General features: G+C 44.2%; 1 protein-coding gene and 1 long non-coding RNA gene across 5 annotated transcripts; both read left to right on the top strand.

Moving 5' to 3' along the window:
- Positions 1 to 18,221: 18,221 nt before the first annotated feature.
- On the top strand, positions 18,222 to 34,619 carry LOC129384805 (uncharacterized). Of its 3 annotated transcripts, XR_011894662.1 has the most exons (6): positions 18,222 to 18,721; positions 18,828 to 18,982; positions 25,939 to 26,061; positions 26,143 to 26,235; positions 32,030 to 32,322; positions 33,850 to 34,619. XR_011894662.1 is itself a non-coding variant. In XM_055070390.2 (4 exons), exons 1-4 carry the CDS (start codon positions 18,928 to 18,930, stop codon positions 33,894 to 33,896), a joined length of 318 nt encoding a protein of 105 aa, XP_054926365.1. In that variant the 5' UTR covers positions 18,222 to 18,927; the 3' UTR covers positions 33,897 to 34,619. The 3 variants fall into 3 exon arrangements, 1 of the variants encoding a protein (XP_054926365.1); XR_011894661.1 differs by having other exon boundaries at positions 18,222 to 18,982; XM_055070390.2 differs by lacking the exon at positions 32,030 to 32,322 and having other exon boundaries at positions 18,222 to 18,982.
- A 1,164-nt stretch (positions 34,620 to 35,783) lies between these two features.
- LOC129385109 (uncharacterized) lies at positions 35,784 to 56,575 on the top strand. 2 transcript variants are annotated; one of them, XR_008612667.2, is made up of 6 exons: positions 35,784 to 37,264; positions 40,608 to 40,851; positions 41,516 to 42,054; positions 42,651 to 42,883; positions 44,137 to 44,206; positions 49,777 to 56,575. It is a non-coding gene; the product is annotated as an uncharacterized lncRNA (long non-coding RNA). The 2 variants fall into 2 exon arrangements; XR_011894816.1 differs by lacking the exon at positions 42,651 to 42,883.
- Positions 56,576 to 72,089: the final 15,514 nt, after the last annotated feature.

Here is a 72,089-nt window from a genome sequence, read left to right as displayed (position 1 = left end):
GACTGAGGAAACAGTCAAAAACGCTGTTTCAAACAGAGAAGGCCTAGTTCAATGCCCTTTTTATCCAGCTCTTCAGTTAATAAGGAACAAAAGAAGGAAGGTTCAATGTTACTCATCAAAGGAGACCTTTGAATTAGAGGGCTCTGAATCAATAAACTTGCCTTTAGGCGCAGGAACAGCACTTGTCTCATAGCTTGCATGTGTATTGTGTTCTTGTACTTATTCAGGACGTTTCCGATTTTCAGACGTGCAGAGTGGGAAGGGAACATTGGCTCTCTCAGGATGTGCCGTATAGATTTTGTTTTCTTATTTTTCTTCTCCCGTGATGCACTAGACCAGATTTATTTCAATCCCTGCGCCCCTTCTGATATTCCAGGCAAAGAAGTTTGAAACGACTCACTGAGCTTAGATGCTTGGCGCATCAAGCCTTCCGCTCGACTATGTGGAAGCGCAATATTCACAGAAAATGGTCGGCTGGTATTTCCTACGGTAGAGCACTTATGAGGCAACTAGTTTTCTTTGTTAACAGTACCTTAAAATACTTGTGGAAAGCAGTATGTTTGAGGGGTAAAACTTGAAAAACAACTTCCCTAAATTTGTTAATGGGAGTGCATAACAAGTAAAGAAACAAAACCATCCCTCAGATTTTTAAAAGAGTCGGGTTCCACATTACCGGTGTGCAATGAAATGGTCTGTTGCAGGCTGCCAATTGCATGACCATTTGAGCATTTACACTTGCATAGGACGCGTTGGTCAGTTTAATATTTGTTCGCATATTGGCTTCAAGTGAAATACTACAGGCACGAGTAAAGATAACGCGCAGCTGCGCTAACTTTCTGTAAAAGGAGCTGAAAATTTACTATGAAAGGTCTTCACAGAATCAGGTGACTATCTTTTCCCTGGCTTTCTTTATTACAGAGGTTCATTACAGGGGCTAGTCTAATATTATCGAGATTGTTCTACCAACGACGAACAGTACAAACGAGTTAATGATTCCTAAATACGGTCTCTAATACTTAAGGCACACTGTCTCGTCTAGGTGACAATGAAAGGCTTGCCTTGGTTCACTATAAGAAAAGTATTTAATAGATAGGTAGAAATAACAAATGTAAATTTTGAAGCTTTTAAGAGGCTATTTTCTTCTTAAATGCATGATCCTCATCGAGTATAGACAAACTTTATGTCTGCAAACAAGAAACACATGACGTCACTACTGCGCAGTAGCATGGGAAGAATGAAAGTGAATCACTTTGTACGATTTCTCGTCAAGCCTCTAACATTTGTTGCTGCAGTGACCTGCTGCTTAGTGTGTTTTCCTGTATGGTGATAAAAATGTCCGGACCAATACAATCAAACCTGTCTGCCCACACACACAAAAAAGGTCATCCATCTTATGGTAGACTACACGAGGAAGCCTGTGTGACGTAATGACCTGGAGCAGTTCCACAAACTTTTGAATATGCAAGGGTAGTAATGTGCCGCGCGGTCACGTATCCGCCTACTCTTGTACGCTGCTGTTCCTATTATTTGCAGCGTTATATCATGCTTGTTTTGATGAAACAGTTTACCTGCTAAGCGGTAGGGTTAATTAGGCGGTATAGTTTCAGGCCGCACCCACACTGAACGAGAAGGCCAAGACTCTTCGCGCATGCGCTGACCCTGTCTTTTGTTGCTGAAGTCGTCCCTAAATCTCGTCGTGTCGTCCGAGAATAACTCTCTAGCCTAAAAATGGTCTGTTGCATTTTGTTTTCCCGTTACCCCAAGTTTAAACAAGCGCTTTTTGGGTTACTCGCGAAGTCGGAGAAAAAGCTATAGCCCTTCATCAGACTGACTCTGTTCAATAAAGGCCTGCAATAGCGTTCAATATTTAAAAAAATTACTCCGTCATGAAATATTTCATCAAAAAATGCATAAGAACGTCATGCGTTCGCCCCCCAACTCTACAATATGCAAAAGAAAAATTCTTATCTTGAAGATCTACAATGTTTATTGCCACAATTTAGATAACAGATCGCACTTTTCGTGTGCACGCTACTTTATTCGCCAGACTAAACGTTACAATTTCTGTTGAACGTAAAGCATACCAGACCAAATTTTTCTTTGGTGCATTATCTCAAAAATGCGATAACCAGTATATCGGAAGTATACTAAAACATTTGTAAACAACCAAACAGGCCTCACTTGTCTCTACAAGCAACATATCCTTTCATTGGGCCATCAAGAAGGCACAGGCTTTGGCGATTGCAATATTGGGAATTTGCTGTTGCTTTTCTCATGCACACAACGTTGTGACAGCTACGCAATGAGCTCACATTGGTCGTGTAAATACGTGCGCTCAAACACATGCAATCGCTGCCCGTCGTCAACTTCAGCCGGTATATAGTACGCCCCAATATTCTCTATTTCAAGAAACAAGGTCTGTTGGTAGTATAATTTGCTAGTTACTAAAGGCTGCGCTAAGGGCTCCAGCATACATGTATTTCGACTTTCTCTTGATGTTGAGTGCCTGCTGAAGAACTCTCTTAGCTATCACCACTCAATGGATCGGCATACATGCTTTATGATTATAATTCGTGGGCTCTTTTAAATTTAACTGCACACCAAGACACGCCTGAAACCTGGTTAGAACCGCGGGATGGAGTACTAGGAGGAAAACGTGAAATGCTTAGCATCTGCTGTATTAGTAATAATTGTTTTTGATTTACCGGCTTATTCGCATACCTCTGGCAATGTTCGCAACAAAGATACCACTAACTTGACTATAACAATGAAGCACCGAGTGAATGAAGTTACAATATCATGTAAACAGATTGTTATTAATATATTTTTATGGCTGTTTTTGTGGTACACAAGAATGAAAAAAAAAGAAGAAAGAATGACCAGACCAGCAACTGCCAACAGAAGCAGCACAAGGAGCACCATGGAGTCTAAAAGTGCGATGAAAATTGCAGCAAGGACAAAAAAAAGAAGGAAGTCGCCGAGAGTCGCACTGATTGAAAAGTGGAAAATAAATATTTCACCAAAAGTGTCCAACCACTCAGTACACAAGTAGCATTTTCTTTAGCATTATTCGAACGGCCACGAAGACCAAAAAAAAAAAAAAAAATAAGCGCTGCACACGCGGTGCCTAATGCCTAGTGTGTAGGGCATCAACCTCATGATCATTTGGAAACGCAAACGACGGCTATGTTTGGTGCTTTGAATTCTCCCGCCAAATGCACATGATATGTACGCCTGGTTGCAGGTTTTTGAAATGTACGTAGAGCTCGGAGAGTTTCTTCACCGAAGTGTGCCTCCGTCGCGATCTTTTCTCAGACGCAATGTTTCGTTTCGAATAAATTGCAGTGAGAGATCAAACCCGCGCTTCACTGGGCTACCGAGGTCGTTTTTCTGGCATGGAGAAATCGAAAACGCTGGGGCGCTCTTAACAGGGGAAGTGGCGCCATCTTCCAGTTTTTCTGCATACCTCAGCAGCGCATTTGAATTGTAGCCTCTTTCTGATGGAGTGGATGCTGCCGCTTGCAGAGAAAATGATGTGGATCATGTTAAATGTCACGTTAACATTGGCAATGTCAACGCTGGATTAGTATTTTAACCGCAATCTCATCACATAGCGGGAACAGGGCTTATATTGCGAGTGTTGCAGAACTGCGCGATTAATAGCAACAAGTAGGAGCAAACACAGATGAGATGTCTAATATTTGCATTTTCATGTCATCTGGGCCTTTACACTATTTCGAACGAATCCGAGATTTCTTGTCCCGAGATCTCACACAAAGTATGGCCGGTTTATAAGGAATTACTGTATACCAAGAATTTCGAGCTCGCTGTCTGATTCTCTTGTGTTCAGAGCTTGTGAAACCTAATTACCTTAGTGAAAACTTTTATGAAGTGCCCATACACTATGTATATTGCACATTTTGTGTAAAGGATTATTATTATTATTATTATTATTATTATTGCGCCATCAGATAGAGCTTACGGCGGTTCCTGGGCAGGTAAATAATTGACTGACTGACTGACTGACTGACTGACTGACTGACTGACTGACTGACTGACTGACTGATTGATTGATTGATTGATTGATTGATTGATCGCAAACCAAGCGTGCTAGCCTCCCTCCTCCCCCCCCCCCCCAAAAAAGAATGGAAACACAGAACACGCACCCATAATTTGATTTAGGTGTGCAAGCTTTCTTCCTTAACTTCCGCCCTTCGCGGGCTAAGAAAATAAAAACGTCAAATCCGGAGATGACTAGTAAATTGAAAATTTAATGGTACCGATAAGTCCGGGTCGGTAAGAATTCTACATTTGAGGAAACAAAAATAAGATAATTTTCGATCACTTCACGTGGGAAAGCTCCCACAATTGAACGTACTTTTCATAGCAGCGCAAATGCACACGGACAATAGGAAGATACACGACAAGACGGGCGCTTTTCGCGTTTCTTCATTTTGTCCGTGTACCTTTGAACTGTTACCAAAAGTACGATGAATACTAACCAACTCGACCACTTGGCTATATCGTGCTTCTACCACATTTCGCTGGGCAATCCAATTTAGGTGAAAGATTAACGATAGCAGCTTTCAGGACACCCTGTATTCATCACATCAATCCGTCGCATTTATGTATGAGCAGGTCCATTCAGCTAATTTCGCGCGTCGTGAAGGGGTCTCTCACACGTTCCTACAAAAATGTGACAAAAGCATCAGCACCAGAACGATCACCGCTCATCCAGAGGCATGTGTGGCCAGTTTGTTACACGTCCGGGCGTGCTACAGTGAATGAGTGCATGCGCTCATTACAACACGCATGTCAATGGAGAAAGCTTGGCTGGTCGCGGGCTCAAACAGATTTTAGTAAAGGCGCATGTCGGCAATAGTTTGAATAATCAGGCCAGTTTCGCGGCTTCTATAATGGATGACGTCAGCTTGTTTTATTTTACACTCTCAAACTGTCGTAGCGTCTCTTGACCAGCAACCGTTACCCCATACTATTGACGCTATATCACCAAAACTGGTGAAGTTGGTGTGGTGCCATATTGAAAAAAATCAGTGCGAAAAAGACGTAGACCAGCAAAGATGCGACAAAAACGATGGCTATCGCCCGTGTTTGTCGCTATCTTTCCAACAGTGACGCTATCTTTGTAATATTGACGCTATCTCTGCAAAAACGCGTACGTAAGCTAATATCGTATTTTGCCTCGTTGCAATATTCCGCTTTCCTCCTCAGAATAAACTGCTAGCGCTAGAACAGTTTGGGCGAAAATTACAACTGCAAAGGCAGCCGCTCCAACGGGGAAGAATCGCATGAAGTATAAGATGGCAATGCAGATTGTATATTGGCATGCAAATTCGGCGTGTGAGCCTACCTAATTGCCTAGACATTGATGTCTAGGCAATAGTATGTATCAGTTGCTAATATATTATAGAGATTGATAAAATAAGCGTGAAATCCGGACAACCCCAACACCTTATGCTGACGTAGATCAGCTAATAAGACCTGGAATAGAAACCGAGACGTGCAGTTGTGAAACCTGCACTAGCGCGTCTCTTGTATTTTGGGATTTACATGAAAAGCACCGCGATAGATCATACACTACATTCTATATTTGCCTGCATGTGATGTGAATGAAACAGCTGCGTGCGGGCACTGACACATCGTTCGCGCAATCATTATGGATTGCATTTAGGCGCTACAGTAGTGATGGCAATGAGTATATAAAGGCACACGGGCATATAAAACCACATGCGCCAATAAAGGCTACGCAATACTCCAACACGACGGCATCTGCGATTTTTTTGTCCTTGACCCAGAAAAGTAACTGCGACATTAAAATCGACTCACTGCACACTAAAGGGAAAATCTCGGCGCTTTTGAGCAATTCAGAAAGCGTCACGAGTCAGTCACCACCTTTGCAACTATCAAACGGTGATATCACTCTTTTTGTCATCTTTTGGGGGCTTCGGAGAGATCTATTGCCTTGTGCGTCTTTCTATCTGACAGGATGCGCACTGGCGCAAAAGCTGCAAGAATGTGGCAATAATTTCCAAAATAAATATTATATTATCGTAGAGTTTACAAGTGTTTGTGCCAGCTATTTCTATGAATAACATTCATTATTAATCACGCACTCTTCACTCTGTCATTCTTCATCCCTGCGCGTATCACTGTCGTCCTCTTACCTTACCGGGTGGGGGGGGGGGGGGGGGGGGGGGCAAAGAGCCAGTGTAACCCAAAGGCTCGAAGGGGCATTGTTTATTCGATTGACAAATGCATGCTTCTGTTGATTACACAACCGTATATAACAATATTTAGGGCAACCGAACAAACATTCAACGAGGCAAGAGCCTCGAAGAATAGAAGACCATTTTTATTCGCTCCTCGCAGTTTTCTCACTGCAAATCCCCTCAATCCTTAGATCTCGCTTCTAGGAATGATTGCACTGGACCACGAGATCTCCCGGTAACAAGAAGCAGGGCGTCTACAAACAACAAGAGGAGACGAAACTTGTTACTAAGATCGCAAGCTTACGTGACTTGAATAGATACGATCACCAATACTGCTGTCGCAGTACCGAAGCTCAAACACATCGCCATCCAGGCAAACAGCACCATCATGTTCCACCGGAACAGCCCGATTGGGTGTAGGTTAATTTTTTTATTTTTTCATTCAGTCATTCGACTGAAGGCACGTTTGGAAGAAATTCGTGTGCAGCATGAGCCTTTCTCGATGTCTACTAGCTAGCTTGAACATTAAACATTCAAGAAGAACGCTTTTGATGCCCTTCGTAAAGCGGGGGAAAGAAGCACTAATGCTATTGTATGAGCCCATAAGGCTCTATGAAAGCCATATAACTATCATTTTGGTGGGCGTCCTTGAAGTGACACAGTGATCACTCCTGGTATGTCTAGCCCAAGTATGTTTTAGTCTAGCACGCCAAGCGGTGAAGCCTACCGTTATATTGTGATGCGGGCACATGTTCTTGGGCACAGCGATTTCAAAGCACTGAACAACGATAAAAATTGATGCCGTGCTAGTGAACTCAATATTATACTTATGAATGTGACTTAAACAACAAGAAAAATGTAATGTTTCGCAAAACCACATGTTTGCTGTTAAAGAATGTGAAATTATGTAAATAATAATTACCAGCTCAGCAAAATACGAAATTACCTCACAAGGAGTTACAACGCATATCCGCATGAGTAAGATAACCTGAGCTATAAATTTAAATTTAGCAGAGTTTGGAAGCGTAGCTGGGTTGACAAGCAGCAAGTTCGGACGCTGCCAGGTTGGTCACTGTCGTCATGCAGCCCTGCCAAACAGACAGACAATCATGAACTAAATACATTTATTATCACTATCGGAATCGTTTGACGACAAAAAAATGACCACAGTCACGACTTGCAGGCCGACAAGATCCACTTAGATTCACTTACCGCCCTCTTGACGTTGATATCGCATGCGCTGCCGTACGTCTCACATCCCGTTCACGAATACCATTCTTTCTTTTGTGCCTCTGCAGTGAGAACACGTCGCCGTATCGTATACCCCCATGCACCGGAATTATCAGCAGTTCTGATGCATTGGCGCTGTTTCGTAATAAAGGAGATATCTAAGTAAATAAAATTTCTAAATCCTGTGTAACCTTGATGTGTACTTTACTCAATAAATTGGCCCTAATTTTAGAGTAGAAATTGTGGCCTAATTAGGGCTTATATATTTCATCGGCTTCTTCTCACTGTGTATTCATTGTTTTCTGCGAATAATCGATATATCGCTGACCTAGCCATGCCCGTCATGCAGTAAAAGAAAAAAAAATACTTTTTTATTTGAAAAATGTTCTCCACAGCACTCTACTACTGGGGATTTACCTCTCAACATCTACAAGAGATTACCAATTCTGCAATACACCTAACACACTTTACCACATGGTCTAGGAATGCAAAAAGAACCCACGGACAATGCCAATTCAAGCACCAACAGAAGACCAGTGTGAGGCCCAGGTGACAAATCCAATACATGAGCGGCTATCTTGAATAGGGAAGCCGCCTGCCTTCGGGCGTAAACAGCTTGGTCTCCGAAATAAAGTTTATTCACTCACTTTGAAACACGCTCAGAGGAGCTTCTAACGGATCATCAACGAGTATCATAACTATAGAAGAATAGAAATCCAAAGTCAAGATGGGGGCGGACATATGAACACAAACTGTGAGACTAAAGTTGTCTAAACAGGAATAAAGTATCGCAAACAGGTTAGCCAGCCTGCTTGGTGCACTGTACTCCTGTTTGGACAACCTGTATAGCGCCATATAAATGTAGAAATATTCTCTTCGCAGTATAAGGCATTTTAGGATGGGGAATACGGATAGTGGAGCAACTATGTCAAATGCAGTGGTATTTTCGTGGTGTACGGTGCCTCTAGAATTGTTGAATGATACGCCACCATGCACGTGAGCATCTTTAAACAGCTACTACATGGCATATTTTCCTGCCTCCTTTTTTTCGCACGGCTCGCAACTTTAGTGGGAAATTACCGTGGAGGAGAGAAAAACGAGCCATCTTCTCTACGCAATCGATGAAACTTGGTGGATCGTTCCTTGTGGAGGTGAAGACACGACAATTGTGTGTCTGCTTCATGGCCGGGCAAGACCACCTTTGAACGCACACGCGTAATTTGTACAAATAAATATGAAACGGCCCGCCTCATTTCAGAGGCCTACATAATCACTTAATATGGTGACAGTCCCGTAAGCCATGCGTCATTCACACTATGCAAAATAAAAAAAAAATTCCTTAGAAGCATCCAACCGTCAAGAATATCGCACTATCTTGTTTTACCGCTCGTCTGTCTTGTTTTGCTTTTAATTGAGTAAATGTATGGTTCGTGAGTGTATACGCATGAGTGAGTTTTTCTCTTCATATGGCTGTTATGGCTGTTGAAAGCGATAAACTTTTAGTCGTGAGTCTGCGCTCGTATTTCGCCTCCCTTCGTTGTTCGAGTTTGTAGTGCGCGCTTTAAGCAATAATGCGAAATCAACTATTCGCGCAGATATTGCGCTGGAAAGCACGCCCCTCATAAAAGCGAATCTCAGTTTAGAGAGCTCGAAGCATACCCTTCTTTTGGCAAAACGGATTTACCATATATATTAGCGTAGCGTTATAGTCCCCGCACTGGCTGCTGGGGTCCCGATGTGCGTTATTGTTATGTTGGATATCGGGTACGGCACAACAGGGGCACATAATAGGGCACACGTAAGAAATGGCTTCAGTATTAGTGGAGAACCTACTCAGTTTATAAGTTCACGTACGTCTTTGTATTTATATACCTCTAATTGTAGTTCAGAAGTACAACATAGCAATCCACTTGAAGTGAACTCTTATCGTACCCCACAACCGCTACCATTGAAGTAACTGTGGCTTTGCTTAAAATTCATCTCTAGAAGATCTCCAGTATTTTATTGACGTTTGTAAGTCTCTTTCCATGCTTGAATTGTTTTTTTTTTTGCATCGTCTGTGTACCGTATACTGTTGAATCATCGAATAATTATATTAATTGATTTCGGAATTTTTTTTTGATAACACAACTGTTACACTTGGCGAGTTTTCATGCATTGACAGTTGCATTTTCCTACAGTTTTGTAAAGAACATAACCAAACATAGCTCCTTGCTTGCATTGGGTTTACAGTGTCTTTGATGCGACTTTAGAAGCGATAGAGTGACAGATATGCACGAACTATAAACATACTTCGCTTGACTAAACCATGACGAACGATATAACTGCACGTCTAGAAAACGATGGCCATGGCGAAACTGCTTCTACGCCACCTTCTCTGCTTTTCTGGGCCACTCCTGAACGGTTCACATTAAAATGAAATGAAGGAACAAGAAGGCAAGGGATAGCGAAAACCGCAAAACGACAAACATTGCTTTAAATGACGCCTCAGGCCGAGACGCAAGAAAGTCAAGGCGCAAGCTAGCAGCCTGGGATAAACACGCCCTCGGAAGAGTGCCGTGCGGCCCCACAATTTATCACCAAGGCAAGAGGAAGCGTCCAGACTGCGATTTATGTCCTTTTTTTATTTTTTTTCTGGGTTTGTTCATGCTTATGGTTCCTTCCCCCATTGCCTTCCCTCCTTTATCGTCTGCACTCCAAAATCCCATTTGCATTCGCTCGTTTTTGAGTCGGCCCTGAAAAAAGAACATTTGCTGTTTCCAGTAAGATTTTCATTTTCTATCGCTCTTGAAAATTGTGGCGTCCTCCAGCATATTTCTGTCGTTTGCCCGCGCCCCTTCTCTTCACTCGTACTCTTACTGCTTCGTGAGCTCCAAGAGTTCTCGAGAAGAGCCTATCGAGTGAAAAAGACCTAATGTTCTTTGTGAGCTGTCCAACCTGTCGTCACGGATGACTAAATTAAATTAATACATTACTTTAGTTATCACACTAAATTAATCATTAAATTACTGTCTCGCGCTGCGGCTGCAGAATCGAAAAGACCACGAGTTCTTCTCTCGCTATCAGTGCAACAGTACGCAAAAAATATGAGGGCACACAGAAAGGGAGCTGAATGCGAAGAACGACTTGACATCGGAAGTGAGCTGACAAGTTTGAATGGCATGTGAGAACAGTAACGATTCCGCCAACAGTAACGATTTGTGCCGTGCCTTCTAGGTTTTTACATCCTAGAATGCTCTTTCTTTCGCTTGTACTTGAGTTCTTGTCTTGCACTTGTCTACAGTTCTTTTTATGTCACGTGCAGAGTCGTTCTTCCACTCCATTCATCCCAGATCACACCCTCTTGACGATTCCTACGCTTCCATAACTTTGTCGCAGCGCATTAGACCATCTCAAACAAATGTCTCCGAGGACAAGACACTGATACGAGAGAACAAAAAGGAAAGGCAGGCAGATCAATCAGGTTGCACCTGGTTACCCTACATTGACGGAACGGGAAGCGGGTTGAAAACAAAACGGAAAGGAGAGGAGAAAGAGATAACTGAAGATAATAAAAAGATTCGTGCTCAATGACTCAAAAGTCGCGGGGGCCCTGCGGCACTTTTTGAATACGACCGGGCTTTGCGACTGTCTTTTAAAACGCGATAAGCGCTTAGTGCGTGCACATCCATTGTTAAATAATTGCTCATTAAGACTGCAGCACAGATGCGCTGAGCAAGGATAGTGAGCCATGGGAGCTGATTGCGTGGGTTAGCGAAAGTAATATGTAACAAAATTTAAATGTAGCATATGACATATGACATGTGTACCAGTGTGATTCCCCCTTCAATAATATACGACAGTCATAGAAAGAAAACGAAACGCCTAATATCGGTGATGGTGGAATAATGAAATAAACCTTTAGTTGTCGCAAGAATACGAAGTGAAGAGAGCGTAAACTTTATCTTCAAATCAATGAGATTCGAGCTCGGCGTTTTTTAGTGGGTCCGGGCCCCCGCCGCGGACGCGGTTCCGAGTTCTTCTCTCGAAGCGGCTTCCTCGGCTCGCTGGACGGCCCAGAGTTGTGTTGTCAGGTTCGAGCTGAGGAGTGCGGTCTTCCAGCGCGAGCGGAGGCTGGCGGTGGAAGAGACGGAGGGGTCGGCACTGCCCTACTTGTTTGTTAAGTCCTGACACTTCCACAACATGTGATTAAGTGTGGCAACCTCGCCACACGATGTGCATCTGTTTGTACTGTACATGTCTGGATACATGGCGTGCATGAGTCTGGGGTTTCTGTAAGGAACCGCTTGTAATTGTCTGGAGTGTACTGCTTACGTCCTGTCGAACCTAGCGTGAGGGAATGGGTATACGCGTCTTTGTAACTGGTAGTGCGTCGTGATGTCGTAGAACCTCGCCATACGATCCTTCCACGCCCAGGCGTTTGCCGAACCCCACGGGGGCTCTTCCTCCGATGATGCTCGGTGAGTGAGGCCTCGAGCAACGCGGTGAGCCGCTTCGTTGGGGGTGCTCAATCCAGTGTGTGCCGGGATGCATAGCAAATGCCTTCGGTTATCGAAGTCGGCCTCTCCTTGGTGCATGGGATGTCTCAGGAGTATGTGATAGGCCTCTTGCGAGATGCGCCCGTTTGCAAAATTGCGAATTGCCGTTTGCGAATCGCAGATCGCGTATGTCGCTTTGGTTTGTGTGAGGGCCAGTGCTATGGCCGCTTCCTCTGCCGCTTCGGCATGTGCCGTGTTCTCGGTGACGCTCGTGAGGTGGTTGCCTCGGTGGCTAGTAACTGCCGCCATGAAACTCTTCCTGTCTTGAACAAACGAAAATTTTACTGGTATTTCTTTTTTCTCCCTACATCGTTGATCATGCTTCACAGAAGTTCCTTTTTTGTTACGATAGAGGCGTAAAGAGAGGAGGATAAATACATGCCTCGCGGAAAACGCAGAACTGCTCTCGTTCATTTACAAAATTTGCTATATTTTGTTGCAAATAAGAGGGATAGGTTCTTATGTATTTGCATTCGATAGTATTTGCACTCAAGCAAAATTATTCAAATATCATGCATCCTAGCGCATATTTTTCATTTGTGCTGTGCGAAGCGTAAACTGCGCTGGCGCAATAGTTGCGAGTTGTGTTGTAAGTGAGCTGAAATGACGTCCAACGCTGCAATCTGTTATTCGAACAGATATATTTCCATTACTTATAGATTACGCACTGAGCCTAATTGTTAGTTCGGTATGGCTAGGCATACTCCCTATGCTTTCAAAGAAGTGAATTTGTCAAAAATAAATTTTCTGCTGTTTACAAAAGGCAGCTATCTCTGTTGTCTTAACATTCGCCAATGCTTTGTTACTTTTTAAATTGATGCGATGAGATGAAATTTCAATCGCAAAGAAAAAGTACCGCATTGGACGAAATTTATTTCCTTCACTTAAGAAAACGAAGGTGAAATAACAAAAAAGTTTAACGACCGTCGAAGAGTTGGGGTCGTAGAGATTGTGCTTTCTTTTAAAACGATATTACAGACGCATGCGCGGTGAGATGACGCGAAAATTGTGTAAGAAGGTTTTTATAAAAACGACCGATAGATCGTCGCAAAACGGCTGTTATCGCTCTATACGCTCCAGTGAAAATGAGGAGGCCTGCATTTGTTTGACGTACTTGCATAGCTACACAGGTTGTTAGGCGCGTACGAGCTCGCGGTCTCCATTCAAGAAAGAGGCACAGCCGTTCTCTCGCGTATCTTCTGCACGCTTAGTTTGTGTTCCGGAAGGCGCAAGATGTGTGTTGGCTGGAACCTTTGTGTTCTTCAATTGAGCGGAATATCACTGGTTGTTAGAGCTACAAACAAACGAGTTGATAGTGGAGTGCTAAAAAGATTCCTCTGCTAAAATCTTACACTTGCGTCGTTTTTACGAACAAATTCATGGAAGTGTTTTTCCACGTTTCAATGCACCGAATTTCACGTAACTATGCCGCTTTGCCTACAGTGACTTGATTGTTTAGTTCTGTGCGCAAACCGCCTTTCCTCTTGATTACACCACACTGAGCATACGTGCACGCTTCACCATCAGTCAACCCACTCACGTGATCAGTTTTCGATCCCACAGCAGCACGTAAGCTTAAAGATAGTTACACGTACTGGCATATTATAAATGACAGAAAGAGCCATAAAAGAGTGCTGCACGTCTTCATTTTGTTCCAACAAAACACCACGTAATGGGTATACATCTGTTTGCCGCTCGCCTCTTATTGCTTCTCTTGTGGCCGGAGCAATATGCCGGAAGTACAAAGTTCACTGGGATATACTTAAAAGTTAGCGCCTCTTCTTGTAAAGCACAGTGTGTCTTGCTGAAGAACAGCCTGCGTTTCATTAGCCATTTTTGTTATTACTGCAAAAATAGAACTAGAAAAACGCGCGAAATAATTGCTTCGGCGCAATAAAATCAGCCATTTGGGTATTGAGTAGCCCACGACGCGGTTTGCTAGAAAGTGCGTTTATATGCTGTGACGCCTGTGACGTACGAAATGGCTCCTGTGAGTTCAACCTTGTCCTCTACTCTGGCATCTAGTAATGTCGTCTACCTCAGTAGGCTCAAGGCCTACTACACTGCTTCCGGGTCCGGCCTTTAGTCGCTCGGGGATGGCGCTTTTGCCGCCGGGGGTAGCACTACGGAACAGTATTTGCGATGACGAAAAGGGAGCAGTGCGAAGACGACGGCGACGATTACAGGCTAGCGCGGGCTGTTGCCTCTTAGCCAAGTGCGACGTATTTCCTTGTAAATATACTTGCATATAGCTTTTCGTCTGCGTCTTCCAAAACAGCAATGTATTTATGCTTTTAACATTATCCTGTAATCCCCATCTTACTTGAGTGTCTAATCGACATATGAATGCTGGAACGTGAAAATCAGGCTCTTAACGAAGGGGAGCTTTCAATGGCATGCCATCGGATCATCATGGCGACGTGTTAGTTTCACGTTTACTGAACAAGTGTGTCCTATTATGCCTGTCAGTTGCGCACGATATGGGGCCATTTGTTGAATTTGAAGGCGCCCTTAATTCAGCTGACTGTATAGATTTTTCGCCTTCAACGTTTCCCTTTAACTCTCTAAGATATCCACTTTTCAGCACCAACTAGCCATTTATACATTGCTCTGAAATATTATTTATAGAGGGGGCTTCAAGACATGTTATTTCTACCTTATACGCTTAGTAAGCGCTTTCTTTACGACGTAATAGAAGCATGCATTCAAGTAATTTTGCTGGTCATCGAAGAGAGGAGCCTATTTTGTACGCGAAGAATATTTGTCGAGGCTAGGCTGTTTTATCATGCCACCTGTCTGACCGTTTTCGCCCAGCAGCTAAATTAATCAAACGCCCGAAGCACCGGTGAAACAGTCTGCAGTCACTTATCGCTTGCAACATGCCTTCTCGGCTTCCCAAGAGCGTGCCGAGGTTTTTTCCGAAGTCGCGATTGTTGTTGACGTTGGGGATACACCTTAAGTGTCTAACAATCCAAGTGACGATTAGCGCTAAACGCCTTAGACGGATGCAAACGTGGGGAATGCGGGAGATGGAATATACTCTGGAATAGGTGGAATATATACTGTGGCGAGGAAAGCATACGTCGCCTCGAAGAAGACAAGTCCACTTGTTGAAACGTTGGCTCCTGCTTTCACCTTGTTCTCGTTTTGCTCATCGTCTTAGACACGTGCAAGTAACGTCAGAGCTATCTATGAAACAACGGCTAGCTCCCTCCTGCTTCAGTGCGCTTTGGAAACAGCGTGGAGCCTCGACGAGGCTCTACCGAAACTACGCGGCACTGTGTGCCTTTATTTTTCTTGATAAACCCCTCGGAAAGAACATTCAGATTCCCTACAACGGTCACCGGCGGACAGGGGCGCCAGCAGCCAAGTTCCAAAAAAATGTGGGGGTGTGCTCGTAACAGCTGTCGCTGTAAATGCCAGAAGAACCCAAAACTACAGCGCCACCTAAAATTTGGGGAACTGCCACAGGTTAGTTAAATACACGATTTTTTTTAATCGTTCAGTGAAATGGTAACCTTGCTAACTTACGCATTTACATTCCATTTCCCTTACATAATATCCACTACATTCCAAAAAATTCAATATCTCAGTGCCTCTCAAGACGCTGTCTCCAGTGCGCCACCGATAATCAGAGCTACTTATACTCAAGGCAAAGATCCGGGGAAGACCACCAGCCTACGTCGCTCCAGATCCCAACGTCAGACTCAATGGAATCGATATTCATCAAGTTGGCTTCCTCCGCGTCCTTGGCCTCACAATACAAAAAGGCGGTTCTGGCGCAGCTACACTTCTGAAGCTTCAGAAGACCCTAAAACAAGTAACACATTTCATTCGGCGCCTAACCACCCAAATAAGAGGAGATAAAGAGCAAGAAACCGTCCAATTAATCCAAGCACTGCTTATAAGCCGGATCACATATGGCACCTCGTATCTACACCTCAAGAAAGCTGAAATTGAAAAAGTCAACATCATCACCAGAAAAGCAAACAAGAGCGCACTAGGACTTCCCAGTACGACCTCAACCACGACGCTCCTCAAACTTGGCCTCCATAACACCTGGGAAGAAATGAGTGAATTGCACAGAGCCCGCCAGCTGGAATGCCTCAAGCTGACTGAAACAGGCAGAGCAGTACTTCGCAAATTCGCATACAGCGAAAACTTCATAGCAGACTCCGACGCGAAAGCCCGATTGCCGCCATTTCTTCGTGACTGTATCTCAGTCGCTCCAATACCTCGCAACATGCATGCAACATGCCACAAAGACAGAAGACAAGCAAGAGTAAGAGCGCTCAGCAAGAAATACTCAAAGAACACCAACACGAGATATACTGATGCGGCAAAATACCCAGGTAGAAGAGCATACGCAGTTACCGTGACCAACAACCAAGGGAATGAGCTGGTTGCTGCCACCATACCGGCCAGAAATCTATAGAAACGGCGGAGGAAGTGGCCTTCGTCATCGGCATCGCCACATGCAAAGACACAGCAATCATCTTGAGCGACTCGCAACCGGCACGTATACCCGATAGAAACCTATGAAAAGGCCGGATTTCTGCCGCAGCAGTGAAGGTTTTAAAAGAAATAACAAGACGCCAAGAACTGCCCGAAACCTACGTCGCATGGATTCCAGGCCACGAACACCTCGCAGGAAGCGAAGCAGCACGTGATGCCGCTCGAAAGCATACCAGCCGGGATTTCCTGCAGCACGGTCTCCGAAAAGCGACGAGGGTGGAGGACATTGCCATCAACTACGCCGTAATATTGCAACATTACCGACTGGAGGGGGAGGAAAGAGAGAAGTAGAAGGCAGGGAGGTTAACCAGAATAACGTCCGGTTGGCTACCCTACACCGGGGGAATGGGAAAGGGGAAAACAAAGATCACAGGGAGAGAGAGGAGGGAAGAGAAGAAGGAAATTGCGGCGAGTTCGCTGACGCATGTGGTTTTACAGAAATTGCATTAATAGTCACAGATGGTCGCACAAACCCGTCGTCCTTAAGAAACACAAAAGCGCCTTCACCGCTTTATGGGCCGACGGGCTGGAAAGAAGAAAACATCCTCTACGACATCCAAAATTAAGCAAAGAAGAAGCCACCATCCTCCGCAGACTACAAACGAATACGTATGTCCATGGAATAGCACCAATCAGAATTTGATTTCCTACGTTTACGTATACGATAAGTTGGCAGATGTCAGTAATGTATTCTCTGCGCCTGCGCGATTATGTGGCCTAGGTATTTATATGCATCGACGACGAAAGGAAAAAACAAGTTGTTAGTCAGCGCCAGTGTGTGTCGTGTCTTTCTTTTTGTGGCTCGTCTTAGATGTTTGCGCTGTTACGTTTAGTTCAGAAGTATCATGCACAGGATGCACCCCACTAAATTCTCATACCTATGCCGATATTGTGATGTACCAGACACCCTCCAACACATGGTGTTGGTGAGCCCACACGGCGAGAAAAACAGTCAGGATGATGCCTCAGAACTGCTACAAGTGATCGAAGAAACGTGGGAGGCAATGTTAAAGGCACAGAGACTGGAAGATCAGCAAAGTCTGGTGGACCGGGTCCGGTCTGCGGCATTAGCCAACCACTTTCTGGACTAAGAGAGCCGCCCACCTAGGTTAAAGAAAGAACACTTTCTCGCTGTTTCTCACAATAAACGTTCATTCTTCGTCCTCGATTTCCAACGACTTCTCCTTGCAATGCTGATAAGTACAATGTGGTTCTATTCTCAACATCAGATGCACAGCCACATGCGGTGTAGTTGCCTGCCAAATGGGAGTAATGAGATCCGGTAAATGACGACATTCTTGTAGAGATAACCAGATCATGCGTATGTACTCGAGAATAATCTAACATTATTCCATCACCTTACAGATAAACATATACAAAATGCGAGGACCACGCTGTATCTACACTTGTTCAAACTACAAAGAAATATCCCAACTAGTGCTATTCTACAGTACACTGTACCCGCCGTGGTTGCTCAGTGGCTATGGTGTTGGGCTGCTGAGCACGAGGTCGCGGGATCGAATCCCGGCCACGGCGGCCGCATTTCGACGGGCGCGAAATGCGAAAACACCCGTGTACTTAGATTTAGGTGCACGTTAAAGAACCACAGGTGGTCGAAATTTTCGGAGTCATCCACTACGGCGTGCCTCATAATCAGAAAGTGGTTTTGGCACGTAAAATCCCATAATCTAATCTAACAGTACACTGTGTTGTCGCCGTTACGCTCTTTCAACGGAGAAGCTAACCTGTAGGTTGTGTGCGTAGCAGAAACGAGACAACCGCAAAGCAAAAAGCCATAGTACAGATGGGAGCAAGTAATCAAGCGCTGTGTCCTTCGTAACATACAGGAACAGGCTCACTTTTGTTTATGTCGCTAATTTTTTGTTCCCCAGAGGTCGCCTTGCGGGGGCGCAGCGAAAAAGCGCCCGCTCTCCCGATACTTGGCTGCGCGCGGCATCGATCCCCGTCAGAGCAGCGAGGGCCGCCCGTCGAGAGACTCGCCACACAGCCGAGAGAATTCGCACGCTTTCACGACGGCAGCTTACAGTAGCGCGAGCATCGCACTTTGACAGTCTTTCTAGCTACGTTGCAGCTTCTTTACACACATCGGTTGCCGGCTGCCCAACGTTATCGTCTCCTCTTTTTTTTTTTTTTTTATGATTGTGCATTGCGTCGCGTGTGCCGAATCCGTCTTCGTGGTCACGCAGGGTGAGTCAATTTTTTTTTTTACCCTTCCATCCTGAAGCAGGATTCCGGTCTTTGGGATTCCGGTCTACGTACTTGTCCAAAGCCAGCTTTTCGTGCCCGTTTACAGGGCTGTTACACGATGACACGGGCAAACACAAGCTCCGGTGCCGGGACGGACTGGACCCAGTGGAGAACGCTAAGCTCCTGTGCGGTTCTCCTTTGGATGTATGCAGTGGTACTGTCGGATACAGCAGCGGCCGGTCAACAAGGAACAGCCGTACAGTGGGTAATCAGTGAAGATGAGCCGTTCCCTGCTTTCTTTTTGGTCGCTTATCGCTATGTGTTCTCGCATTCTCTTTGATATATAATATACATGTACGATTAACTTTAATATTCTTGATAGTTGTGTTTTGTCATTGCTGCCGAACTACGCAGTAAACAGGCAAAAAAACAAAACAAAACAAGTAGACCGTATGGAAATGTTCGCTGTTAAGAGAAACGGACGTTATTGCACCGTATGAGTAAGAAAGTTGATTACTTCCGTCAGAGGGTATAACGAAAGTCGTAAATTCAGTGTTTGAAGAAAAGAATGCATCACCAGCAACAAGTTCCCTTGTCTTGCTGTCTTAATTCTCTCATTTCCTAAAGATGACAGAGGAACACCAGGACAGAAGAGATGGAGAAATATTTGCCTTTATGTTTAAAGCATACGAACTAAGTCTACAAGTAACAGTTAATATGCAAATGTTGTATAAAGTTATTGCCGTGTTTTTATTCTAACATGATAAAAACATAGTATTGAAGGTTTCAAAATGCAAGACAAAGGATAAACACGCGAATAAGCCTCTGATACTTACTAGTTTTCTGGAAATCTAGAATAATGTTAAGCATCGTTTATAGCTGGCACAATTCATATCCAAAACGCTGTTAGATTGAGATAATCTTGTGAAAGACAACAATAAAAACATTTCTGTTTTTTAACAAGAGGAATATATAGTTTGAAACAATTCTCGTGGGTGGATTTCCAAAGTGGGTTGCTGTTCGTGTTTTCCCTATGTTTTTATTTTACCGATACTTTATTATTTTTGATATAGCATTATACCAACTATAACACAACGCCACAGCCAGAGGGTGCTTACCTGAAATGTGTTCGGAAATCTTTTTTTGCTGCTCCGTATTAATGGATCGCCGAGGAAGTTTATGCGCTTATTTTTCACATGCGCATTAAACATCTGGACATCCTCAAAACGCAAATGTTATGGCAAAATGCTAGCTTTAGGTAGCAAAAATTACCAATTGTTTTCAGAGGAGCATAAAATAGGCTGGCAGTATAATGTACTCGGCCAACATTTTTAGCGTGTGTTGCACTATTTAGCGCAAATTCAATAAATATCCAATTTATGTCTACTGGAAATAAATGTTTTGTAATATATCGATCGTGTAAAAAATAAAGGTACTCTTTATTTATTCTTTTTCATTGGGTATCGCGCTTGCCTATAGACCTTTACGTCAGCATAGCGGTACTTGTGGTAAGAAGTATTCGCTATTCCCTTGTGCCTTTGAAACTGTCTCTAAGAAACCTCTCCTTTTCACTTTATCATTAATCAAACATTGCTTGGCATATATATGCAAGTTTGGCGTTTTACCTTTTGTTATGTTGCTGATAGTATCGTTGTGGGGAAATAACTGAACTCACGGAATAAAGGTTGCATACGCTGCGGTGCAAATATTTAAAGAAATAATCAAAATACAGACGATTCCGCGCGATGCTTGGAATCAGCGGCAATCGAAGCTTTCATAAAACATGTGAGCGAACTACAATACAAAGCACACATGATATGCGCCAATTTGTGATCAAGTATGCGCAATAAACACTTCCTATTCCTGCCCCATTCCACAAATTTTGTGTCATTTTCCGTTGTGGGAACGCGCATCTGACAGTTCATAATCTATACCTCCTTTTGCAATCTATAACTCGTTCTCGTAGCCACAATCGCCCCACTACACCGTTCTTATACTTTCGCAATGCCCTCCTCCGCTTTTCTCTTCGGGCCTCTTCGTTCTCGTCGCTTTTTTCATCCTTCGCTGTGCTCGTTCGCTTGGTTACGCCGACACTCGCCGCAGGAACGGGCGCCTAAGAGCTGCGCACTAAGATGATTGACCTTTCCTTTCGGAAACACCAAACGCGCTATCAGCTTTTCACAGAGCCCGGCTAGCGTACTGTAAAAAAATTAAATTATGGGATTTTACGTGCCAAAACCACTTTTTGATTATGACGCACGCCGCAGTGGAGGACTCCGGAAATTTCGACCACCTGAGATTCTTTAGCATGCACCTAAATCTAAGTACACGGGCGTTTACGCATTTCGCCCCCATCGAAATGCGACCGCCGTGGCCGGGATTTAATCTCGCGACCTCGTGCTCAGCAGCCCAACACCATAGCCACTGAGTAACCACGGCGGGTGGCTAGCGTACTGTATCTTCTTTCGCAGCACCAAAAAATCATCACCAGTAAGACAAGAAAAGAAAAGAAAAAAACTGGAAAAAAAAGAAAAAAAAGCGGCGGGGGTTCTTTCTACACCGACGGCTGCTGCCTATGGCGTGGCCGCGCGGGCCTATCTAGAAAGGGATTGGCGACGGAGCCAGAGTTCTGAGAGCATCGAGTGCGCTGAGTTTTCGCCGCATAGTTCGCGATGAAGCAAGAGATTGCAGGAAAGTCAATTCGCTCACTGTTGCTGCCACGCTTCCTCAGTCCAGCTTTTTGACAGCGCGTTTCCATGGTGATTGAGTGAGATGGGTTCATGTTTGCTTGTGCGCGCGTGGCACCATGCTTGCTAATTTAGCTAATTGCTTACATGTTTATACAGCTGATAAAACTGCAACCCTTACTTCGTATAGTTGTCTATTAATTTGCTACCGCAATTGATGCTTCGCTTTCGGGCGAAATTGCAATATTTTTCTATCTTAAGAACGCTCATAAAGTTATAGGATGTTCAAAAAGTTGCTGCAACGAAAAAATATTGATGTTTTGACCAGCTGATGTCCGGAACTTACGTCTCTGATAATATTTAATGTCAAACCCTTTCAACATCATCCTTTTTTAGATGGAGCTTTTTGCTCCAGTAGAACATTTTGTCCATACAGAAACTCAAGCTTGTTGCTCCACAATGGGGAACGAAAGATGGGGTCGTATTTTTTTATTCCGTTGTACCATATCGCCCCCCCCCCCCCTCCCCTTTGTCCCTATATAAATTATGTAGGAACAAACAGGATATATAGGATCTTTCAATAGGAAGGAGCACCCCCCTGAGTACGAATTTCTCGTATGGCAGAAGTGACCTCACATGACCTCTGGGCGTTGGCAGCTTCAGGCTTGGTCCCTCTCTTTTTCTGGCTTTCCTTGAGGCAGTGATTGACAGCGGATATCTCACTTGCATATTGGATCACCCGCAGTGAATGATTGATGAGGCGAGTATACGAGGCTCCATGCGCGAGGCTCTCTAACATCGGGTGCGTTGGAAAATGAAGGCACCCATCGAGGAGCCAGCCCTCTCGGCTGGCATGAGCGAGGGCATGCTTGCCCTCGCTTTCACAATAGGTCATGTGACCTCCAACACACGGCGCACGGGGGCCCAGCGGTCGGGCTGCAGGCCGCGCGCCAGCATTGCGCCTCGCACTAGGAACAGCGCGGCGTAGCCGACATCGGTGGAAAAAACCCGTCTTAAGTGTCCGTGTAATTGCAATAACAATAAAACCGATGCGACACACGGCGAAAGTCCTTGCGCCAGAGGCTCTTCCAAATGAAGTACGCTTTCACCTTCAAGTTCTCACATTAAATTTTATTTTGACTGACTATACGGAAAAACGCTATCTGTACTACTTCGGTCCCCTGCGACTAGTGGCGCCAACTATTCCACTTGCACAGTTTTAGAGGCTGACTACCAATTCCGAACTCGCGTTTCTTCTTCAGTCTCTAGAACATTACCTTATAGTCTTTTGCATAATGAGGCAAAAGATTAAGGTAATGCGGGGAATTGCATACTGACAGCCTAACTGTTATTCCGTCTCCACCACTAGTGCATTCAAGCCTCTTTAATCAATGTAAGCAACATACGCCATCTTGGTAGATAACTCTAACATATTTATTTAGGAATAAATATAAAGAAACAATCGTGAATTTCTCAGCCTTGCAGTGGGCAAACAAACGAAACAAACTGCTTGAAAAGTACCTATAGTTCTGAAAAAAGGCGTGCCCCAGCCCCTGTTATGCCCCCAGGATATACGTGAAGGCATGCGATATCACTTCAGAAGTAGTTTCGAGTCTTACTGTTTTCCCACTAGGGCTTGACAATTGCACAGAAAAGTCCGTATATAGAGGGTGCCACGGATTACACTGGTCCCAAGTGACAAGAAACCGTACGTGGCGCTAAGTTGACGTGTGAAAGGCGAAGTACGAAGACACTGCGGGCGCCTTGCAGGATTCCTCGAAAGCTACTACTTGACTTTAGAAGCAGCGAAGTTTTTAGAAACATATATGACTCTGTTTCATCTCAGTGACCAGTATTCTTGTTTTCATTTGCTTTGTGCTTTTTTTACCTCTTGCGTGAAATCACATGAGCCTCCAAGTAATGAATCATCATCTTCGCCTAAATTATGATTTAGATAAGTTTTGTTCCTTTAAAACTCTGTCTAAAGAAAGAGGGTTTATCAAGTTCGAGATGGTTTTGAAGAAACATATATATATATATATATATATATATATATATATATATATATATATATATATATATATATATATATAGTTCGATGTCGGAAGGAACTGCTTCTTTTTTTTTTTTTTTCATTCCTGGCAATAGCTTTGACGTACACCAGCGACGGCGGCGGCTGTTGGAATCATCCCATACACCTAACAGTGTAAAAGAAATTTCCACATTCCACGCGGGATCCGTGCTTATGACTTTTCTCATTTGCAAGCTTCGTTTACTCCTTATACTTGCTCACGGAAGTTATAGTTATTTAAATACAACTACGCCTTCTTTGGTGGGCGTATATGAGTGATTACATATGTGCAGAGAGAGCTAGAGAGAGAAAGAGAAAGAGAGAGAAACGAAAGGGAGATACGACCACCTTGAAAATTTCGTTGAAGTGGAGCAAACAGAGAAACCGGATAGGCAGCTCGACGTACTTGAGGAGAGCCAATCAAACGCACCACCTTGCACAAGCACCTCTGTGTGCTCCTATTGAAGCCATTGGATTGTTATGCGCGACAGTGAAAAAGTAAATTTCTTTCTACTTGCATGAGAATTTCACATCTGACTCTGGTAGCACATGTATTCCCTACATTTCAGGTAACTCAGACTGCTTCAATGACAAGTAAAATGGTAGTTTAGGCGCAGTTAGCCTTCGTGCTATTGTATGTAGTCGGGAAAGCGCGAAGGAGTCGGAATAACACTCTTCCGGGCATTTTTCTTGAGCTTAAGATTAGCACTTTTGGGGCTAAACGTTTATTCGATATGTTCTGATAGAAGCGGAGTTACCTTAAAATTGTGTAGAAATGTGTGTTGTGGATAGTATGCATGAGAAGGGAAGCCAATTTGAGAAGTATTTGCGTTTTAAGTGACCTATGCAATGTGTGCAGATATTGCGCATTACAAAGGGAGTATGGCTGCATGGGTCGGTAATACAAGTATAAGAACAGTCGACATAAACACAATTAATGTAGTGTACAGCGAGCTGGCATTTGTTCAGTGATTCGGTGTGGTTTTATATGTACACGGAAGAGTTTCAATCGGGCTCACAACGTATACTGCATGTTTCACTATTTCACTACATCCATAAGCAAGCTGAGATCTTTGTAGTAGGCGCATTCAGCAGCCGGTTCTTCGCGGCTGCCATATCAACGCTCTTAAAGTGATAATAACAATGGCGGAGCTGCCTCTACAATCAATTTAGACTATCATCTATAGCAAAAAAGAATACACACCGAATTTCCCAGACGAATGATCAACTTCACTTTTTTCGGAGATACTAGACGCATTTCCGTCCATTAGGAATGGTCATTATTGCGAGCATATTGCGTGAGGAAACACTAACGACCATGCGCCGTATACAAGATCGATTGGTTTACGAGATACCTCGTTCAGGGTGGGCTGATTGGCTATACCAGCGGCTGTGATGCCAGAAATACCACACCTCCCACCACCGTAATTTTAAATTCGCAGTATTATTATGTGCATAAAGAGGCATTGTTTGGGGCGTTCTGGCCTCGCATAGGAACGTCATCTCCAAACGTAGTCAATTGACAATAACGCGAAAGAGATAAAGCAGTTGTGGGTATTTTACGTACATCTGTTGCTCAACTTCTTTAGGTGATGAAATAGCTACTGCGGTCACACAATGTCTTTTGTTTCTTTAAAGTTAAAATGTTTCTTGGCAATTTGGGCTCCTTTCTTGCATATATGTGATTCAATGTCGTTCAATGTGATTTAGTAATTTCTATCACAAGGGGAACACCACATACGCACAACGGATAGACAGATAATTCACTGTGGTAGACGTCACCTTCACCTGGGCAATTCGTTTTATGCCACTAACCCAGACGCTGCACTGATGGTCACCCGTGTCAGACCACGCCTTTCAATCTTTCTTATGTGAGATAATTATATGTGAGAAAATCAGCAAGCCGGACTTACTTAACAAAAATAAACATCTGTTGAACTTCAACAAGTTCTGTTGAAATTATTTTAGCATTATTTGAGTAATATGGAGAATTTGGCCCATAAAGATTACTAGTCTCGGTTTACCTAGTCGATACACTACGGTTTAAAGTACACCGTTATACTACTTTTATGTCGCACTCGCTAGAAAGATCGTTATGTGGTCTATCAGTACAGCTCACTAATAAGTATATATGGAGTGCATGCAAGATATAGAGAACCTAGGCAACTCCCATCAGCGTAATTAGCTTGATCACCTTGTGTAAGTGTAGCTAGACTTATTATGGCCGAGTACCACCACTTTGCTAGCTATGTGAGTATTTTGCAATCAGGTCACCGCGCATTATAAGAAGACTAAAACCTCTACAACGATCAAAGGCGCCAGATCAACTATTCGAAAGATTACCCGTTTCCATGAAAGCGTTCACTTCCTCCTCTATTTTCTATATCTCAAGTCATTCTCTAATTGAGCAATTAAAACTGTGACACAGCCTCTAGATCTAACATTCCTGGTTCACGCAGGAATCCCCCTGGAGGTAGCCATCCAGCCACCACGTAACTCTCTGTCAGCAGGCCAGTTGTTGCATCTGGTGTGCTCATCGAGTGGCTCACGTCCCCTCGCTCTGGTCAGCTGGTGGAACGGAGGTGAGCAGCTGCTCTCAACCCAAGAGAACACGAGAAAACACGAAGGAACCAGCTCCAGCGTGCTTCTTTTTACACCGTAAGGGGCCGACAACGGAGCTGTGCTCTCTTACCGGGCCGAGAACAAGTTCATTCCCGGAAGCACCATCATACATGGAGTGAAGCTAGATATATTCTGTGAGTAACACTGTTCAACCAGCAAGTTTCTTCATAGGGCATTCTTCCGCTCCTGCGCGGCACTCACATTCTTGCTTTGCACATTCTATAACCCTTCCAATTAGTGTATCACGCTTCCCTTTTTCTGGCTTTATACGTCCCCGCTGACTGTGATGTTGTTCAACGTAGCTTTTAAATCTCGCCTCTCCCCTTCAGTATCCCCACAGTTCCTTCACCTAGGCTCTGACACTTTCTTTGACTTCCTGCTCTGACGTCGGCATTACTGGAAACGCAAAAATTTGTCCCCCGCTAAGCACAAAATGCTTAAAGAACTCGCGGAAGAAAATGATATTGTAATAAAAGCAGGTGACCAAAGCGGCAGTATCGTAACCAAGCCTTAGACAAGTGCAAGAATGAGCCCTCCAAACAACTGAGCAACCATACCCATTACAGAAAACTCGACTCTAATCCAACTTCAGACTACAGCAATACTGTGCAAAGCGCAATAGCGGAGCTCCTGTCCAGGGAACTAATCACGCATTCTCAATATCGCTTCATGATGCCCAAGAAAATAGAAGCAGGCCGCTTCTATCTTCTTCCTAAAATACATAAGGTTCCCGTAGAAGAAATATTTAGCGCAGAAATCTCAGGTTGGCCTATAGTGTCTAATAACAACACACCTACCGAGTCCCTAACTAAATTCTTAAATTACCACCTGTCGAACATCCCCACCGCCCTCCCTTCTTTTATACAAGACATGCCGCACTTCCTTCGAATTCTCGACGGCCAAATCCTATACGACCGCGCTATTCTAGTCACTTTAGGTGTTTCTGCCCTTTACACTAACATACCCATGAGTCCAAGAATTGAAGCCATATGGAAATCCCTCACTGTCTATCCCCAATCGTACGCTCCTGAATTTTACCTGTCGCGGCTTACGTTAGTTTTCGCGCTCAACTATTTCGAATTCGATTCTATTCATTACCTGCAAACTTTCGGCACTACAGCATGGGACACCATTAGCTCCCACGTATGCGAACATTTTCATGGGACAACCCGAAGCAGACCCGTTGGAATCCTACCCTTTCAAACCCCACACCTATCTTCGTTACATAGACGACATATTTATAATATCGGAACACGGCACAAGCGCGTTAAGCAACTTAATTAGCCATTTTAATAGCTTTCACCTGAATATTAAGTTTACTGCTCACTACTATCCTAGTCAAATCAACTTCCTCCACACGGCGGTCTACATAGAAAACAGAAAACTGAGAACGACACCTTACGGGAAACCTATGGATCGCCAGCAATATTTAGACTACAACAGTCATCACCCGTGACACTGCTAATAAGTTTTGTTGGTCAAGCCAAACGAATAAGAAGAATCTGCATCGAAGACAACGATTATATCCACCAGCTAAATTACCTTAAAACAACGCTAGCAGAAAGGAACTATCCACAAGTTGCTCTCTACATTGTTTATAATGTCGTGTCAAATTGGAGAGACAGTCGCAATTAGCTAAGAAACAGCGTACACCAGAATCTAACAGATCGCCAGCCTATATAACAAAATATTCTAATGCACACCCAAATATAAACACCATCCTGCAAAAATACCACCCAATCTTATCACGTAACGAGAAAAGCGTTCGTTGGTGTACCAAGGGTTACCTATCGCCGCAACAGAAAATTTAAAGAGATGTTAGTGCACGAAAAAGTTAGCCAGCATCATTCCTCCGTAATAAAATCATGTTGTCGCCCCGGGTGTAAAACGTGCAGGTACTTTCAAAGTGACATTAACATTAAAAGCACCGCAAATAGTCACACACACGAAGTCAAAACACATTAACTTTAATTGTACCAGTTGGATGTGATTTATATGCTTGAATGTTCTTTCTGTAAGAAACAATACATAGGTGAAACGGGTTTATCAATGAAAGTCAGATTAAACGGACATCGCGAGGACACAGCTAAAAAGATTCCCAAAGCCGTCACCGAGAATTTCGACCAACCAGGTCATAACTTTGATGAACTTAAGCTCTATACCTTACAGTGAAATTTTCGTTCTGAAAGAGAAAGAAAATACAGACAATAATACCTTATCCATAAGTTCAAGACATTGCAACCAATAGGCATACACGTTTCAAGGGGAGCTTTAAAATCTTTTCGCTATGCTGAATTTCAAGCTATAGGCAACAACACTTAGTTTGGTTGCTTAGTGGTTTGTTTTTGTTTTTTCCTGTCCTTTCTTCTTTTATTTCTTTTATTTATATATTTATTCTATTGTAGTAATATTTATTTTAGTTTATTTTTTTCATGTGCATCATTTTATGCCGCTTTGTTTTATTATCTTTCAGAGACATGATAGCCCACGACCACCAGCAAAGCATGTAATAGAGGGGCGCACATGGTCGTTGACACGCCGGCTGACACGCGGACGTGTCACTGGCCTTGTGCACAGCACTCCTTTATTCTCCTTTCTACACCCTCGCGGCTAATACACCTTCGGTCGTTGCCGCACTCGCCCGCCTTACCCCTCTCCCTTTTAGGAGAACCCTATATATATATGCTGTGCCGAGGAAAGCATATGTCCGCTTGTTGAAACGTTGGCTCCCGCTGTTACCTTGTTCTTAGTTTGCTCATGTATCTTTGCCTCTTTCTGTGTCCACGTAACATCAACGTGTTTCATATATATAAATAACCTTTCTTTATTTGTTCCTTCGCGCCATCTGCGCACATCGGTACGTATTGCTTGATACTCACGCATTCGCATTGTTTACATCCCGCTGATGCCTCAAACAAGAACCAGTTCAGGAGGTGCCTCAGGAGGTGCCTTCCACACCACTCAGGAGGTGCCTTCCACATGCCAGAGGTGCTCAGTAGTTTAACGTAATACAATGTGACGAAGAGGTTACATACTGATACAATAATAAATATACACTCGCCAGGATAGGGAAGCACAATAAACAAAACAACTGACGTTGATGTTAAGAGGCCCCCAAGGGCCATTTGTTCCATACAACACCGAAGATGCAGAATCCTTGTTTCTATACATGAAAGATGGCTCATTGACAGTGGGTAGGCATCTGGGAGCTTGACCGTATAGACGTGGGACAATCTGCCAGATACCTCCCCACACTCATTGTGCCACCTTTATGCTATATAAGCAGAGACGGAGCACATTCGTTGTTATCTTGAGCAAGGGGCTCGCAGATGCCTTGGAACGTCAACATTTGCTGTTTTCCTTATTTTTTCGTATTTTGGAGAGTGTTTCCACTTGCATCAGTACGCCACAAGTGCATGCATGATTGTGCAGAGCTGCTCATTCTTACACAATACAGAACCTCAGAACCTATCGGCAGAGGAGGGCCACAATCAGGATGTCCTGAGCGACTCATTCAGCCATGCGCCTTGCCATCCATTAGGGTCGTGGGAAGCACGTCATTTTGAGTGATCTTGTCACTGTACATGTAATAGGGGATTCTCACTGTATCGTGCGACTACACGGCTCTTGATAAATAATCGTCCGTTCAATCACCTTCGCGTAGAGATGCAGAAAAAGCCTGATAACGACAATGTCTCTCGGAAATTACCGCGGAATGCCATAACAGTGCAGTGACCCCTTCGCTTGCTTTCTAGACTTAGTACAGTCGCACTTTCTCTTGTGCGTAGTGTGACACACGTGCATGCGATTTCTTCGCTTCCTTCATCCTGCAACTTCCAACCGGAACTACCTCTGGTTAACCTCCCTGCCTTTCTCTGCATTATTTTCTCTCTTCTCTCTTAGCTCATTTTCTTGCAGGCGCAAAGCTACATTTACAGCGTGGCCTGCAAACCTGTGTCTATTGACATTCAATGCACTTATAACATTGAGGTGTTTGAGTTTTCGTTTGATATGTATTTTTCATATAAAATCAATGCAAGAATCATGTTAATTATGGAATGTAAAAGTGATCTTGCTCATTGCAGGTTCATGTGTGCGTTAAACATTCTACAGAACAAAGGTACTCGAAACGCGCGCTTCGAGGTCATAGTTTTCGTTGAATGAGTCGCATTACACTGGAAGGAAATTGATTACTCCGACTGCTGCGTGCCTTTCTGCGAGACATGCCGTTCATCAACGTCCGGCGACACACGCTTGCTAACAATGTATGAGATGCTCCCCCAAAAAATGCGCCTTTTCAGAAAGTCCAGGGCACTCATAGTGGTAGCACGTCGAGTATCCGGGATGAAAGCACGCTGGCTATGCTGTCGCCTGCTGCCACCATGTATTTGCATAGATGTGATGAACGAAAGTAACGTAAGACGTTTTCGTACTGTTTAAGGTAAGGAAATTGTGCTCCGCAAGCTTCCATATTTTTTCTCATATGTACAAGTATTCGTTCATCACCCTTCAAAGCTCAAAAAGTGATATAAGTCAGGCCTCTTTTGACGTTGTTCGTTAATGGGGGCAGCACCGCCAAGGGCTGCAGAGATACGAGGATGTGTGCTTTTTCTCTTATAAGCATGAAAGGATGTTGCGCTTACCTCAGTTGCTTTCTTGCTCAAATTTTGGCGAAGGATCGAATTTTATATCCCGGATCATTTGATGTACCACTTGGCGTTCTTACTTGCCTAGTTTGTCAAGAGAGAACTGCGAATTCATCTACCTCTGCACTTCTCAGATGCACCCCAAGCAATTATTAGAAGCAAATTTCGAAGGCAATTTTCTGCCGTACTGCAGACAGCGGAAGCAATATTCGCGCACGTTTCGGACATTACTTATTGCGCGGAGTAGATTATGAGATTATGATAAAGCGGATCGCACAGGATCTCAGGTCTTGCCCATGCGTTGGAGCTGCCAGTGCGTTCTGGGGGGTGTTCTCATACAAGATCATCTGTTCGCAATTCTCACTTTTCACAACCATACATAATGCAGGCTTCACCGCATTACGCAGCGATCACGTGGTCAAGCTAGTACCAACGCGTATACGCTCGTGGCCGCGACGTCTCCTTTGTTAAACTTGTGGCACATTGGCCTGTCGCCTTTCTGCTTGTGCCCCATGTTTAGGACAGCGAAATCATCGTGAAATGTTTGCTGAAGGTTCTGCTGTGTGCACACTAGAAGCTCGCAATCGAATACCAGGAAAGGTAGTATTTCAAAATAAAAGTCGCAGTTTGGGCCGAATGGCGAAGCACCGATTGCGATAGCAAATTCGTACACAGCCATAATAAGTAAGGCTAGTAGTTTGTAATTTGTAAAAACTTGCTTACTAAATAAGTTAACAAGCGTGGCGTAAGCGCTTTTGCGCGTTACTGTCTTGCGTACTTCGACCATTATTACTCTTTAAATAAATTTCGGGTCTATAGAAAGTTACTAGTGCGCGAGCCAACTATATGCATTAAGAAATTCTTGCCACCATGTTCATAAGATAAACGCTGGCAAGCTAACCCCAACTGTTGGTGAGACCGTCAAGCAATGTTCTTTTGAGGATGTGTCTATCATAATTTCATTTGAATATTTGTGCTGAAATTTCGTTTTGCGCATGTCTTTTGCACTTCTGTCAATACACATACTTCGAGAGTAGAGAGTTTTAACGTTTTCGAAAATATGAACCCTCTTAAAAAGGTTCATCCTAGTTATAAAATGTAACCAGTAGACTACTACGCAGATCAGGAGCAAATTGCGCATCCTTCAATGCTTATTGGATATATTTGTTTTAGACATCAAAAACATTGTGGCGCAAAACAATTTTCTTTTTGACGCATTGAATAAATGTCATAATAATTAACGCAACTTTTTAATGTCAATAATTTGTTCTTTGTTCCATAGACGCACCTGCCTGCAAGCCGGGGCAGAAGCGCTTGTATGGTGCGTCGCAATATGACTCCGCGTCATTACGCTGCGAAGTTGAAGCAGACCCCGCAGACGTGACGTTCCACTGGTGTTTCATAGTTCTGTGAGCCGCAAGCATCTACCACTGACCAGTTTCAATCAGGAGCTGACGCACAGCGTGGCGTCGCATTCAGCATTGAACGAGGATGAGTTCGGCTTCCTACTCTGCTGAGGCGCTAACGAGGTCGGCAGATAATGGAAGCCCTGCGCTTTTGCCGTTGTTAAAGCTGGTGAGTGCTATAACGAAGAATACGTTAGGTGTTATAGTCCTATGAAGTGCTAGTAACTGCAAGTAATGAAAAAAAAAAAGAACATCGAATAGACTCTATCAAGACGTAGCCAGTGCGGTCCGGCAAACGTCTTGTGCGTGCTCCTGGGGGTGTATGGACACTAGGTTACAGAAGTGACATAAACAAGTACACAAGTGAGATTTATTGATGCATTACAAAGCTTATATAGCTTACACGCTTAACTTTTGTGACAAGTAGTGGGGTCGAGCGACCCGCCGAACGAGTGAACGAGTGGCAACTTTTTCGTGGAGCGTTTCCTCCCCTTTCGTCCTCCACGCCCAACCTACCGTCATACCACAGACCTAGCATGAAACCGGCCGACAGAGCCAAATAAATCTATTCGGTCTAAACAGAGTGATTAGCTAAATGGATTACTGCTTACAACTACACCGGTGCTATAGAGTTTTTCAGACATGTTGTGGCTTTATTATACACTCCCCGACAAAGGCCCTAGGATGCTTATCATCGGTGTCTGGGCAGAAACTGCACAATACCTTGCTTTAGTTTCAGCGTTTCTTAAGATTCCTCGGCCTCACTTTCGAATGTAAGTTGAAAACCCACTTGTGTGTTCACAAGGTACAATTACATTTACTTGAACACTGTTCTTTCATGATCAGTCAATGCATTGTGGAAAAGATAAACGGAGAAGCATTGTTAATATACCTTTGAGACATCTGAATTGTTGTTAGAGCAATGGGAATTAAGGAATATGAGCAGTGTTTACTAAAGACGACCACGTCAGACCTTTGAAATGTCGATTCATTTTACTGCGTGAGTTGCTTGACCACTGTATTTCTTCTCTTCTACCTTCTTATTGGTCTCTATTCTTTCTTTGTTTTTGTCAATTTAACAACTTCATTTGCTTCGGTATTTTAGGCTGTCAGTTTACAACCTACATAGTGTGGTTCCTTTACTGAAAATACTGAAATTAAGAGGCTAAAAATAGCAGCCCATGGTAACAATTAGCAGGGTATGAAGATATATGGGAATCCTAGAGCGTACTTTGCTAGAATGTTACGTTATCTATCAGAGATAAACGAGGAAGGCAATAGGCCTGACTGAGGTGTTAGGCTCAAAAGACAGTAGAAACAAACGAAATTGCCGCGGAGACTAGCAAAATAGGGCTAGGGAGGGATAGCAAGCAATGAAGTGACCTTTCTGCAGGGGATAATGTGGCTTAGTGAATAAATATTTTCAAAAAATTTAATTCACGGAAAGAAAGCTTTAAAGAACGAGCCTGGTATCGTGTGCAGACACCCTGTTTTAATGTGAATGCTCGTATCATCATCATTAACCAACAATGTAACCACATTATATTCACTGCGAGGTGAGGTGGCTAACGAAATCCACCAGTCTCTTTTACTACGGTTAGGTTTATTTAGGCTCTGAAACGCTGTTCATACGAAAAAACACTTCTTTTTGTAAACTAAGGCTGAGGGCTTAAACAAAGATATTTCCCTATTGCAGGTCCTCGGGAACCCGTGAGCAACTGCAGCCAAGTGAATAGCACGTGACTCGGTGTCATTGGAGTGATCGCAAGGCCTCTGGGATGGTGGCGTGCAGCCCGTCACGTTCGTGGCAGAGCTGCCAGACGCGAACACCGATAGCCTATTGGCCAATGCCTCTTCCACGTCACATCCGGCATTCTCCTTCAGTGGCCTTGAGGAGCGCGCCAGCTTCCGAGTTTTACTTTACTCCACCAACCCCAAAGGTCAGCTTGCACCTGTGGACTTCTTTGTCAGCGCTCTTCGGCCTGCCAAAACACTGACTCGTACGCATAACGCCGTCACAGACGAGTCTGCTGACATATTTTAGTGGAGACGAAAATCAGGGTCCATGTGCGGTGTCGGTACTACCATGCTTGTTAGGTAGGGCGTACAATGCACAGTACCTGGCTTCTGTAGACTGTAGAAGCTAAGGAAACACTTAAAAACAGCAGAGGGCGAATAGCCACTTTTTCGAGTATGACTATGTTACGAATAGTAACTAATAACTAACAGTAAGAAAGCGGAATAGTTAAACGCAGACGCAGATATACATTTGCCGCAAGCATATTCATTCCACTGCCGTTACCTTCCACGCCTTTCATCATCATCATCATCATCAGCCTGGTTACGCCCACTGCAGGGCAAAGGCCTTTCCCATACTTCTCCAACTGCCCCGGTCATGTACTAATTGTGGCCATGTTGACCCTCCAAACTTCCCAATCTCATCTGCCCACCTAACTTTCTGTCGCCCCCTGCTACGCTTCCCTTCCCTCGGAATCCTGTCCGTAACCCTTAATGACCATCGGTTATCTTCCGTCCTCATTACATGTCCTGCCCATGCCCACTTTTTTTTCTTGATTTCAACTAAGATGTCATTAACGCGCGTTTGTGCCCTCACCCAATCTGCTCTTTTCTTATCCCTTAATGTTACACCTATCATTCTTCTTTCCATAGCTCGTTGCGTCGTCCTCAATTTAAGTAGAACCCTTTTCGTAAGCCTCCAGGTTTCTGCCCCGTACGTGAGTACTGGTAAGACACAGCTTTTATAAGCTTTTCTTATGACGGATAATGGCAACCTGCTGTTCATGATCTCAGAATGCCTGCCAAACGCACCCCAGCCCATTCTTATTCTTCTGATTATTTCACTCTCATGATCCGGATCAGCAGTCACTACCTGTCCTAAGTAGATGTATTCTCTTACCACTTCCAGTGCCTCGCTACCTATCGTAAACTGCTGTTCCCTTCCGAGACTGTTAAACATTACTTTAGTTTTCTGCAGATTAATTTTTAGTCCCACCCTTCTGCTCTGCCTCTTCAGGTCAGTGAGCATGCATTGCAGTTGGTCCCCTGAGTTACTAAGCAAGGCAATATCATCAGCGAAGCGCAAGTTACTAAGGTATTCTCCATTTACTCTTATCCCCAATTCTACCCAATCCAGGTCTCTGAATACCTCCTGTAAACATGCTGTGAATAGCATTGGAGAGATCGTATCTCCCTGCCTGACGCCTTTCTTTATAGGGATTTTGTTGCTTTCTTTATGGAGGACTACAGTGGCTGTGGAGCCGCTATAGATATCTTTCAGTATTTTTACGTACGGCTCGTCTACACCCTGATTCCGCAATGCCTCCATGACTGCTGAGGTTTCGACTGAATCAAACGCTTTCTCATAATCAATGAAAGCTATATATAATGGGAGGTTATATTCCGCACATTTCTCTATCACCTGATTGATAGTGTGAATATGATCTATTGTTGAGTAGCCTTTACGGAATCCTGCCTGGTCCTTTGGTTGACGGAAGTCTAAGGTGTTCCTGATTCTATTTGCACTTACCTTAGTAAATACTTTGTAGGCAATGGACAGTAAGCTGATCGGTCTATAATTTTTCAAGTCTTTGGCGTCCCCTTTCTTATGGATTAGGATTATGTTAGCGTTCTTCCAAGATTCCGGTACGCTCGAGGTCATGAGGCATTATGTATACAGGGTGGCCAGTTTTTCTAGAACAATCTGCCCACCGTCCTTCAACAAATCTGCTGTTACCTGATCCTCCCCAGCTTCCTTCCCCCTTTGCATAGCTCCCAAGGCTTTCCTTACTTCTTCCGGCGTTACTTGTGGGATTTCGAATTCCTCTACACTATTCTCTCTTCCATTATCATCGTGGGTTCCACTCGTACTGTATAAATCTCTATAGAACTCCTCAGCCACTTGAACTATCTCATCCATATTAGTAATGATATTCCACGCCTTTACTGACCAGAGAAAAAAGACTGGTTTCAAAGGAAAAACAATCAGCTTTAACACAAACACATTCATTGCCAATAAAAACTGCACCAATAGCCTCTTAACCTCCTTTAACCCTGGTTGCGAACAAGCTTCCCAAGAATGAATAGCGGCTGTATGGAATCGAGCTTTCCAAAACGGTAAATAAATGATTGCAGAAAAAAAGATCAGAAGTTGTCGGGGAAGAAGCTACTGAACAATTTGTGGGCCTTGAGCAATTGTAAGAGAGCTGGTTGCACTAAAGACATCACTCGTTGTTGCGTAAAAAATAGTAATACCACATGAGTAGACTACCAAAAACACTAAATGACAGAATACAAGCAACACTCAGAGGTTGCCACGTAAGTTCGCGCCGAGAAACCAATAAAACCAAACTTGAATTATCGATATTGTTTCTCCATTGCTTCAAACATTTTTGTCGTTGTTTTGTGTCTGATGATTTGCGACACTTTGTTAAGCAGGCGGAGAACAGTATAAGGATTTCAATAGTCTGTTGTTGCGAAATATTTGGTTAGTTTGGGTATTCAGAAATACGTAATAGTTCTTTTTCGAACATGAATCGTAAAGCAAAATAAAATGGCTGACCACACCGGCCCTACATAAGTGGATGCCCAGCGAAGCTGTTGAAAACCACCACTACAACTGCTGAGGGAGGCACGCGATCCTTTTATGCTCAATTCCTCCTCCGCCGCGTTATTCAGCCACAGGAGAACGTGGATGTGCGGAATTACTCTGTGCTAGAATTCCACAGCAATACGAGCAGCGCCAGCCCGCCACCGCTGGTCGTGTTCCATTTTCTTTTTCCTTTGACGGCAGCACAAGCAGCCGTCGCCGCGGCAGCTTGTGCAACAGTAATCTTTACCGGGAAATGTGTGCGGGGAGCGCTACGTGCTTCGAATTGTTAGCAGGAGGGCCTTATCATGAATTACGTAATTTGGAGGCTTGTTTTGGGCTTGTTCTTTATTGAAACCAATGGTGTGCCGACTGTTGTACGCGTAATACCAAAGAATATACGCACTTTTCCCTTCATTCACTGAACATTTTCTTTTTTTCCGTGAAGGCGACGCTCAGAATTATCCCGACCAACTAGAGGCTAACGGCTTGGCTGTAGTAATTGGTGAGTAATATTCTATTTTTATTCAAAACTTCGAATATTTGCTCACCCCTACGTATACCTCTACTGTCTGGAGAGGGTGTTATACAGCTGGAGCGTACCGGCATCCACAAAGTGTCTAGTCGATTTGTGACAGTTTTTGTGTTTTTCTTTTCCTAAAAAGGCGTGCATATCAAAAATTGTGCCAGCAATGTGGATCCGTGATGCTTTGGAAGTACTAGCTTAGCCTTAAGTTATTCGTGCACCTGAGGTTATTTTCACAGAAAGGATACCACATGCACGTTCACATGGGAATTGCGCCATACAGCATTCCATACCCCATGCATTGCATCTTGCGCGCTCGCCTGGACGAAAAATAAAAATAAAAACTAAAAACATTTAAGCGCCATTTCTATGTCGTGCTATAAGTCCTCTTTGATAACAACAACAGCCTCAGTTTGCACATTTTCTTGTCTCGGCGAAAAGATGCCATTTGATAGAAAAGGTTTGGGTATCCATTCGTTACTTCTTGAAGTAAAGTGCGACTCCGAGAAAGATTTGGCTACGACAAAGAGCAAACACGCGAGTTGCGTGGCTTTGATTTTCTTCTGGCGTTTATGACATGCTCGGGTGCCATCAGGCAAGACCCTTAGAACTGAATAAATTTGGAGAGTAAATACACCGTCTTCATCCGGTTGCATGACGCATAGCATTAAGTAGAGATACAAGTTTAGCGGGAAAATATTTAGGAAGCATGACAGCGAACACAATTACGCGGGATAAAACGAATCGGCATTATTCGCTGCTATGAAAACCTCCTGTTTTAATGCACATGTCCGATAAATGTAACCCAGTTATACGCGGTCACATAATATAGAAGTCTATACATGATGAGAACGAGAAGAAAGGGGGCTAACCGAGGGGAACGATTTTTATTAATCATACCATAAGAAGCCAACGAAGACATTAAAGACAGCACAGGGGAAATAACTTGTACTTACTAATTGAAATAAAGAAATTATAAATTAATGAAACTGAAAGCGTATGAAAAAACTTGCCGCACGTGGGGAATGATTCAACGTCTTCGCGTTACGCGTGTGAAAAATCGGGCCACTCGGTTAACCCTCTTTTTTCTCGTTCATTACATAACAATGGTCTCGAATCCGGAAACATTGATGCCTTCAAGTAGCACGTGTGGGTTCATTGACCAGTTGCCTTCACCCTAAAAGATCACCTACTCGTGCCTCCTGCGACAGAAAGGATGTTCCGCATCCGCTGCCAATGTTTTTAATTGGTGGCGCTGGCTAACACTCCCAGGGTTAGTTCCAGTAGTAACACATAAATACCCCAGAAAGTGGATTGGAAAGCGGCGCCGCATTAGATCAATGGGTAGAGCATCGCATGCGTAATGCGAAGACGTGGGATGGTTCGCCACCTGCAGCAAGTCGTTTCTTCATCCACTTTCAGTTGCATCAACTTATGATTTATTTATTTCAATTAGTAAGTACAAGTAATTTCCCTTGTGTTCTCCTTGGTTTGTTTGTTTGTTGGCTTCTTAGGTGATCTATACATGATGTGTCTCTTTGCACAGTATTTGACTGAAGCGTTTCAACAAAGCATCGGTGAATGTAGATAAGAGAGTACAAGCTTCGCAGAAAATGTTTAGGAGGTAGGAAAGTTATGTGAAGTAAAAATGTTTGCTTGTGTACGAAATGTTTGCTTCATTCAAGCTACACTTGCCAACCATCATTTAGTCGTTAAATGGTATTAAAGGGTCTCACAAATAACTGATCAGAATGTGTTGTGAGGCGTGGATGGAAATGAAATGTCCACGATTTATAGTGGTAGAAGCCAGCACGCTGCTCGCGATTTAGGCAGGAATTATAATCCTAATTTGGTAAAGAAAGTCTCAAAAATTGGTAGAAGGCGAGGCCTGGTGATGTAATCTTGGTACTTTGGATGTAGTCTTGAGATTACTGTGCGTAAGTCGGCTGCTATTAAGTACAATATAATTGTTGCTAAAAATTGCAGCTGCTATATTATTTGACATTTGCGCTTTATTCCACGCTTCAGAAATCAAAAGCGCGCGCATGGCTACGGCAACACGTTGAAGTGCGTATCACGTGTAAAAGCGTCGTTTCGTTCTTTTTTCGTTTTTCGGACAGGAAACCACGAAAACGTGTAGCTATTGAGGCAGAAATACTTTAGCACTTCGGAAACCATGAATCGCAGGAAGATTGACTTGATAAACAAAATAATACTTTTTCGCAGTTAGGGCCGCAGTTGTGATCTGCCTCCCACTAATGCCGGCATATAATCACTATCGCGCTCAACTATCAATCTTTTGCCTTCCTTTATGGTTTTTAGCATGCTTCAAGTCATGATGATGATGATGAAAAACTTTATTTATCCCTCTTTAAAAGGAAGAATCTGCAGTGTCGACTACGTCGACACTGCAGGTCGAAAAATTCTTTCAAAAATTGTTAGGCACTCAGATAGCACATTATCAAAAACATAGGCGCACACACAAAGCGTGTGTCAGCGCCTACGTTTCTGTTCATGTCGTGTTTTCCTTGCACAGTTTAACATTTTGCTGAATGTATGAACCAACAAGCCCGACAACATGTCTTACTACTTTAAATACTCCCCCTCAGCAATACATACTCAAGAGAGAATATGCAGAATGCACAGAGATGGTCTGAAGTAGGAAGATCTATGTCTGGACGCACTTTTGAAACCGCCTTTTGAAGGCTTTTGAAACCGCCATACAGTGGCGTCTAGGGATTAAAAGAAGCAGAATCGGATGTATTCAACAATGACTTAGCATTTCCAGGGACATTACATATTGCACTACATATCGTTGTCAACCCGCCGTTGTTGCTCAGTTGCTATGGTGTTGGGCTGCTCAGCACGAGGTCGCGGGATCGAATCCCGGCCATGGCGGCCGCATTTCGATGGGGGCGAAATGCGAAAACACCCGTGTACTTAGATTTAGGTGCACGTTAAAGAGCCCCAGGTGGTCAAAATTACCGGAGTCCTCCACTACGGCGTGCCTCATAATCAGAAAGTGGTTTTGGCACGTAAAACTCCATAATTAATTAATTATATTGTTGTCACTGCTTAGTACTTCTGCGTGGAACTGAAAACATTTTTGCAACGAGGCGTTTGCAAAACCGAACTGATTTTCTTGTGTAAAAATTTCGTATTTGGCTCAATGCCCTAGCATTGATATAGAAAGAAGTGACCATAAAAACAAAAATGCATTCAACAAACCTATCACCTGAATAGTCGCTGGTCATAATGCGGCTAACCTTACTTGCATGAGCATGGAAATTTGAAGGCAACCAGTGGCGCATTACCTTCTCAGGGGCCGTGCCGTTGACTTCTCGAAGATGCAGCATCGGTTGAGTTTGTTGCGGAAAATGAATATTCCTTGCATAAGGCAGTGCTAAAACATTCAGCCTGAAAACACAGGCTTCCGCCTTCCTCCAGCAGCAACCTGGGTAATGTCGCCCCCGTTATCGCTAGCGACGAATGTGAGAGCACCGTGTAGCAAGACCGGAGAAAGGACATCAACAATGATAAATATATGAACGGGCGCACGTGAATTGGTGAGTACGAATATTTCTCCCTGCTTATCAGTATAGGTTGACTTAAACAATGCCATTCGCGGAAATGTGCATATCGTACATGTACGAGTACATCAAATCCGCCATGTCTGTTAGCCCGAATTTCTTTAAAACAAGATAGTGTGTACCATTTGTTTTGTTTCTGTTAAATTGACGCATTTGTTAATGGTCGCGCAAACGCATTCCATGCTGAAACTGAAATGTAAGCCTTTTTTTTAAACACGAGAAACTGTCTTCATCGCGCTAAGCGCCGACCTTGTGCCCACTTTTATTTATGTACCCAGAAGCTGCACTCTACAATGTGCTTGAGAACATATCGTTAGATTTGACAGGTTAAAGAACTTTATTACTGCAAACTCAGAATAAGTACACGCAGAGCACGCCGACTTCCCCTTCTGTGATAATAAACACACCCGCCCACATTTGGGTCGGCCGTTTTCAGCTTTAGCCCGCTTTGTGCCTACGCATACAGAGCTCCCGTTCCTGTACACAGAGCTCTACACTTTTGAGAAAGTTATATGATTTCAGAAAGCCAAGCAGCTCGCTGTCAGTTTTCTGCAAACGCAAATAATTTGCAGAATATTTTCATCAGGATGCTATGTGTTAGCGACGTTGAGCCGGTTCTTACGTGCATATATGTTCGCAGCTTTATTTACAGTGAGGACAACACACTTTACCTGAACATCGCTGAAGTGATGTTCGTTCAACGTGCTTATGAAGCAAGAGCCATTACAGGTGGGCAGATGTCTAATGTAGTCGATAAGGGCTAGTGCCTCTACCAAAATTTACAAGCCATGAGGTTTCCTACCGTGGCATTGTCATCGTTTGTACTTTCTGAAAATCTCACTTAGTTATCTTGTTCACTTATAACAACTTGAAAGTCAAGGCCATAATATCGTCAAATGCAAGAACTTCCACGGACAATCATTCACAGCCAACGGAATCAGTGATGTTATCTCTGCTACAATACTGCCAGCAAGTAATATCGCTAGTGATAAAATGGCGCTAAGTTTTCTCTGTTTCTCTGCTTGTGAGAAAGTTCTTCATTGATTATGTCTTTTATGCTGAATCGGAAACTGCTTTTCACTGATTAACAAGTGATTTGAAGAAAGTGAATTCTCCAACGGAAAGCGGTTGTGAGATTTATGGCACTTCCGGAGACCTTTGTTTAAGAAGAATTGACTGGTATGTATTACTCCATAAACTCCTGTATTTCAGTTATGTGCAAGCTCAAAACGTAGCCATGGCGTGTAGGCGGAGACCAGCTTTTTCTAGTTTCTTGGAGAACACAGGAGGCTTTCTGTCTTGAAACAAAATCGCGAAACATGCTTGCTTCAAGGTACCGCCTAACTTGAGCAGATATGTTAATACTGTATCGAGCAGAAGTGTTATGGCAAGGAGAATACAGCGGGGATGAGTGAAAGTATGCAGGGTCCATATGGCACCAACAAATAGTTATAGGCACAGGACAGAGGGTGCATATTTGCGTCAAAAACGCTACTCCATCTACCCATAATATCTTAGAAAGCCTTGATGATCCGAAGCATTCAATGCTATGAAGAGTGTAACGGTGTCGTCCTCTTTCTCGTGGCTTTAACAGCACTTTGTGTTTTCTTTGGTTGGCATGTGCTTGATCCTTTTGATGAATTCTCATAGTGAATCACAGAAACCTGTCACGGGTATACTTGTTTCGTGAGAAAGAAACGTACAATACGAATACGTCCAAATACGTATATAGAGCTTCATGCAAATAGAGAAATGCCCAAACCTGGCTTTTCCAGTGGACCGCTAAGTTCAACGTGGAAAGAGGGGAAACCCGGAGCCTCAACGTATTATGATTCAGCTGCCTAAGCTGAATTGCAACGGCTGACGCAGGCTGAGTAAAGCATTGACGCTAACAACCCGCATTCTCAAACAATCCTGGACTGGAAGCTCTTCCTCCCCTCCCCACCACAAAGTTTACGACATCGTTGCTCCTTGACTAAAGAAGACGCTACGCTTCTAAAAAATTTGGGTAATGTATCAATGAAGAGCAGTGACCGCATCTGTTGAGGCACACAGCGGCTGTCTACTTTCTTTAGTCGAGGAAGAATGTTGAGTGCGTGAGCGTTTTAAATTACATGGGTGTGTTCTCGAAGGTAGAGTGTGAAAATAGAAAGCCAGTGTTCAGACGCATCAGGTTATTAAGCATTCATATATACAAACACAAGTCTCAGTACACAGTCGCCGTTTACAATATTTCACCGAATGAAAATTTAATTCTGATGATCTGGGTGCCAAAATCACAATCTAATTTTTAGGTGCGTCGAAATGGGATATAAATTAATTTTTACTATATGCGGCTGTATAGCGTACACCCAACTCAATGAACACGAGCCGTTTTGCGTTTTGTTCCCACCGACATGTGGCTGTCGCGGCTGGAATTAACCTTGCAAACTCGAGTTCAGCAGTGCAACACCATAGCCACTATGCTTCCGTAGTCGGTATTATTTCACTTCCGGCAGAGCAAGACGCTTACAGATGCACACAACATGAAGAATGAAAATGGTTTTGTTGCAAGCTACAAAACTATTGAGTGTGCGCTTAACCCTCCGTTTTCTGATTCTAATATCTGTGTTCTTGTGAACAGCGCATTGCAACGCAGTTCTCTTCAGTAACCAACTAGCTCAGATGTGAACAGTGCTGATCTATGGAGTGAAATATCCAGCCGCATGTGAGTGCAATATCAGTTGCGTAAACGGTGCTTCGGAGTCCAGTAAAGTGATGTACTTAGTCCAGGATTTACAGTGTACATATGAAGGCGTGGAATTTAGGGAATAAAATAAGCGCACAGATTGTGCAGGATCGCTGCGTACATTAGTAAGAATAACAGTTTAGACCTGCGTGTGAAGAAAAACAAGACCAATGTGGATTTGATTCTGGATAGTAGGTATAAGAAAAAAATTATAAAAAAGTGTGATGGTTCAATATAACTGAAAAAAAAGAAAGAACTATTCGAAATGCTGACGCAATATTGACATTGACATTGACATTGACACGCAATATTGATGGGTGCTTCAGTTTAATTTTGTGCCTTGCGTGAGTCACTCAGGCTCCCGTAGCACTCCTACAGTCCACCGCTCTACCAACTCAACTATCGACGGAACTAACAGTCACTCACGCTGCAAGCGTCGTTGACAAATAAAAAAAGAAGCATTTCGAGCGCCTTGGCTTCTTTAACTTTACATTTCGTCGGTTTCTTATTTGCCAAAATTCATTTCTTTTCAGCACCTTTCAAGCAAAGGCGCTACTACATGGATGGCCAGGCATAGCACACACCCTGCCGGCCATTTAGGTGGTAGGTACGGCGCGCTGACGCTGATAGACTCTTTATGAAAGAAGTCAGTAACGTTCGCAAACACTATACCCCCAGGTGGGTTATGCGAAAGGGCTTCAGCCAATTCTTCTTTGCACTCGAGCAACCAGAAGACGAGCACTATGGAGCACTGACAACGGAGTGACAAGCTCAGACATCACTGCCCACTCTTCTCTATTTCCATAGGAATCCAAAGGAAATGGCATCACACAGCCAACTCAAATTTATGATTCAGTTTTGCCTTTGAGTACAAATCCTCTCCGGTTCTTTATATGGCATTTATTGTATTCTTCGTCAATTGACACAAAAAAGATAATTAATAGTGACATTAGGATTTTCACAATAGGATGATTCTTTCGAAAGATAAGCCTGCCTCGTCAGAAGACAATATCGATCGACTTTTCCTTAAAATTACTAGAGTGTCTGTTTGTCGGTATTGCGAATGCCCAATTTTTGCGAAGGAAATAATATTCACAGCTCCTCTGATAGTAAGTAAGCTCCTACTCACACCCTAGAAACCAAAGTATAGCAATATGAGATTGCTCTACATTTAGCTGTACAGTGCTTCAGTCAAAAAATTTAAAAAAATGCTTTAATGGTCAGTTCTGATGTGAAGGCATGTTTTGTTTTTACCAAGAATACGCAAGGCTGGTGAGCGTTAGTAGGATGAGTGTTTACGAAGGAAAACCTGGCAGATGCAAGCAATTTCCATCGTGGGTAAACAAGAAATTAACGTCGCGGTTGTTTATTTGTTAACACCAATTATTTGCGTAATTTGGCTGTCTTGCAGTCTACAATCAATAATGAAATTTTAACTCAATCTTACATCTACGTTTCAGCTGTATTTACTCTTGGATCAGGAGACGTATTTCGAACAACTTCGCTTTTGCAGGAGAAAGAAAGCAAACTTGTTGTGACTGACTTAGATGAAATGAATAGATTGCAATCAATTACAGTTCTTGGTAGTTTTGTAGTGATGGATTACCCTTTTTACCCGGTAGTGTTCAGTGCAATTCGTTATATTTCTTCAGCAACTAGTGACATTTAACAAGTTACTTTCTTGACGATACCAGCTCTAACATGCGACGCAGCTTTCAGCAGATAAATTTGGTGGGAATACCATAAATTCACGCTGTCGTGTGTATCCGCGTGCTCTGACAGACAAACCCGCCGCTCGCTTTTTGTTTCCTTGTCTTAAAGAGAAGTCACGGTCCCTGTATTGTAGGAATCACTTTTCTAATCGCGCGATGATTTACCGTTGTTTCTACGTGGAAGGACCTCCACCATGTCAGAACGCTCGTGTTCAGTGAGTTGAGGCTTCGTTTTTTTTTTATTGTATTTTCACGGTCATAAATCCTGGCGTTCGCGTACTAATTTCAATGTTTGGTATCTTTACTTTATAACACCGTCCTTCCTACCTGCTTGTAAAACGAACGTGTTCTCAGCACTGCTGCGATTGGCCTCACAAAAAGAAAAGAAAGAAAGAAAACGAGTGAAGGTCACTGACCAATATATTGAAAAGAAAGTGTTAGTGAACGTGTGATGGACTGCAGCGCAACCACTGAAAGCGGCAAACAAGCTAGTTCTGTTTCCTCCACTTATTGTAATGTAATTAAATGCGTGGAGGGACGTATATTGTAAATATGTAGGAAAGCTTTTTAGTAATTGCTTAAATATATTGGTGGCGTCGTACTCGGTCGTTGTAACGAATTGTATTTTTGAAACAATTAATTGTAGTTCTACCATAATTCGTTACATTTTTCAGCAATTTGTAAAATTCTTATATGAAGTAATACTGCAATTGTTCGCTGTGCATGTAAACGTATATTTAGAACATATTCATCACGAGGGTATTCGGCGGAAACGTCAAACTGAGAAATTTAGATGCGGTTAGAACTTCTTAATTAAACTATATTGGTATCCCAGTTAACTTGGACCAAGATTTTAAAAGCACTGAAGCTCTATAGAAATCGTACCGCCTTCATAGTAGCCGTAGACATGTGTACTTACAGCTAGTATTTTTTTTTTCATCACGAAGTATAAATTGATTGATTTTAGTTTGTGAATATTTCATTTATTGCTCGAATCGCAAACATATAATTTCCGAAGTTGTAGGGCACGTCAAATAGCCTGCAAATCGAGCATTTGTCTCGTGTTCAGCTTTGCCTCGTCGGTTTTTTTCGATAAAGAACAAAAGCGAGCGATACATTCAAAATACGAAATCGATACGTGCTCGCGCGCCGCTACCCAAGCGCTCCTAAGCGAATAGCCACGGATACATGGCTGTAATAGCGGCGGCAGCTCGATACAGGGCTTCACGCTATTTGATGGTCACGGCATCATGAAAACACGCCGCTGATGTATTGATAAGCGTAGCGGATCCATAGGGGGTGTGGGGAGTAATCTTTAAGGCAGCAAACCGTGACGGCGCCCTTGGGACTGTAATTTTGCATGCTCATCTTGTTCTGTAGATAGGCGTGCCCGGAACGTATCTTCCTTTGGTTCCCTTTAGCAATTGAATGGGCTATGTCCATCTAATGCGTTTTGGCGAATCTGGACAGCCAGCATATTATCATGTAGTAGTGACGGTGAATAATAGAGCGTTGAATATGTGAATGACGAAATTAACTTTTATTGGGTGAACTTGTGCCCAGAATAGCAAGGTACACTCAAAGTACAGCTATAGCGGCGAACATGGAACAATGTTCCAGAGTAATCGCTGGTGCCCCTGTGTCTTCCAGAAATTTCTAAACCATTCGCGTCGCGCATACATGCAATGAGATTATAGAAGGTTCGGTGACAACCGACAGCGTTTAAGACCATCGATAACATTCCAAAACTTCTGATACATGTAGGCGCGTCCCGCGCTGAGCAATAACATTTGTTAGACGGCGAAAAGTACTCACCCGAAAAAGATAAACAAGTCCACGTGCCAATATGCTGTTGTGGATTGCCGAAATCATTTTTGCTTGACGTGTCAGTGCACAGATAATAACGGGAGATCTCAACGGTATCACGCCAGTGACCTGCTCTTCAAGAAGACAGTCATGCCCTTCACGAATGATCAAGATGCTAAATTGATCGTGGCTCTGGGGGCGGCGCACGGAGAAAAGAGGAAGGCAGCCAAGCTATTCCGGATGTGGCATTGTGAAGCATGCCCTAGTCTGTCAACAATACTTCGAATGTACGAGCTCCTTTGCGAGATGGGTAGCTTCTACGTGACAGTGGCCTATTAGAAAGACTATAATGACCCCATTTCGTCCCTTTTCATATTTTTTTTCTCACGCTTTCATTTTTGTCACGCTCTTCTTTCCGTCTTTACTTCCCCTTTCCCTTCCCCTAGTGCAGGGTAGCAAACCGGACGTTTTAAGTCTGGTTAACCTCCCTGCCTTCCTCTCATTTGCATCTCTCCCCTCTCTTCACAAGAAAGCGACAGAGGACTGCGGTGGTAGTTCAAGAAGAGGAAACGGACGTCTTAGAGCGCAGCTCTTTGGCACTCGTTCCCGGGTTTCGCGTAGCCGTCGACCTCGCCGTCGTGCCTCGTCGCAACCAAGGTCATCATCCACGCGCTGCTCTAGCTGCGCGCTCTCCTGCTGCCATCTCTCGCGGGCGGCGCGAGTCTTGCTCTCTTCTTGTCCTCCAAAGCCGGATCACGTGTTTTGATTATCTTCTCACCCCCTTCCTCCGCGCAGCGCCTTTGCAGCGACTCTCACAGCTACCGTCCACTCCGCCCTCGCCATCCCTTCTCCCGCGGTCGCGGCACTGCAGCGCTACCGGCGGCCGGCGCTCCTTGCCGCCTCGCGCGTGATCCACGGCTCTCCGCTCCTCCATCTATAAGTCGCGTGGCTGTATGGCTCTCATCCGTGTCTATCGCTTCTCCGTTTGCGGGGCGCGTTCCTCAGTGGCATTTGTCGCCTTTGCAGTGTTTGAGCCTGGCTGTCCTTCTCCCACCTCCACTCTTGCCCTACACTTGTCCTACCCTTACCTGGCGCATTGCCGTTGCGGTGACTCGAAAGACAGCTATTGCATTTCGTCCCCTTACTTCTACTTCCCACGCCAACTTTGTGCAGTCAAATTCAGACCTCTCTATGAGTGAATGTAAATTTCAAAACAGCGCAAAAAATACACGTACACATAAAAAAGACACTAAAGACGCGGACAGGCGCTGCTACCAACTGTTTATTCCAACCGACACACCCTCCGATTTTAAAGTGAGCCACGCACAAGTGTCATGCCCCTTTTTCCATGTGAAGGTCAACTAAAAAGGGGAACAATGCTGCTACCTCCTTTATATAGCAGAATTCAAGAAGTCCAGTTCAGCACTGTGAAAAACAATAGATGCTTCGCTTAAACAGACAAGTGAATTTTTGGGGATATGGGATGCTTCTAAAGCCACTCGAGCCGTGTGGTTTGCAGACTTGCCTAAGATAGTAGTCCCAGAAAAAAAGTGCCTGTCAACCACACGCGATGATATGAGCAACTAAATGCGCATATTTTCCCTCTTTTTTCTTAACCTTTAACGCATGCTCCTTGAGCCGGTCGTTGATGCACCGTTCGGTCTGGTCGATGTACACTTTTACACAATTCAAGGGAACTGAATATACTACTCCTCTCGGACACTCTACGTGAGGATGTTAAAGCCTGATTTTGCAACCTTGCTTGCTGTCAACGCATATCCGAGGGCTGAGCCTGGAATTCTTGAATTTTTCTGTAGCTTTGTTTCATGATACGCGAAGGTTAAAGCAATGCCGAGTGCCTCATGATCGAACACAACATTCCTGCGTCCGGAGTTGCTGACGCTTATCGCATCACGCCAGCTAGGTCGCGAAACTTCTCGAGCCATCTTACATGACGAAGCTTTGTACGATGCGGTGATAAACAAATGCAGCCTTATATCTTTCAAAGGTTGTTTGGATACGCTTTAGTCGCTACGCAGGAGGGCGCATGTATTTCATATTTTGCGTATTTCGTGGGCTTTTGTTTTTTTCCTTGAAAAAAAGAAAGCACCACGCACATTTCGGCACGAAATAAATCCTTGATTCAGATGTTATTAAAGGTGCCCCCCAACTTCATAATTGACATGTTTGGGATACAAGCAGTAATCAAAAAGTTAAATAATTATGATCAATTAATTAATATCTCGTGATGAAAAAAATACTGGCTGTAAGTGAACAAGACTACCGCTACTATGCAATCAATACGATTTCTCTAGAGCTATCTGGTGTTTTTAAATCTTGGTTATACTTGGTTTATATCTGGTCCAAGTTAACTTGGACACCCGTTATATGAACAGCAACGTGAAAATGAATTTCATCCGTTATGTTTATATAAAGCTCATTTATGCATCAAAGGTCGCATTCAAATGGTATGCCCTTCGTGCAAAAAACATAAGCGTTCTCTCCATGAGAATGACCGGTAGCATGGAGTGGAAAGGATAACAAAATGCTTTCAGGGTGAATTGTTCTTTTCAAGCGACATCCTAGCGTATGGTAACAAAATTGTGTTTACGCCATTTACTGTATAATCGTAAAAATTTGCTTTTGATTCTTCAGGCACGTTCACACTAAGACCAGGACAACATAATCTGTATTCGGTGACCTGCAATGCATGGAGCTCTTAACAGACCTTCGCCATTCACCATTGTGCCCATGGACGGAGCAACGTTTCTGCAGTTAATTTTACAGAATGTACAAAATAAAATAAATATGTTTGTCTCAGGTATAGAAGAAAAATAAAATGTCCGGAACCCAAGCGCTGAAGGAATCAGTTTACGCCAAGCTTGATTTGTGTTTGTGAAAGACGATGTTCCAGCTTAGCGTTGTTATGAACGGTCCGCTGACGTGCAAGTTTTGGTTGCCTGTTGCGGCAGCGGGCGTCAACTTTTCCTGGAACACCACCGCAAACCTCTAGCCACGGCGTCGCTAAGTCGACTGTGTGTGGAGAACAATACGCGCGTCCTCGACTCTCCGTCGCTGGAGCCAAGATGATTGCGAGGAAGCAGGCTTTGTGCCTGAACCCGCCACCACCAACTTGGTCCGCTGTGAACGAGGGAGTGCCCGAGGGAACGCAGTTCGAGGTCCCTTCCCCCGCGCCGTTCAAGGCGCATGACAATGGGCGCCCGGCCGCGCTGCGGGGGTCAGCTCGGGGAATAAAAGGCACCTTTCGTGACACAAGCCCCGAGTTCTACGAAGTCCGTCTGGCCTCGGTTGGGGACCGTGAACCTCGCGCAAAGAAGTGTGTGTGTGAGTGTGTGTGTGTAATCTATCGCGCAGAGAGGAGTCTCGTATACGGGGCCTGGTCGAACGTTTCCCTCACCTTGGGATCGTGGGAGGACCGAGTGTTTATAAACCGCTGTTGTGTGGCTGCTCAGTGTACTTTCTCTCGCAGTCATGCTAGACTGATGAACTGCAACGTCCTGATGTAGATACTGTAAATAAACCCATATTCCTCGTTCTCGATGAGAAGCAGTCCTTCCCTTCAACAACGTCCTCAGCGTGGCTAAGTTGGACGACGGCATGGGCCAGCTACCATCTAATTCATGCCCGACTCCAACCTTGACAACGAGTTATGAGCGGTGGGAGTGAGCCCCCCAATCCTTCCAGCGACTATTTGAGAACAGAGACCACGCGACCCTGTTAGATAGATTTTCACTGGGAGGCGCCTCGTTCAACATAACCTTAAGGTGCTCGATTATGCACCAGCCCCGCATGACGACTAAGAAATGACGACGATGCAACACTCGCGATGACATGGAGGCGACAGCAGGACGTCGACGCATATACTAAGGTGAAATTACCACGCTGTGTTCACTACGATAGCGTGACGACGATTTTGTTTCGACGTCAGCATTACGGCAGTGAAAGGACGAAGCCGAAATGAAGACTACGCATTCACGATGACAACGAAATGACGACGATGATGTGGCGACAAAGGCATGAAGATAATCGGATGAGAGTGAAAGGACTTTGACATAAAGAAGAAAATGAGACTACCTCGATGGCATGACGGTAACATTGTGATGAGAACACAATGATGGCAATAGCCTTACGACAATGGAATGCCAAAACCGAGCTGATGATCACGGTATGACAACGATGGCTTGAAGTTTCGGCTTGATGACGACGTTATGTCAACGTAGTGCCAGAGTGAGAAGGGTGGAAGGAGGATGACGGTATGACAACGAAGGAATGATGGCGATAGCGTCAAGGCGATAAAATGACGACGACGGAATGACGAGGACGACATGACAATGACGAGGTGTTAGGGTGTGCCTCCAATCGCCGCGGGCCCCCTCTAATAACAATATATCCGCTGTTGGCTCCCACTGTGTCCTGTACCACCCAATCATGAAAGACTGCAGTTAGGAGACAGTAGTGATGACAGTGTTGCGTAGACGTCACATGAATGACAAAAAGTAGGGTTGGTAAAGATAGGAGTGCCGTGCTTCCTGTGAGCTATTCGGCTAGACAGCAGCGAGTGGCAGCAGCAACTGTAAACTCAAAAGAAGAGGTAAGAAAAGCTTCGTTTTAAAGGTTATTTGACATTACACTGCTATCTACAGCATAAATGTTATTTTCATCTTTTACAGGTGGTGGTCAAGAGCCTGCAGCTTAGGAACCGGTGATACGAAATACTGATGCTTTTCTCCAATCACCAGTACCTATTTTTCTTGATGTCCACTCTAACGAATATAGCCATCACTTACAATTCTGCTACGGACCTGGCATCGCAAACAAACTGTGGAAACAGTGCATGCTTATCATTTCTTCGGCGCATGAAAAACAGACACAAATCACCATTTCTATAGCGATCAGCTATCAGTAATAAGACTCCCAACATTACAGTTCAAAAGCCCTGCAAGATAACAAGACTCCGTGATCGGTACTTGGCCTGAGAAACCTGTGAAGAAACCTGTGAGTGCCTTTGTGTAGGGCAAGTGGCCACAAGGACAATGATATCACAAGGTGATACTAAGCAGAACAAAAATATGTTCGACCCCGTATGGCCAGCGTGCTCAAGAGCAGAAGCTGGCGAATATTTCCGAAAAGAAAAATATTTATGTATAATCACCGTATACTGGGAGTGCTAATCGAATTGGCAAGATAACCGAAGCTAAAAAGATAAAGAGAGGTTGTCCTAATTAAGAGGAATCTAGCTTGGCACTAGGCTCAGAAGTAAGAAGGAGTAGAGAAACAATTTGGAGGACGCTTAAGTTTCGCCTTTAAGAGTGGAACGCGATAGAATTCAAGGATCCCAGACTGCTCCCCACGCTTCCCGGCAACTGGAGCGCATGTATCCGTAGTGTTTACCGGGAAACGCTGGCGGCGAAAGCTATGCACGAAGGCGGGCTTTGTGGTAGAAACGCGGCCTCTTGCGTAGGCCGCGATGCGATGGAGGCGAAATGCAGCTGGAGGTATCGCAAGGAACCGGGCGCGCCGCTCCATAGTCCTCAAGACTCCCATCGCGCCGGCGCGCGCTAATGGCGGACGCCGCGGCTGGTCTGTGTGAGAAGGGGCCTCATCGAGTTTTCGCGTAACAGAATTATATTCTCGTACAGTAAAATTACAATCTGAGAGCTATCATGTATGTAGGTGGCGTGTAAGTCGCAGTTTATGAATTCTCCACGTATTTCAGCTTAGGAATCTCAATTATTTCAGTAAAATCTTACGTCACATGGAGGGCCTCGGTATGTGTGGTATAAAAATATTTTTGCCGAAACGACGCGGGGCGCCGGACGTCGACGCCGTATTTCATGCGACACGGGCTGCTTAACGCTATCGCGTTAGCTCTTTCCTTACCACGCCTACTCAAATCGATCACCGGTGAAAGATGGTTTAGATCGCCAATTTCGACTTATGGGCTATCCAGTAGTTAGTACAGACAATTTGCTTTCAGAATCAGATTAAATTTTGGCACTCCGGCGATGTCGTGATTTTTGACGCACCTTTTTGCGAACTAATGTGCATATGCTGTAGCAAAAAGAGGAGTGGCTGTCAAATTCTGCCGCGCCCGAGAAAAAAGCATGCCACTTATGATTACGCCGCACTAGCATCAAAATTGTGTAATCAAATGGCTCCCAGTACGTCACGAATTAAATTATATCGCCGGCTTTGCCGTCCGACAGTGCTTAGCGGTGATAATTAGCCCAAAATGCCGCCTCCTGTTCACTACTGAACTTTGGTATGGAGTCCAAGTCGTTTTATTCCACTAAAACGTATTTCTGAATGTCCGCCGCATGTCCAGCATGTGGACCCGGCTTTCGCAACCAGTTTCAAAATGTTTCGGTAACGCTTCTCTCGTAAAATTCCATCAAGGTGCGCTGCCGGTGTCACTGCGCAGTTATCAAAAGTCGCTCCCATGGCGTCGTCCCGCGCGGCTGCGTCACGAGAAAAGCGTCCTGCTCGAAAGTTTGTAGCACCCGCACTTGAATCTAGTGATGAGGACTCTAGTTATGATTCCGAAGATGACAGTAAAGCAGACTCAAACTATGACGGCAGCGATGTTCTGAGTCAGCATGGGAGATCTGCAGCTGTTCACCAGCGAGTTTCCTTTACTGCCTTCATCGCTCTCCTTTCTTGTGGGCACTTAGCTGCCGATCTTTTTTCACGACCTGAGAGCTCTGCTGATCATCTTCAGGGTGTATACTTCGCTTCGTTATGATGTGCTGCCATCGGCAGCAAAGAAACCCGTTCACGCCAAGGAGGCCACCCGTAGCACATCTCGGCCCAGCACTACGCATCAGCGTAAGACAGTTTACAATGGCGTGGGATTTCTTTCGACTCTTCTTCTCTGCAGAGGTGATAAATACAATGGGGAAAAATGCAAACAGATATGCTTCGATGCATATCCCGATGCTGTTGGCTTCGATGCAGTTGCCCAGCTACGCTGAAAGTGATCGGTCCGGTAAGAGTTGCATGACTCTAGACGAGTTGGTGAAATACGTTCCTTGGAGAGAGATAATATTGAATGGCAGAAAGGTGGAGAGGTCGGCCTGAGTGAAATGACTCTAGCCTGCTACTCCACGCTGGGGAAGGGGTTTGGGGAATAACAGAGATAGGATGTGAAGAGGAAGGATGGCGGTGGTACGGTGAATATGATGAGGGCTGCACAGCACAATGTTTCTGTGTAATGCGTACGTGTACACTTCACAGCTCAGCACAGTCATCTTCGCGAGCAGAGGTATAAGTTACTGCAGCGTAGCGAAGAGATACGTTCCTTGGACTTCTTATCCGACTATCCTCAGAAGATGCCGAAGAAGCGAAACTGCAAAATGTGTTACGAGGGCCACAAAGTTGAACAAAAATCATACGTTTTAAGGAAAAATTGAGGAATGCACCTATGCTTCCCAAAATCTAGCAACTGCTTCACCGCATGGCATGAGCGATGAACTGGTCTTAGTTTCTTTTTTGTATCCGAAGAACGGCGGTGTACTGAGCATTTATTTTTTCAGACACTACTACTGGGTTATTTATTTTGGAAATGTTCCACTCCACTCGGACTTCCTCGACGTGAAGCTACGCTTCTCTGTCGCCTTTGCTTAGGAGTTGCCTTCACAAAGGCATACTCTACATTAATTGGAGTGACTGACAGTGCAGCATGCGAGGTCTGTGGCACCGAAGAAAACATCGACCACCTGCTGTGCCACTGTCCAAGATATGCCCCAGAGAGACAAGAACTTGCCAAAGCTTTCCAAAAACTGGACAATCGGCCGCTTTCCGTGCAGGTGCTGCTGGAACAACGCCCCCATCGCCCGTCGGCCCATAAAGCGGTGAAGGCGCTTTTGTGTTTCTTAAGGACGACGGGTTTGTGCGACCACCTGTGACTATTAATGCAATTTCTGTAAAACCACACGCGTCAGCGAACTTGCCGCAATTTCCTTCTTTCCTTCCCTCCTCTCTCTCTCCCTGTGATCTTTGCTTTCCCCCTTTCCCATTCCCCCGGTGTAGGGTAGCCAACCGGACGTTATTCTGGTTAACCTCCCTGCCTTCTTCTTTTCTCTTTCCTCCTCCTCCCTCCGTTCATTCTGAATTTTTTTTACTATAATGTTTTTTTGTATATATCTTCACATTTTAATCAACTGGCAGCAAAAATTGCGGTTTCTAGAATTTTTGTTTTACCCAATAATTTCTTTTTGTTTGGCAACGTATGTTTTTGGGAAGAGCATTTCATTATGCACAATATGCTATGCTGCAATGTGGGCTTAAATATTATTTGTAGTGGTAAATAATTTTTTTTTTTCCGGGACTTACAAAAAACGACCATTTTCTCGCTGTAAGGAAAGAGTTAAAATGGTGGTCTCAGGAGTAATGATAGAGGCAGACATTGGGATGACACTATATGCATGTTCGTATCCGAAGGGCCACATCACAGCCTGTGTTGAATAAAAATACAATGAAAGGCTTGATGGCTTCTCTCGTTGATAGGGTGTTAGGCGAAGAGCCAAATAACTCTACACTCAACGGCTTAGTCTCAAGTGATACTAACGAATAGAGAAATGCTGGCCATTCATACTCATATTGGATGCACGAGAAATATATGTGCTGCACTGCTTCTGGCACCTTGTAGAAGTAAGTCTTCCTATTAGGTGCAATGCTCACGATATATTTTAACAGCGGAGCTATTTAAGCTTTTAGTTCCGCCGCGGAGTGTTACCAGAAAATCAGCCCAGCTGTGCGCCGTGACGCGTTGCCGAGCAACCACATGCAAAAGCACCGAACCACGTAACCTTCTCGCCTCCCGCACACTTCGGGCGGAGTCCTGACGTCACAGGCGAGTAAACGCTCAGAACAGCCGGCGCGCCGACACACCTCTCGCCTCCTCTACTCCCTGCGTACGTGCTGCTGCCATGCTAAGACCGAAGAAAGTCCGGACGCTCGGAGAAGAAGCGGCTTACCAGGAAGAGCGCCGTACTGCCAAGCGAGAAGCGTTGCGTCGTCGCCCAGCTGATCCGGAACACCACGCCCAAGCTGCGACAGAGAAGAGGCGACACCGAGTAGAGGATCCCGAGTTTCAATCCAGGGAACGCGAGAGTTGGCGCCTGAACGCTCGACGTCGCCGAGAGAAGCGATCCAGGCCTGCGACTGCTCGAAAACTTCCAGCGTTAAGCCCGCCGAGACAACTCACTAAAAGCTAGCATAACCTCGCAAAACCTAGAAACAACTTAGCCAAGCCTACCATAACCTCGGAAAACCTAGACACGACATAGCCAAGCCTGCCAACAACTTAGCAAAAGCTGGCATATCCTCTAAAAACCAAACCTAAAAACAACTTAGGCAAGCCACGTAAAAGCTAGGTGATGCAGAAAAGAGTATGCATGTCCGATTGAACGTGGCTGTGGCCGAGTGCATGCGTGGGGGGGGGGGGGGGGTGGCACCTCGTCATGAGTGCATAAAATGAGCGTGTAAAATAAAAGAGCATGCATGTCCGATTGAACGTGGCTGAGTGATCCTTCGAGTTACCAACACCTCGTGGGGAAGCGACCGCGTGGAGACACTTGGCGAGCATTTATTTGACCTTACCGAGGCAGAATAAAACGCTGGCGAGAGCGAGCGCTGGCAAAGGATGCGTGAAAAAAAAGGCCCCCCAAGGAACTAAAATACTTTCGCATTTATACTTTCGCATTTATTTTTCACATTTCGCATCTTATAGAGAATTATAGAGAATTTCTTTCTTCCACGTTCCGCAAAGGCTCAACGACAAGGGTATTCCAGCCTGGTCTTGAGAACGGAGAAGTTACAAGTATGCCGTCATTTAGGGTCCTATTCGCCGTTTTATCGGCAATATCTTTCCCGTGCACTCCGCTGTGTCCAGACATGAACTTGTAAACAATACGATGACATTTTCTTTGCAAAAATGTGTATTTAACCAATATATAGGGCCACAAAACAATGATCTGCTCCGCATGACATCTTTAAGCATTTGCAGCGCTTGTTTTGAGTCGCATAATATGGAACATCTCTGCCGAAGCTCGTAGGACATGTGCCCGACAGCTTTGTCAATTCCGAATAGCTCAGTTGTAGTTGAGATTCCACCTTTTGTTTCATCCAGTATGTATGAAAGACGCGTATTGTTGATATACGGTTGAGGGTGAGTGATATAAGGTCGGAAGTCAGCATAGAAATTGTTTGCCAATTCATTCAATAAATAGCCGCCCCAAAGATTGCGTCATCACACGCAGTTGGTATGACATCGTTGAATTTATAGAACTATGCTGTTCACACAAAACACAAAATAAATGAAACAGACACACAGGTGCGCAAACTTTCAGGTGTTTGTTATTTGCACGCGAACATCAAATATATACAACAAGATAGCCTGACCGAAAGTGAATACAAAAGATGAAATGAAATACGCAATTCAAAGTCCTTCAGGCGCAGCTGATTAAGTATGGCTTGATGTAATGCTCGTCTATGAATTTGAAAGCTGTTTCTCTCAGTACCATAACAGGTATGCTAAAGTGGTTTCCAATGTTGGAGGCGTTGTTTCTTTCAAATAAGTGCTGAGAAAACCCTTTTACAAACCATTGTTTTATGCATGGAACCACTCCAATCATAGGAACGCCATTGTGCTTCATCGTAAACGTTGGAAACGAATGTCTCAAAGCTGATGTCATCCTGTGAATTCGTTTCAAGTGTATACGTGTTGCAAACTCACCCGCTAGAATTAGTTAACTGCAGTATGAACTCTTAATAATCGATTACAAACTTAATTATCCAAATTGTCTTAATTTCTCCATTTTATGCATTTTGAATTCTAGAGCAACTAGTGTCCGCCTCTCCAAGCTATCCAGCTCAAAGACTTGAATTAGGCGGCCTGCCACAGGCGATGTCTAAAATTATGTATAGTCTAAAGAAACAAGCCGTCTATCGAATATCTTGGCTCATGCTCTGAAGCCTTATTATAGATAACACGAAAAAAAAAATGGTGACCATTACAAGAGACAGCAAATCGAGATTCAAGAAAGCGTTGACTATGCAGATCATCTGTGCCGAACACCGGTGTCTCTGCTTCAGGCCTTCTGAACATGGTCATCAACCTACCGTTCAAACTGTGCCACCGAAAGGCATCATTTTTTAACGGTTCGCTGTATAGACAGGAAACTCACGTGCCAGATGAATAATGCCTTAGGTTTCTTCTATGACAATCGACGTATCAAATAAGCATGCACACGGTAAATGCCTCTACACCTCTGCTCTAAATGTATATTCACAAAAGACTGAATTTAGAAAGTTTGTAGGGAGATCAAGTTTAAAGGTCCTCTCGAATTACGTAATACAATCACCTTAGGGAGGTAGGTGCTCGGAAATCGTCCTGATAAACAATTAAAACAAAAAAGAGTGATTGTTTTACCGAAAAACAAAACCGAAAATAAACCTTATGATACAATATGATTTGAACCAAATATATTTAAAAAGTAAAATGCAGGCCCGCCTTAAAAAATGAAAACACTTGGTATTTTGCCAAACAATTGCACAGAAAAGATTTTATAAAGCTGTGCATTTTAACTGAATAAATATAGCTCCCCTAGAAAGAGAGCCTCAGAGGGGTAACGTCGTTCCATGTGCCTATTTTGAATTGCACAACATACAATACGATGCCAACAAAAAGGAGGTTGCGTAGATTACAAAGAACAAGTCAGAACTTTTTGCATTTAATCTACACTATTCTTTCCGTACTATCACATAATTACATTACTGTCGTAAATAATATGTTACGTATTTTTCTTTTCCAATTCATACGCTAAATTATTATTTTTTTACAACCGCACCCCTCGCCCTAAGAAACATATTATAATCGCTGTGTTCTGGTCTACTTCAACGTATTGGGTGAACCCAATTGTTTGAAGAAAGGGGAAGCAACGAGAAATTACCACGGTGGATATGTACGACTTTTTCAGACGAAAAATAACAGCAGCAACAAGAACAACAACAACAAGATAACATGGTGGTCATCACTGTGGAAGAATGCTGCTGTCGCAACAGATGAGTTCCATGCCGAAGAAATCGCTAATGTCTGCTGTATCCTTTGGCAGTCTCAGCACCAGCCCAATCATAATGAACCACAGTGCTATACCTTGGCTGAATGAAGTTACCCGGCGTCGAATTTTCCGCACCGAGTGACACAGGCGCTACTAAACGGCAGGCCTACATCGAGAAAAAGCTGAAAGCCACAGCGGGGAGATACAACTTTGGGAGGAGCTTGTCACGTTCCCTCCTCTGCGGTAACATTTCTCATCTGCCACTTTTCCCATTGCCAGTTGTCGCCGATGGGCAGGTGAGAATTTTTTCGCACATTCTTGGTTTTCGCGGCAGCGCAGCCCACATTTTGTAGGGCAATCTTTCCTAAATTATCGTGAATGTGCGTCCTCTGACCTACCAAAATAGATCGTTGGCGGATGCCGCAGAAAACCAGATTTTACTGCAGTAGGCTTGGTGTACCTTTCCGCAATCTGGACGTCTGTTTCTTCGCAGTACGATTTCTCTACCTCTTCTCTATTTGGGGTTCAGCGCGTCGTTGAGCAAGGTCAGTAGTCATGGCATATATATCATTCAATAAGCACGTGAAATTGTCTAGTGCGTGGGTATTGAGGCCATCTCGGTGCTTATCTCGGAAATGATCTGTATTCTTCAACTCCTTGTCTGTAGCGAAGGAGCTAATACTGAAGCATTCGATCAGGTTAAATTATGGGGTTTTACGTGCCAAAATCACTTTCTGATTATGAGGCACGCCGTAGTCGATGACTCCGGAAATATTGACCACCTGGGGTTCTTTAACGTGCACCTCAATCTAAGCACACGGGTGTTTTCGTATTTCGTCACCATCGAAATGCGGCCGCCGTGGCCGGGATTCGATCCCGCGACCGCGTGCTCAGCAGCCCAACACCTAGCCACTGAGCAACCACGGCGGGTCTTCGAGCAGGTTAATCAGATACGCTAAGTGCTGTTGTTTACGACGCAAAAAAAAATGTTTCACACATCTCTGAACGTGATGAGGCGTGACTGTTTGCAATTATGTATCCAACAGAATGCTTGCTTTATCGCCGTCAAAAATGGTGAGGTTTAATTGAGTTTTAAAATTTCCATGCTACTGCTTAATATTAACGTAGGCAAAACCATGCAACAAAAAAAAAAAAGGAATATACAAACGTGTACATATGTGGCTTTTTACACTTCCACGCAAACACAGATTGTCGCTGCCAAATACGCACAGTTAGCACAGATGGAGCGAAGCACAACGGATTGTTAGTAACGCAATACTACAGTGATATGGCGAAACACTTCTTGCAGTAAAATCATCCTCCGGGATTAAATTAAGGGATTTATTGAACGCAGTACTCAATCGTTAACCATGTAGGACCCTGTCTTAATGCGGTATTTAGTGAGCAAAGAGCCTGCGAAGCCATACCGTACATTTCTCATCCTAGAAGCTTTATTGCAGCTCACCTCGGCCCAGTCTTGCAATTCACCTCTAACGGATGTGCATCAGCATCTGCTTGGCCAAAATTATATTTCTGCCTCAACGGGAAGATGGTTTTGCCTCCGTGCATTCCGGAGAACATATAAATGTGGACTGGGCAGACACTTCTAGTGTACCGATTTTACTCTTTCCTCAGCGATTATTACATTCTGTGAGCTAAAAATGTCAAATAGTATTGCAACAAAACTTCATTCAATTCTTCAGTGAAGAAACACAATTCACTGTACGTTCTAATATTTAAGGACGTATTTTAGTGCATCGCTTCGCGAAATATATTATTACAGGATATAAGATTACTTCTACCAACAGGGAACGGTGTGCAAAATGGCCTCTCGGTGAATTTCAGGCACGAAAGCCGGTATAGAGACGCAATATGTATTTATATATTTCGTTATTTCTTTATATCCTAGAAAGAAAAAGTAGCATAAAAGTACCTTGCGTGTATAAAAGCTAAAAAAACCAATCTAATAAAATACCAGGCGCATTCAAAAGAAACTTCTGGACTCGTATTATGGTTGTTCTTGAATTCCAGGTAAGCGGATGCCACCTCGTGAAAGCGCGACTTCGATCCTTGAAAGGATCACCACGGGCAGGAACTGAGGAAGGTTATAGCGCAATTGTTGCAATGTTGAGAAGTATATAAAGAATGTGCATTGATTTCTCTTCGTGCCTCTGAAAGCGCGTGCCTTTTTCATTTTGTTGAGCCTCAGGTGTGCTTGCTGGCTTTCGTTCAAGAAATCGGTTTAGCTTCCAGCTCAGAGTAAAAAAAAAACAGCGTGGAATATATGTGATATCAAAGAAGAGGCTGAGCCTAAGAGGAGGAATGACCTGTTCAAAAGTGAATTTCTGCCACCTTTTGAGGACGAAGCAGGCAGTGAAGCAAAGGTACTCGAAGATATGAGGACGTCTCTCCAAGAAGGTTTCCAAATCTATTTTCCTCTTCCCAATAAACCTTTCTTGTATTGCGCGCAGAAAGCAAAAAACAAAAAAGTCATTGTGAAGACATTACAGGACAAAAAAAGAAAGTACTAGAACATTTGTGCTTTTCCATCGTCACGACGACGCGAAATGAAAAGCGTTTCGATATTCAGCCGGCATGCGCAAGTGCTGCTGCATGTCGGCAACCCTAGTTGCCAGAATAGTGGATTTGTACCTTCTCAGTGAGTCGGTACAAAGAGCCTGCGTTTGAAAGGTCTTCAAAAATTGTTTCCTGGAAAATACAATTATGAAAAGGCTATCAAACGGCTTAACCTTTGCACTCAGAGAAAGCAAGTTCAATGTATTGCTCGTAAAGCAACCTATTTGTTCACTAAAACAACCTTCGTCCGTTAATGCTACACGAAACATCTGGCGGCAGACACCTGGTTATGCACAACGTTCCACCGTCGACTGGGGGAACAATAGTCGTGACAAGGGAAAAATACCGAGGAGGCAAAGGTGGGAAGAGTTATGCTGGACTAAACTTTACGTAAATATAAAGGCGCATCAAATAAAAAAAAACAGTGGTCAGAAAGTGGTATCAACCATGTTAATTTTAAAATAATATCCATGACCACAATGGACACGTAAACAAAGGACGCTATCAGCACTTATCCGTAATAATACTCAGTTTCATACAAGATACGATATATCATACAATTCGATGTCCGTAACTGCGAGTGCTCCGTTTTCATTTGATCCACCTTTATAAACTGTTTCCTCCTTCGAACAGGGAAGCGGTGCAGGAAACCATCAAATTTCCTAGGTTGTTCGATAAGCTTCTTGATATACCGAAAAAACGTAGAATGTGTGAGGCAATGAAAACAAGAAAGTAAACAATGTGATACCGAGTTGAATTTTATATCTTTGTCACACTCGACAGTTTACTGCCGTTAGGTTCGAATGACATTCAGTGCAACGTGGCGGTACTAAACACAATAAAGTACCGCCATTCGGTGGCCACATCAATGGCGATCGTCCCAGAAAAACTTGTGATTTTTTCAACCAAGTGCTTGAAAAAGCAATCCATTTATTTTAAAATAGTTTTATGGGTACCGGTTCACTGAAATTCACTTCATGGCACCCAAGTACTACACTTCAGGTGGCCGAGTGCTTGCAATATGACTGGCTATCAGAGCGGCGCCAGTCATATTGCTTTCTTCCTCGTCGAAACAGCAAACGTAATAAAATGAGCAAGAATAATTATCTCTACGTGCACGCTTTCCGAATTACAAACGCTCGTTGCCATGTTTTACTTCGTGTCTCGCGTAAAGTGTATATATTGGCTTCGAGTGCAAACCCGATTGAGTTGTTCAAACGCATTCGATTCTAATGGCATTAAGTATCCCTGTGCAGCAGTCTAATAATTCCCCGCGATTCTAATGACATTAACACGTCTTGTGTGGCAGTGGTATTAGTGTGGAAGCACCTACTGAAAGAAATGATTCCGCTAATAAGCATGGCTTCGCGCAAATCAAAATTTCAATTACGAATCGTGTTTTATTCAACATTTAACTCTTAGTACTTGGGGAAATGCTCGTTTCAATTGAACACAAAAGGAATATCCAGAGTTGCTGAAGCTTACAAGGAGAACGATCGCTGCAGGTGAAGACTATTCCCCTATGGTCTTCCTGCAGAAGAGCCGCGGGGGATATGCAATGGCAATAACCGTTAAGCAAAAGCATTGGGGAGGTCACTTCTGCTCAATAATTTACAGCTGTTAAATAAGCATGCCTTGTCATTATGAAGCCTACAAATTTGTTATTATCTTGATTTACTAAAATCAACTTATTATTTAACCAAACTCATCACGCTTGCATGCTTTTAAAACGATGGACGCTGGTAGTATTACACTTGCCTCCTTCATCGAACGCAGCACTCCACTGCATGCACGTGGCGACCATTGTTTCTTTACTGTCTCTGTCGTAATGCACCATACACGGTCCGCTTTTAGTTGTTTCTCATTTATAAGCAAACCACCTATTCGAAACGTGGGAGGCCGAGCTCGCCATCGGAGACCTGGAAGACCAACGAGAAATCGTCGCCAGGGCCAAGAGGGCAGTAAATTATGGGGTTTTGCGTTCCAAAACCACTTTCTGATTATGAGGCACGCCGTAGTGGAGGACTCCGCAAATTTCGACCACGTGGGGTTCTTTAACGTGCACCTAAATCTAAGTACACGGGTGTTTTCGCATTTCGCCCCCATCGAAATGCGGCCGCCGTGGCCGGGATTCGATCCCGCGACCTCGTGCGCAGCAGCCTAACACCATAGCCACTGAGCAAAGAGGGCAGTCGAAGCCAGAGGTTCCTGAACTGAGGAGCCTTTACACCTTGGGGTGATACCGAGCCTCGCTCGGGTCACTGTTTCGAATAATAAACGTTTCTTTCTTCCTTTCTTTCTTTCTTTCTTTCTTTCTTTCTTTCTTTCTTTCTTTCTCTTTTTTTTCTCTCGCTCTCTCTCTCTCTGATTTATAAGCCTGTCAGTGGACCTCACATTCACCTCTTCGTGCACTCCGTCGTCGTGCGGAGCGGCGTTACCGGCGTACAAAATCCATCGAAGACCTTAGGACAGCCAGACGACCACAAAAGAAAATTCAACGTCGCATGGATAGATTGGCATCTCGACGTTGGACAAGTTTTTGCCAGTCACTAGACCCCCGAAAGCCACTTTCCCACATCTGGAGAACCATACGTGGTCTACGTTCCCTCCCTGAACAACGCTTCCCATTCAAAGCGCTGGCGCTCTTCCAGGGGCGGCTAGAGGCTGATGTTGCACAGGACTTTTGTGCAAGGATCGCTGGCCAAGCAACCGGTCCAGGCTTTCCAGCCTCCAGTCGCATCCCTGTTTCACGTGACGGCCGCATGGATCTTCCTTTCATAATGGAGGCACTAGAAGCGGCTCTTGCTCTATGCAGGCGTTCTTCATCCGCGGGACCGGATGGAATATCCTACCGCGCCTTGAACAACCCGAGTGATAGCGCACGGAGAGAACTGTTACATCTCTACAACTTATCTTGGCAGGATGGCATGGTTCCCGAAGAATGGAAGATAAGCCGCTTGGTCCCTCTCCTGAAGCAAGGCAAGTCCCCACTTGAACCCACCTCATACCGCCCAATAGCGCTGGCCAGCTGTGTGGGAAAGATAATGGAAAAGATGATCCTTGCCCGCTTGGAATGGTACCTGGAGCACTACAACATGTTACCGAATTGCATGGCTGGTTTTCGACGAGATCGCTCTTCAGTAGACAGTGTTGTTGATCTCGCTACGTACGTCCAGCTTCAAAAGTCACGCAAAAGACTATCTGCAGCTTTGTTCTTGGATGTCAAGGGGGCATACGATAACGTATCTCACGAGGCTATCCTCGATGCTCTTGAGATGGTTGGCCTAGGTGGTCGAGTTTTCCAATGGATCTCTCATTACCTTTTTATGAGATCGTTCTTTGTCTGTACCGGTGATGGCAAAACGGCACTACACTACACGTACCGAGGGGTTCCTCAAGGCGGTGTACTAAGCCCTACCCTATTCAACCTCACACTCATTGGTCTCGTTGATCATCTGCCAGCAGCGATCAAGATATCAATGTACGCCGACGACATATGTATATGGACCTCAGGTGTGACACGTCCTCAGATACGTGCAAGACTTCAAAAAGCTGCTACTCCGCAACCAAGGTCTTGAAATCTCGTCAGACAAATGTGCACTGCTGGCGTTCACTCGCAAACCAATGACACCCTACGCCATATCAATAAATGGCCAGATAATTTCTTATGAGAAGACTCACAAATTTCTTGGCATAATCATTGATAGAGATCTGTCATGGAGCCTGCACGTGACCTACTTGAAAAAGCGTCTGACAGCAATCTCCGAACTTTTCAAGTTTCTGGGAGGAAAGACTTGGGGAATGTCAGTGTATGCAATGTTGGAATTGTACAGGGCTCTTTTTTTGGGCTTCTTGAGATACAGTTTGCCCTTACTGACCAACACCTGCCAGACAAATCTTCGTGCTCTACAGGCTATTCAAGCTCGGGCTCTCAGGGTTTGTCTTGGTTTGCCAAAATGCACATCGACAGCAGCGACTATTACGATTGCTCGGGACCAACCTATACAAACACACATTGCGGTAGAGGTGTTGAGAGTGCACATTAGGCACGTTGCCCGTGCCTGTTCCCACCATCTGGCAACACTACCGTCAGAAAGGCCGCAGGCAGCATTTTGTACTACGATTTCGAAGTATTATACCTGCCTCCCATCAGGCTTCACCCCCGCAACTAAGCCATCGATTCCTCCATGGTGTTTGGCTCGACCCGCAGTACACCTCACCGTACCAGGAATCAGGAAAAAATCTGAGCTGTCATCACCTGCTCTTAAACAACTAACTCTGCTCCTTTTGCACGAGAGGTACGCCGAACACGTACATATTTATACTGATGGATCGGCAACTCTCCAGTGTTCCTCTGGAGCCGTGGTCTTCCCAGCGAAAGCCACCACCATCAGTTTCAAGACATGTCACCCAACGACACCGATGGCCGCGGAACTTGCAGCCCTTCGCGCTGCACTTCGTCTCGTCACCCAAGAACAACCTCGAAGATGGTCAATATTCAGTGACTCGAAGGCTGTACTGCAATCTCTGCTATCGGCCCTGCGGCGCGGTCCACACGAACAACTGGTATTTGAGATTAGAGAACTCATTCATACCTTAACTGATAAAGGACACCACGTGACATTTCAGTGGCTTCCAAGTCACTGCGGAGTCATAGGGAACGAACACGCTGATAACGCTGCTCGGTCGGCTCTTCAAGGGGACGAAGAGGAGCCGATACCGTTATCAAGGACAGATGCCGCTCGAAAACTTCGATGGATCAGCCGTGACATCACGTTCTCCTTGTGGAACGCTGGAAGTTTTCACGACTACCGACTCCACAATCTTGACTCCTCTCTACGCCTTTGTATTCCACCTGGACTCTGCCGTCGCGAAGCTACCCTGCTTTGTCGACTATGGCTAGGGGTGGCTTTCACCAAGTCTTTCGCTTACCGAATTGGATGGGCCGACGACGCCTCGTGTGAGGACTGTGGTGACGAGGAGACTTTTCAACACCTTCTTTGTGACTGTCCTCGATATAATTTACAGAGACAATCACTCGCAACCGCGATAGCGCGCTTTGACCAAAGACCTCTCACAGAGGAACTTATTTTAAAATACCGCCGTCATAAGCCTTCGCAGCAGAGGGCGACGAGTGCACTGTTGCGGTTCTTGGGGGCGACAGAATTGGACAGGCGGCTGTAGCCTGAACAGGTGTTGACAGTGCTTCAAGTGTCACTGTGCTGTGCGATGACAGTATTCAATGACAGTGCCCGACTGTGATTGTGTGTCTATTCTCCTTCCTTTCCTTATCTCTACTTTCTTACCACTTTACCTCCCCCTCCCCTCTCTCCCCAGCGTAGGGTAGCCAACCGGATCTTTTTCTCTGGTTAACCTCCCTGCCTTTCCCCTTTCCTCTCTCTCTCTCTCTCTCTCTTCACGGTATTACGCGTATCAATTAGGTAACCTAAATGAACCGTTATTTTCAAAAGGAATCCCCGCAAACTTAATATTTCTCAATGTTTGTAAATTAGCAATATTCGGTATTCAATTCAATATCCGAGGGTAGTCGTTTTTTCTTTTTTTTTCAGATATACGTGCTTCCCTCTAATAAAAAATTTAGCCATTCGAACACCACTACTTACAATGTGTTAATGCATACGTCTTGTGAGCCATAATTATCAAGTAAAGTGAGAATATTGACCGAAACTGTGCTTATCCCCGTACCCCGTGTTGTAATATATGTGTGTGGGGGGCTTTCCCACACACACATATTACGTATATTCGCGGTCATATCAATCGAACAGTTAATAAAGCTAACGAAAGCATATTTCTTGTTCTGAAAGAAGTGTAAAATGCTAGACTAAAGTGAACCAAACGTGGACGAACACCGAACTTACCGCTAGTGGCAGCCTAACCCACCCACTACGCTTTACATGCACGTTGCTATGTCGATTGGTGTATGGCGACGGCTGTGACCATGTCCATATTCCTTGCATATTTATGCACGCGCAAAGCGGGATGTGTTGGTTCAGCTTCCTCTGGCGAACAGTTTTGTCATCCAATTTAATTTCTCTTGCCTTATGATTTCTACATTTCAATTGAAACAACAAATAATTTATCCTATAATTCCCTTGGCTTCATTATTTGTTCGCTTCATGTGGCCGTCTTAAACAGAAACGAGGCCCCTCGGTTTCCTTCTGCAAGGTCATTGCATAGCGAAAGTTTCGATTCTGGCAGGTTTGATACCTTCAGATAGAATACGCGGGTTTATTTTAGAGGTGCGAGAATATTTCAAGCTTTTGAAACACATCTCGAATATTCCCCTATCAGAATAGGTTCTCGAATGGAATAGACACTATTAATTAATTCGAATATTTTTTGAATAGATTATGTCGCCGATGGTAGACGAATAAATAAGAAATTGAAACGAAAATGAGGTAGCCTTCAACTTTACCTCAGTGGAGATAACGTACGCTGCGTCAGTCAGGCAGCTAGGCTTTTCCGACTAAACACGATCAATCGCAATGAAATGTTACTTAGTCGCAGCATTCAGCGGTAAGAGTTCTTTGGCATTATTTACTGATGCAGCATATGCGCCCTATCACCAGAGGAAATCTGAACAAGTTTCGCTGCGACATATTTTCTGCAATAGTGCCATCATCTTGCCGTGACAATTTGAACTAGAAATAAAATGTTACAATTTTTTTTTTGCACTCTTAAGTCGCCGTAGCCGATATACGTCTTGTGTGGCCGCGAAGTAATACACATATGCTTTGTACTTTGGATTCTCGAGTCATTGGAGGCTGTCGGAATTGACAGTTGAATCTTTCAGTTGATCGGCGACTATTTCACCAGAAGATCGTTCTTTGTTAAGAACGAGGATAGCCCCACTGTGAACTATTACACATGCGGTGGCGCCCCACAGGGCAGGGTATTGAGCTTTACTCTGTTTAACCTAACTATCATAAGCGTAGTTGAAATAATATCCAATATTTTTAGCTATCAATATGCACTGATGATATTTACGTTTGGTCTTTTGCGGTGACTGTCTTCAAGTGTGTGCAATGATCCAGCGGGCGGCCACCCTAACTTGTTCATATCTCCGCAAACAAAGCCTTCTTGTGTCCACCAAAAAAAAAGGCGCATTAACTGAGTTTACGCTGAAACCCATGACACCGTACCATGTTTCTCTCAATAATCCCGCTTTCGCATACCAGAAGTCTCATCGCTTTGTAGGTGTGATCACTGATGGGACCTTTCAAGGAACGTCCACCGCTTCTAGATGAAGCGGAGACTAATTCCGATGGTTCCTATAATGAAGTTTGTTTGCGAAAGAATTTGAGGCACCTTGGAACCGTCCTGCTGCGGCTGTACAGAGCACTGTTTTTGAGCTTTCTAAGGCACAGATTGCCAGTTTTGGCGAAAATATACAAAAGAAATATTCCCACTCTCAAAAGCTTGCAAGGCTCTACACATGTGTCTTGGACTACCACGGCTCGCCTCGACTCATGCTACAATCATGATTACTAGAAACTACCCGATTTCAACATACATCACAGTTGACAATCTCAGACCGCACATTTGACATCTTTATAGCGTCCACAGCCACTATATTGCTGCTTTGCGGGGGCAAAGACCCCAAGCCACAACTTCAAACTAGTTGCGACACAATCAGCAAGACCACTGTTACCCCGGTGTTGCCTACGACAGCCACAAGTACGCCCCACAATTCCAGGAATTATGAAGACCTGTCATTCAACTGGGGCTCAACGATGGTTGACATTGTCATTATTTAACGAGGTACATGAACAAAAACGCACATTTGTTCCGATGCATCTGTCTCAGCCACCAGCTTCCCAGAAGTTTGTCATCCCGGCTTCAAAAGTGAGAATCAAGTTGAAAGCGTTCCACATAACGACCTCTAGGGCAACGAACTTGCCGCCCCTCGTGCTACCATTAATCACATCATACAAGCAGAACTTCGAAAGTAGATCGCTTTTTTTTTTGTGACTCCAAGGCGGCCCTTCAGAGTCTGAAGTCAGCCTTACAACGCAAGACCCATCAGCAACTGGTGTTTGAGACTAGAAACCTGCTGTGTAAAGCCACCATAAAGGGACATCACATCATATGTACATGGTTGCCGGGGTACTGTGGCATTGTCAGTAACGACCTTGCTGATGACGCCTTGTGCTTAGCCCATAAAATAACGCTGACAGTTCCAATACCTTTGTCAAAAACAGACGCTGCGATGGGTGTTCGTTTACAGCTCCCACAAAGACTCAAACTTCGTAGAACAACCAGATTGTCTCGAACTGTCATCGCCTCTACCAGCTTGATCCTACACTGAAGCTGCAGATTTCATCACACTTCTCCCGCCTGATGCAACCTTGCTATGCCGCATCTGTATAGCGGTGACCATTACGAATGCCTTCTTATAACTTATTCAAATGTCAGACGCACCACTCGGTAACTCATGCAACTGTGAAGAGACGATCGGACACGTGTTGTGTTTTGTGATCTTTATGACATCGAACGCGACGTTGTTCAGAGTGTGTGAGATAGCAGACCATTTCCAGAGACAAAGATTATTGGACCATGGCATCACACGTCGCAAGCTAACAAAGTGATGTGGGTATTGTTACGGCGCATGAAATCGACTGGGCTCAGTTACCGACTCTAAGCGTGGCGAACGAACAAACATACGTGTTCCCATTCATAGTGCCGTCCTCCCTTCCGCCATCTCATACATTTCCTTTCATCTCTTAACCCCCTTCCCCCACGTAGAGTATAGCAAACCGGACGCTCGAGTGGTTGACCGCCCTACATTTTCTTTTGTTTTCATCCTCCTCCTTGAAAAAGATACGCTTTATAAGGTATAGTGCAATGACCAAGACATTCTGGTTTTGTGAATACCGCAGTATGAAAAGTGTTTGACATTAGTGCTGAGAAGGCATGACATTATACGCAAACTATACGAAAAATATTCAATATAAAATTTAAATCTCTTCAGGCAATATTTGATTCGTATTCGAGTCGATTGGTATTCCATTCCGTTTAAAAAGCTGCTGTTTGCGCCCCCTAATTGACATAGCCAAGATTGGCACTTGCTGACACTTCGCGGGTCGGATCATGCGTCCATACATTATCACCCAATAATGTGGACGTGAGAACAGCCGTCGCCATAGCTCAATTGGTACAGCAGCGCAAGCCTATGGTGGAAGTTGTGGGTTCTGCTCCCGCCAGCGGTATGTTTCTTCCATCACTTTTCGTTTCCCATACCTTATAATTTCTACACTTCAAAAGAACAAAAGATAATTTACCGCATACTCTCTTTGGCTTCATTCTTTCTTGGCTTTATATGGCTGTGACTTTCATAAATACGGCTCGTCAGTTTCCTTTCTTGTGTTTGTGCCCATGAGACCACGAAAGAGAAACGGGAGGCATGAAAGGAATTGCATTCTGCAGCAGTACTCTCCTTTTCAGGGCAGTGCGCGAACCTCTGTCGCAAGCAAGACGAACAAGCTTGAAAAGTATGCTAGTCCCAGCTGAGAGTTAGACCATCTGGGCAACACAACACTGTTGAGGTTTGAGAAGAGGCGCCGAGGGGCAACGCTATCCACAGAGAGGAACGGGATACCTATTGTAGGAATTCGCTGCACTTCTCAGCTTGCACATTTCTCCGGAAAAAGGCCCGCTAGCGTCACCAGCACAGCAACAACGTTCTTTTTGGCAAAGCTGCCGCTGCTTATCACATCTACGCAGCCGGCTCCCACCGGAGTTGATTGCCACCGTGCCGGGTATTTCTTTCTTTCTTTCTTTCTTTCTTTCTTTCTTTCTAGAGACAAAAATAAAATTGAATGCCACTTCGAATTGAATGCCGCAGCCAATGTGTACTCTTCTGAACCATATGCTGTTTAACTGGCAGTAAATGGTATAATAAAAGAGCATGCAAAGTGATGTGATATATACCGACTCTTGGATCTCGGTAAAGGCTATTCACTAAATAATGCAAGCAATGCGTTCATGAAAACTCTAGCGAACATGATTTTTTTAACATCGTGCCTGAAATTCTTTGCTGGATATCAAGGCATTTGGGTATTTCTAGCAATAAAAAAGCAGATGAGGTTGCCTGGGGGGCTATGGTGACAGTTTACCTGTAACACCAGTCCATTTTCAGGATTTATTACGTTATATACAAGGCCACATACGCAATATACTGCACAAAATTGATTACAAAAATAACTCGGTCTATTCGAAGAGTTATTTGGAAATTAAATTGCACTACAATATTAAAAATAAGGTACCTTTGAATATCGAATTAGATATCAA

This window comes from Dermacentor andersoni, chromosome 5, assembly GCF_023375885.2.
Source record: "Dermacentor andersoni chromosome 5, qqDerAnde1_hic_scaffold, whole genome shotgun sequence".
NCBI classification, from domain to species: domain Eukaryota; kingdom Metazoa; phylum Arthropoda; class Arachnida; order Ixodida; family Ixodidae; genus Dermacentor; species Dermacentor andersoni.
Note: the sequence above shows the minus strand (reverse complement) of the source record. Positions and strands in the feature narration are given on the sequence as shown.

Coding starts and splice junctions, on each gene's coding strand:
- LOC129384805 (XM_055070390.2), top strand. CDS start 18,928: ATGCAGTGGTACTGTCGGATACAGCAGCGGCCGGTCAACAAGGAACAG. Junction 26,062..26,142: donor GGTCAGCTGGTGGAACGGAG/GTGAGCAGCTGC, acceptor TTACACCGTAAG/GGGCCGACAACGGAGCTGTG. Junction 26,236..33,849: donor AGTGAAGCTAGATATATTCT/GTGAGTAACACT, acceptor TCCCTATTGCAG/GTCCTCGGGAACCCGTGAGC.